The sequence below is a fragment of the Dermacentor silvarum genome, chromosome 7 (genome assembly GCF_013339745.2).
Source record: "Dermacentor silvarum isolate Dsil-2018 chromosome 7, BIME_Dsil_1.4, whole genome shotgun sequence".
NCBI classification, from domain to species: domain Eukaryota; kingdom Metazoa; phylum Arthropoda; class Arachnida; order Ixodida; family Ixodidae; genus Dermacentor; species Dermacentor silvarum.
Window position 1 is genome coordinate 38,678,438 of NC_051160.1, and position 72,089 is coordinate 38,750,526.

Consider the following 72,089-nt stretch of genomic DNA (forward strand, 5'->3'; position numbering starts at 1 on the left):
TTATATGTGCTTCGTGCAAAATTCTATCCATGGCTACTCTCTGATTGGACTTGGAGGCCGATTCGTCTAGGAGGTGCTTCAGGAGGTTCCACTTGCCTCCCCCGTGCGCATTTTCCCGTCAACCCAATTACAAAGCTCGTCCCAGTGTTGCATAGCGAGCGTGTGACACTGTTCCTCAATGGTGCGATTTAGTTCTGCTCTCCGCTTACGGAGTCTACGATTGAGCCGTTGCCCCTTCCACCTAGCCAGGAGAGTAGCCTTGGCCTCGAGGGGGTGAGCTAGACGGCTGTCCATTCTGTCCACCTTGAGGTCCGTGTGGACCGTCTTGGAGCCGGACTCGGCGTCCCTTTTCAATTGCAACAACCATTCTTTAAAATCTATGGGATCCGCCATCTTTCCCTCTCTGATTTTTCTAAAGAGGTCCCAATCTGTGACCCTAAGTTCGCGGGGGGGGGGGGGGGTGGAGGGGGGGGGGAGTTCGACACCTCGAAGGAGATAGCCAGGATGAAGTGACCGCTACCCAAGTTCTCGTGCAGGGTACTCCACAAGGCCTTGCGCACCCTCTTGACGAACGGGAAGGCTCCACGGTGCGGGACATTATCCAGTCATTGGCTGATCGATATCTACCCACAGGCCCCTCGGGTGACGCGCACTATCCCCGCTACCGGGGCCTCCAGCGGGAGGATCTGGACGCTCTTTTCTCTAAAAACGAGGTCAGGCAAGCGCTTTATACCCTGAACGGCCGATCGGTCCCTGGGCCGGCCGGAATTTCGAACAGGCTGCTTCGCAATCTGGACGAAAAGGCGATCTCCACGTTAACGGACGAGATCAATCATGTGTCGGAATCGGCTGACGTCCTAGACAACTGGAAGCTCGCGTCGGTAGTTCTCATTCTGAAGCCAGGTCGGACCCCGGCCTAAACAACCTGCGACCAATTTCGCTCACTTCCTGCGTGGAAAAGGTCGCGGAACACGCCATTCAGAACGGGATATCTAGGTACATTGAAGAACGCGAATTCTTCCCCTACAACATGGTGAGCTTTAGTCCGTACCTGTCATCCCAGTATGGCATGAAACTCATTAAACAACAGATCATTGATAGGGACACCAGAGACGTCAGGGGTATCCTGGCGCTGCATCTTGAAAAGGCTTTTCGATAACATTTCCCATAGGCACGTCCTCGATTCCGTTACGGACGTGGACCTTGTATCCAAGTTTCACGGGTTCGTCAGTTTGTTCCTTCGGGGCAGGCGCGCAACTCTCAAGGTGAGCGAGGAATTGTCTGATCCCTTCCAGCTGGGGCAAGGGGCACCCCTCAGGGGTCGGTCATCTCGCCACTTCTCTTCAACGTCACCATGCGCGATCTCTCCGCCCGTCTGTCCGAGGTGGACGGCGTTAATCACGCTCTTTATGCCGACGACACCACGGTGTGGTGCGATGGCGGCAGCGAAGGCAGAGTCGAGGAATCGATACAGGCGGCCCTGAGCTGCACGGAGGATTTGTTGGCGGGCATGGGGCTCCGGCTCTCTCCGTCCAAGTCCGAACTCCTTTTGTACCGACCGACCAGGAGGGGGCGCATCTCCAAGGGTCAGGTCCCGCTCGGGAAGGTCATCTCCATTCGCACGGCCATCCGGCAGGTCATTAACAAGGTGGAGGTCATCCGCGTGCTCGGTAAGCTCTTCGAGGCAAATGGTTGTAACGGACAGACGATCGCTCGTATCGCCACCAAAATGGACAACATGGTCAGGCTCATCACTAGGGTCTGCAACAGTCGCGGAGGGTTGGGGAAGGACAACCTCCTCAGGTTGTACCACGCCTTCCTAATGAGCCACATCACGTACGTGGCCGCCGCGCATCGCTGGCACGGATACGAGAGGGCAAAGCTCGATGCGCTGATGCGCAAGAGCATCAAAAAGGTGCTCGGCATCCCCATGGCCGCCAGCACGGAGAAGCTCATGTAGCTTGGAGCCCACAGCACTCTCGACGACGTTGTCGAGGCACAGCAGACGGCCCTGGTCGTCAGGCTCTCTTCCTCACTTGCGGGGAGGCGGATCATGGAGGCGCATGGCTGCGATTCCACTGCCGTCAGGGAGAGGGGGTGCGCGCTCGACGCGGGGACGCGGGAGGCCGTCATGGTCTCGCCGTTCCCGCGCAACGTGCACCCGCAACACAATGTAGGCAGACGCAGGGCCCTGCAGCCACACTTCTCGGATCTGTCGCTGGCTATACGCGATCGGTAGCGTTCGTCGACGCCGCCCAATACGGTAGGTACATCCGACCGATTCGTGGCGGTCGTGGTAGATTACAAGGGCAACCTTCTTAACGCCGCGTTGGTGCGGGACTCGTCTCCGGCACTAACCGAACAGGTCGCGGTGGCCCTCGCCCTCCGGGACGGGAGTAGGCCGCAGGTCTACATGGATTCCCGGGCGGCGGTCAGGGCCTTCGCCATGGGTTCGGTCTCAAGGGAAGCGGCCTCGCTGCTTTGCGGCTGGAGTGTCGCCCCCCACGTCATCACTTGGTTCCCGGCTCACATGGGGCCTCGGGTCTCCCCCGTCGTTCCCAATGCCAACGAGCTGGCCCACGCCCGCGCGCGCGAACTCACCCACCACGCCGGTGAAACACCGCTGAGGGAGCGGACGCGGGACTCCACAAGGACTCGCTCCACACGTTTAACGAGATTTCAAAGCGCTATCAGCTCGGCAGGAGGGTCTAACCCCCGCCCCACGCCAAGCTTTCCAGGCCTCAGTCTTCCGCCCTTCGCATGCTGCAGACAGGGTCCTATCCCATTCTATCCAGGGTCTGCTGGTACGCAGACTCGTTCGAACCCAATTGTCCGGATTGCGGTGATCCCTTCTGGACTTTAGAACACATGCTCTGGCGGTGTCCCTCGTTACGCGACCACGATAATTTCACCACGGAAGAAGAGTAGGTAGAGCCGCTCAAGAGCTCCGACCTCGCCGCTCAGCTACGGGCTGCCCAGAGGACCCGCGACGCGGCGGTCAGGCACGGCCTGCCCGTCCCGACGTGGGAGCGGCCCGCGGTGGCTCCTTCCCCGTAAGGGGGTATCGGAGTCGCTCCTCAGGACCTAAAATAAACTTCATTGTCTGTCTGTCTGTCTGTCTGTCTGTCTGTCTGTCTGTCTGTCTGTCTGTCTGTCTGTCTGTCTGTCTGTCTGTCTGTCTGTCTGTCTGTCTGTCTGTCTGTCTGTCTGTCGTCTGTCTGTCTGTCTGTCTGTCTGTCCTGTCTGTCCTGTCTGTCTGTCTGTCTGTCGTCTGTCTGTCTGTCTGTCTGTCTGCTGTCTTCTGTCTGTCTGTCTGTTCTGTCTGTCTGTCGGTCTGTCTGTCTGTCTGTCTGTCTGTCTGTCTGTCTCTGTCTGTCTGTCTGTCTGTCTGTCTGTCTGTCTGTCTGTCTGTCCTGTCTGTGTCTGTCTGTCTGTCTGTCTGTCTGTCTGTCTGTCTGTCTGTCGGTCTGTCTGTCTGTCTGTCTGTCTGTCTGTCTGTCTGTCTGTCTGTCTGTCTGTCTGTCTGTCTGTCTGTCTGTCTGTCTGTCTGTCTGTCTGTCTGTCTGTCTGTCTGTCTGTCTGTCTGTCTGTCTGTCTGTCTGTCTGTCTGTCTGTCTGTCTGTCTGTCTGTCTGTCTGTCTGTCTGTCTGTCTGTCTGTCTGTCTGTCTGTCTGTCTGTCTGTCTGTCTGTCTGTCTGTCTGTCTGTCTGTCTGTCTGTCTGTCTGTCTGTCTGTCTGTCTGTCTGTCTGTCTGTCTGTCTGTCTGTCTGTCTGTCTGTCTGTCTGTCTGTCTGTCTGTCTGTCTGTCTGTCTGTCTGTCTGTCTGTCTGTCTGTCTGTCTGTCTTCTGTTGTCTTTCTTTCTTTCTTTCTTCTTTCTTTCTTTTCTTTCTTTTCTGTCTGTCTGTCTGTAGTGTATGTGCCGAGTTTTACCAACGAGTGCTGATATCATTACGTAGAAGTCACACAAAAATTGGAGGACGCTTAAGCTTCGCCTTTAAGAGTGGAGCGCGATAGCGTTATCGGGCCCTATTCGGATCGCATTTTTCTTTCTGAGTAGGCTTCACTGCATACAGAACGTGGGAAAGCCAGCTCACAAAGACCAAGCTTACACCGATCCCCTTAAAGTCGGCGTCACTTTTAAACAGAAATGCATTGCTGTGAAAACGTTTTTCTAGGGGCAATATAAATCGTCTTATATTAAAATGTGAAGGCCCTCGGACCTTTTTCTGTTATTTTAATCATTGTTTGCTATTGCTCCGACGCGCGTACGTGTCCAAAACCCATTAGGCAGGCTAAGTCCCAATTTGACCAGCCGGGGATGGGAGCGCCATCTGGATTTGATTTTCGCTAGTAACCTACCCGAGCGCGCCGCTGTTGGTATGGTAGAAATCCTGGAAAAGGAGTTTGTGTTTGAGTTTCCTCGTAACAAAATTATGTTTTCTCGTACATTCAAATTGCAATCCGATGCCACCATGTCTGTAGGTTGTAGTTAAGTCGTACTTTACCGTTTTTCTGACGGATTTCGCTGTGAGAAATTCAATTTTTGTTCACTAACACCTTGCGCCACGTGGAGGGCCTGCGCGGTCGGGGTGGTTCGGTATGATTTTCTCGGCCACGGATTAAACATGCTACGCAAAAAAAAAACATCAAGCACAACTTTCATTTTCGTGAAATGCCACGCGTACTGCTTTCTTTTTCTTTCTTACGTGGCGCGCAACTCCCATAACTACGGGTAGAAATTTCTCGAGAGCGCCACATGTATTTATTTTCAAAACCAATACATGGCCGCATTCCAAAGGCGCATCAAGCTCCGCGTGGCTATAGATATTAAAAGAATAACTCAACGCTCCCCCAATAACGGAGATGGTTTCTTCATGCTATCGCAGACAACTTAACCCATTAAGGTCCAAGAAAAATCTACCAGTTGCATTTTGTTGTTTTTTTGTGTCACATAATATTGTCACACTGTAAATACATTGTGAAAGTTTCGTGAGTGGCGCTTTGTTCATTAAAACGCTACGATCGCGTACTTTATAAAGTACGCTAGACCTTTGTAGGAGCAAAACATAATGTCGGTTGCCAAATCTAAATGACATATTTTGGAGCTTCCAAAAACGAAATGTCTTGCAGCGAAGAGTGAAACAAAACTGCGCAATCACTTGCGAGTATAACCTTCTGGTAGCAAAATTAGCATTTTAGTGGGAAATATTCTTTGATGGGAGGTGTTCTCAGAATTGAAGTGTGTAGCATCACGTCATCAAGTAACGGGGACATTTTTTGGTGTTGCTTTCAGAGGTGCGTGTGTTGAAAATAGGTTATCGATGCAGATCTAGACGTGATATTTTACGAAGAATGCAGGAATTCGGAACTAAAACATGTAGCATTTTGTTCAGTGGTAGTTAAAACGTTCAAACAGCTGATAGCATTTCCTCCGGTGACAGTTGGTTCTTACAATACAATCATGTTGTATGATTTGCTCGGCAATATTTTCGTTAGAAATTTCTGTCACTTTCAATAGATGGCGTCTACGTCTGATTTCCCAATCTGGGTTCTCCTAATAGATTGCATAGCTCATCTCGCTTGGCAGAGGAATATAGATAGCCTTTGTTGTTTTCTGTTTCCTCCCACCTATTTTGCAATTTATAATAAAATTCTACATAAACTATTTGCCTTTTTAAATATTGTTCACATCATATCTAAATGGTTTTAATTTATCTAAACTTACTGTAACTGCTCGCTATTTCACTGACTGCGAAGAACGTCGTCATCTTTGTAGGCAGCAAGAACGGAACCAGAAGGAATAATATCAATGTTGATGCAATCCTTAATATTTTTTTTTACCTGCAACGGTCTCTGAAGTTCTTGTAGTCAGCAAAAAATATTTTTTGTAATACAGGGGCTCCGCCATGGGACTCCGCATATACTTACATGCCGTTTCAGTAGATCCATGCAGCACTTTGGAAGGTACAGGCCTCTTCGACCAATCAGGAGCGCGAACACATTTTAAATGTGTCCTTCCGCACCCTGTCGTCTGCTGGCGGCGAGCGCTACAGCTTGGAAACCGTGGGAGCATCTCTAACGAATTTTCCCATTACCAATCTCTCTCGACGGCATGCAAGGCTACGTTAGCCGTATTTGGCGACTCATCGCGTCCAAGTGAAATCATTATGCTTTATTAATATTGTTACGATGGGGTGCGTTTATTTAAAGATGAATCGATGAAAAAGGGCAAAGGGTTGCCGCGCCGACACCGAGCCGCTCCAAAGACAAGCGCACTTCGTTCTCCTCTTCTGTCCTTCCGTAGCTTTTGCGTAACATTCCTCCCTTCACAGACGAAGCCCGCTGAGCGAGTAACTGTTACGTCCACTCTGAGTCACGTGGATGACAGCGTTTCAGGCGAGCGACGTGAGCAAGCTGCGTCTTCTTAGACCGGTAGCCATTGGACACGAGGCGAGCAATCAAGTAGGTTACATCACTGAGCCGATCGGTGATGACGAAAGGCCCGGTGTAACGAGCCAGAAACTTCTGGCACAGGCCGCGCTTGCGAAGTGGTGTCCAAAGCCATACAATGTCCCCTTTGTCGTATGACACATTCTTATGTCGTGCATCATAGCGGATCTTGGAGTGGTCCTGGGATGCCAACGTACGGAGCTGAGCTATGCGGCGTGCTTCCTCAGCGCGGCAGAGAGTCTGGGCAAGAGAAGAGTCCGCATGAGGAGTAAAAGGTAGAATGGTGTCAAGGAAGTTGCGGGGTGGTCTAACATAAAGAAGATAGAAAGGGCTGTAGCCTGTAGTTTCATGCTTTGCGGTATTGTAGGCGTATGTGATAAAAGGCAAGATGTCATCCCAATTTTTGTGCCTGGAATGCACGTACATCGAAAGCATGTTGGTCAAAGTTCTGTTAGTGCGCTCGACGAGACCATTTGTCTGCGGATGATACGGGGTCGCGTGGCGAAACTGGCAAGCACAGAGACGCAACAGCTCTTCGACTACGTCGGCCACGAACTGGCGACCGCGATCGCTCACAATAACACGAGGGGGTCCATGACGCAGTATAACGGAGGACAGGAGGAAGCTCGAAACATCAAGAGCCGTGGCCGTTGGCATCGCTGCGGTTTCCGCATAACGCGTCAGGTGGTCGACGCAGACTATAATCCAGCGGTTGTCATTGGATGAGCGCAGGAATGGGCCGAGAAGATCAACTCCAACCATTTCGAAAGGAGATGATGGTGGCGCCACAGGGTGAAGGAGTCCGACCGGCGCAGTATTAGGGCGCTTGAATTGCTGGCACTTGTTACAACTGGCCACATACTTTTCTGTATCGCGTCGCATACCAATCCAATAGAATCGACCCTGAATGCGGTGGTATGTTCTGGTGAAACCCAGGTGTCCAGCGGTGGAGTCGTCATGCATAGCACGGAGTACGTGGTTTCTCAAATTCTTAGGGACCACTAAGAGGAGGCGGGCACCCTCAGCCGCGTAGTTCTTCTTGTAGAGCAGGTCATCTTGGATGACAAAGCCATTGTTACCTGTTGGCTGAGCAGCTGAGGCAAAGAGGCCATCCAGGCTGCGGTCGTTACGCTGCTCTTCCCGGAAGGTGGCCAGATCGGGAAAAAGAAAGTCGTCGATGGCGGCCAGAAACTCATCGAAATTGTCGGCGTCACATTCACTTGTCGGTAGAGGGAGCCTCGAAAGACAGTCGGCGTCCGCATGATGCCGGCCACTCTTGAAACGGACTGCAAAGTCAAATTCCTGCAAACGTAGCGCCCATCGAGCAAGGCGGCCAGACGGGTCGCGGAGACCAACCAACCAACATAGTGAATGGTGATCAGTAACGATCGTAAAGCGGCACCCGTAGAGATATGGCCGGAACTTCTGGACTGCAAAGACGACAGCGAGGCACTCTAGCTCAGTGACGGTGTAATTCTGTTCGGCCTTGCTCAACGAACGGCTGGCGTAGGCAATGGCATGCTCGGCGTCACCAAAACGCTGGACGAGGACGGCGCCGAGGCCGATTCCACTCGCGTCGGTGTGCAGTTCTGTTGAGGCAGAGGGGTCAAAATGGCGAAGGATTGGTCCGGAAGAGAGCAGGAACTTCAGTTGACGAAACGAGGAATCGCAATCTGCTGTCCAGGTGAAAGGGTTATCCTTGCGCAGCAATGAAGTCAGAGGGTAGGCAGTATCGGCAAAGTTGGGCACAAAACGTCGAAAGTAGGAGCAAAGACCCAAGAAGCTCCTCAGCTCGCGTTGTGACTGCGGTTGTTTAAAGCCGGTAACTGCAGCGACCTTCTGTGGATCTGGTCGCACCCCCTGCTTGTCCACTAGATGTCCAAGTACTAGCGCCTCTCGTTGGCCAAAGTGACATTTCTTTGAGTTGAGGGTAAGGGCAGCTTGTTCAAGGCACGTCAGAACAACGTCCAGTCGATGGTTGTGCTCTGCAAAGGTGCGGCCAAAAAGGACGACGTCGTCAAGATAACATAAACAAATCTCCCATTTCAGGCCGCGCAGTACCGTGTCCATAAATCGTTCAAATGTTGCAGGCGCGTTGCACAAACCAAACGGCATGACGTTGAATTCAAACAAGCCGTCTGGGGTCACAAAAGCGGTTTTCTCTTTGTCAGTTGAATGCATGGGTATCTGCCAGTAGCCCGATCTGAGGTCTACAGATGAAAAGTAGGATGCGGAATGAAGACAGTCGATAACGTCATCGATCCGGGGAAGTGGGTACACATCCTTTTCGTCACAGAATTGAGACGCCGGTAGTCGACACAAAACCTCCAGGACCCATCTTTCTTTTTCACGAGGATGACCGGCGCAGCCCAAGGGCTAGAGGAATCTTGTATGACGCCCTTGGCTAGCATGTCGTCGACCTGTTGAGCGATGATCTTGCGCTCTGACGCGGACACGCGGTAAGGCTTCTGCCTTATGGGATGCGCGGGCCCCGTGTCGATCCTGTGGCGAGCCCGCGTAGTTGGAACGTGTACTTTGTTAGCGTTCTGCGCGAAATCAAACAATGACGCATGCTTTCGAAGGACGCTGACCAGGGCTTGACGCTTCTCTGACGACAATGACTTGTTGATCATTTTTAGAAACGGCAACGAGTCTTCAGCACCGTGCTCTTGGGATTCATGGGACGTGTCATCAGTTAAAGCGCCTATGCTGAGACTGGTATCCACTTCAAAAGAGGCAAGTCGGATACCGCTGGGTAGCACAACAGACTGGGAGGCTAAATTTGACACCCATAGTGTAGTTGTTCCGCAGGCCACAGAGAGGACGCATCGAGGTACGAGCACACTTTTCTTCACAACCATCGAAGGCACAGGCTCAACAATTGCATCAAATGTATCGGCGTCGACACCGCAAGCAGCAACTCGTACTCTTGATAAGGAACGTGCCGGTAAGCCAGTATCTTCAATGACGGCGAGAGTGCGTGAACATGTAGCAGGTTCGTCAGCAAGAGGAGAGAGGAAAAGCTCGCCGGTACCGCAGTCAACAGTGGCACCGCACTGTTGTAGGAAGTCGAGGCCAAGAATTACGTCGTGAGTGGATTTAGCAAGCACTGCGAATTCGGCTTGATACACGTTATCGGAGAAGTAAACGTTCGCGGTGCACACACCAATAGGTCGGAGCAACTCGCCACTCACAGCACGAAATGTATTAGAGGTGTCCCAGCGAAACATCACTTTACGGCCTAGTCGGGTTTTGAAATGTTGGCTGATAACAGAGACACTCGCTCCTGTGTCCACTAAGGCCAAAGTAGTAACATTGTCCACTAAAACACGAATCTTATTATGACACATGGCGACTGGCGGAGGCATAGGGGCATGTAGCTGAAGATGACTAGCGACCGCACCTCCATTGGTCCCGCCGTCTAGTTTCCCGGCGGCGGTGACGTGACACGCCGTCGCGGAGATGGAGACCTGCGCTGGCGTGAAGGCGGCGGCGTCAAGCTCCGCACAGAAGCTGGTGAGTCGCTACGGTAATTCGCCTGGTAGAGCGTCCTGCTATCAGAATCAGAGGACCAACGTGTCTCGTCACCTTGTCGGTTGCCCCGCCGATAAAAAGTACGCGGTCGTTCATAGGACGGTCGTGACGTGCGACGGCGGTGAGGACAAAATCGGGCGACGTGACCGCGAATGCCGCATTGGAAGCAGATGGGGCGTTCACGGGATGCACTGAAATTGTCAGTAGGAGGATAACTGGCACGGCCATCCCACTCTTGAGGAACTGCAGGTGGTCTGCGTGAGTAACCGTTGTGAAACTGGTAACTGGGATGCGCGTTCGTAGCATGGTTTGACACTCCTGGACGAGGCGCGAAGTTGTAGGCATCTACGGAGGCGGCGGTAATGGACGTCTCACCAAAGTCGCCGGAAGAGAAAGGCTCTCGAACCCGAGGAGTCTAGAGGGAAACCGCCTGGCGTCGGTCAAGCTCTTCGCGCACCACTTGCCGAATCATTGAGGCGAGGTCGGATGGAGCTGGGACCACGTCAACACTGGCGACGTTAGTCACGTTGGCCAGGCGACCGAACTTCGGTGTGATACGCCGAGCTCTGAGCGCTTCAAATGTGCGGCACTGCAGAACGACGTCCGTTACGGATTCCAGACGGTCTTTTCCTATGAGGAACTGGTACACGTCCTCAGCGATCCCTTTCAGCAGATGGCCAACTTTATCCTCTTCTGACATCTGAGGGTCCAGGGCCTTGCACAACTTAAGCACTTCCTCGATGTACATAGTGCAAGTTTCGCCGGGGACTTGAGCTCGCTGCATTAGCGTTTGCTCTGCACGCTTCTTTTTAGCTGTCGGATCTCCGAAACACTTCTTAATTTCGTCTACGAACTTCTCCCAAGTTGTCAAGCTTTCTTCATGGTTTTCAAGCCACACAGACGCTGTTCCCTTGAGGAAGAAGGCGACGTTGTTAAGCTGGGCGGTGGCATTCCAGCCGTTGAACCGACTTGCTCGTTGGTAGAAGCTGAGCCATCCGTCCACGTCTTCTCCGTCCTTTCCAGCGAAGGTGCGTGGCTCGATGTAGGGCTGCCATGGAACGCTGGTAGAAGGTGGCGGATTGTCGCCGTCAGAAGCCATCTCTGGTGGCAGACCGGCAATTCGGCGACTTTGTCGAAGCTCCACGGATTGCGCCTCAGCGGTCGGTTCGTTGTCGTTCTTCGGGGGCGCCGTTGTTTTACCCAGCACCGTCCACCAAAACTGTTACGATGGGGTGCGTTTATTTAAAGATGAATCGATGAAAAAGGGCAAAGGGTTGCCGCGCCGACACCGAGCCGCTCCAAAGACAAGCGCACTTCGTTCTCCTCTTCTGTCCTTCCGTAGCTTTTGCGTAACAATATGTTATAAGCAGTGGCGTAGACAGAAATTTTGTTTGGGGGGATCACGTTGCAGCGCGGCCTCCTCCTTACAGAATGTGTTGAGGGATCAAATACATGAATAATAACTGCATTGCCAATGCCATTGTATATTAGATGCTGCAAACGAATTCTTGAACGCTATGCACTGTCAAGTCAACTATGTATTTTTCATTATATATATATATATATATATATATATATATATATATATATACACGTTTGTCCCAATAATTGTGGCAGAAATAACTGATATCAATGCTTCCGAGTTTTTTTTTGTCTATTTAATAAATAAAGAAAATACCACACGAACTTTAGCACTATATTAGTTCGAAACAAGCAAAGAAGTGCATGCAGCTCACATGAAAAACATAAAGGCCATGAAAAGAACAAGTTGAGTACAAATATTTTGATGAATCATTGTCATTCGAGTACCTGGTTTACATTTCATACATATGGAACGTCCAGGGAAAAACCTCAATGACGCTGTCCTTCGTTGCAATAGATTGCGCAGGAGCAGCTGTTACCGGTCATGTATTGTAATTACACCGAGATTACAGTCGCAACAGTGAGTACATATAAAAAGCAGCAGTTCTGCAAAATATACATTGGAAATGCACAGATAGCATTGAATACACAAATGCGAAGATAAAATTTGATAAAGGGCAAAAAAGTGTCGCTTGAAACAAAGTTCACTGCTTGTATACACAAAAACTCGCAACAAGATACTGAAATATATACGTATAAGCATCCAATAAATCTACGTATTAAACAAACGTCACTGCATATAATGCGTCAAACAAGACAAATAAGCATGTTGCGCAGTCATAGATAGTAAACTTTACGCATAGAAAGACAGACGATCCAGGCAACAACAAAACTACGATCGCAGAAATCGGCATATGTACTTAGGCCATGCTGGCAGTCGCGACAGCACCATATGGGTAGTAAATTAAAGTAATAATGCAGAAGTCAGTACAAAAATGTGTAATTTATCTGCCTGCAGAGGGGCAACAAATATTCTACACCCAAAATTAAAGAAGGGCATTGCTTCGGTTCAAAAATGAAGTAAAATCCGGTAGCTCAAAAAGGAAAGAAAAGGCCAAACGAAAGCCAGAGATGATTCGGCATGTTGAACTACCCAATATCCGAGTGTGTTTGTTGGGAAAAGCCGCGTGGGCCAAGCGTTCAATAAGCACCGCCGGTCAAAATTGGTTATTGATGTCCTTGTAATTTGCGTATTCACTTGATAATTTTGATCATGATGCTAACTGTTAGAATAAACGGCGAAAACTTCTGCGGGTTTAAAAGCTAATGAACAGTCATGCATTTTCATAATTACCAGTTTATGACCCTGAAGCAACAGAGATTTTTGCTTGCATTGATTTTTGCTGCTTCGCTATCTAAAAGACAAACTTCACTCTGCGGGGAAGTTTAGCGAAGCGGTCAATGACTACAGACACGTTGATGCCGGCGTCTCTGTGGGCGTATGGAAGCGCCAGCCTAACCATGCGCTCCTCAGACATTGTAGAGCGCAAGTAGTTTCTTTAGTAACATCATGTTAAAATGTTCTCTCTGTGCTGGCAGTGGTCACTGGAAGGCTGACTAGAATCTGCAGCAGTTTGTACACATTTACATGGACCCTGCAGTCGCAAATAGAGAGAGCATCTATTTCGGTGCTAGAACCTAAAAACATTCATTCGATGTCGTTGGCATCTTTGTTTAGGTATCTTGCACAAACAGTAATATCCGTAATTTTGTCAGCAAGTATGGAGAAGCAGCCTGCAACGTTTACTTTTGTATCTAGGTTTTCTTTGATAATTTCACCACAAATTTCTATAATTTCGTTTTGTACATCTGGGCTTAAATACTAGGCATTACTGCAGGGGCAACTTTCCAAATGGTTCTCCAGATATGTATCTTCACAATCAGCTTGCATGCGAAGAAGTGCTCTGAAAATACCAGTATTTTCAGTGGAGGCTTTGCTTAAATCCATAGGACCACTGTCCCTATGGTCACGGAGAGCCAGACCTTGTCGCCCGCAAAAAAGCACTGCCTCAATAAGAAGCCGTTAGCTTTCCTCTGTTTTCTCATATTTTACTTTGCCTGCCCTGGTCCAACTGATCGATCACATTTGGCGCGCTTCCTGAAAATGTTCGGAGAAAATTATCAGCTGCCACCTGACAGTCACGGTGATATTTAGTATTTTCGTGTATGTGGTAGATTGCGAGTTCGTGCTTCCATTTCTGGAACGGCTTGGACACGAGGGCTCCATTGCGCGCATGTTAGCGCAAGTTGATAAGAACATTAAACCCATAAAGTTCCAGAATTGAAAATATAAAGCACGCCTTTGGTAATGTCAGTGCACTTTCCCGTCAAAAGTTTATGAGAACTTTATATCAATAAATTTTCGCAATCTAAATTCACGCGCTCCGCAGTTTCCGCGGCCGCTGCGTGATGCCGCAAAGGGCCCGCTCGCCATCGAAAAGCCCTTGAAAGGTTGTGCACGGACGGGGCTCCTTGTGTTATGTAACTCCAAGTGCAAGGGCATTGCCAAGAAATTCAGTCCGTGTTCGCAATGTTCGTGGCGAAATGTCTCTTTGAGCGTGAAAAAGACATTGTAGACAAAATCCAGAAAGATTCCTGGCGGTGGTGGTTGTTTTGGTCGGCGGTGCATGCCAGCTAGAAAACATGGGGGGGGGGGGGGGGGCATCAGCCCACCCCCCCCCCCCTTGGCTACGCCCCTGGTTATAAGTTATTGACACAGTGTTCTCGCTGCGCATCCAGAGTCGCAGTGCGCATACCTGTCACACATATGCTCGGCGGCATTGCTCGCGCTCGGCGGCTCGCGCTCCGGCGGCTCAACGTCATTCTGACGCTATGAATGACCTTGCGAGACAGCGTAGTACTGCTTTTACTCTAAATCAAAGCGAAATCACCTAAAAGATCGCAGCTCTATTATGCAGAGCTGCCTTCAAATTAACGTGCTCCGACTAGACCACTTGTTAAGGCCGTTAAGAGAAGCAACGGATTCCCAACACTGGCACTACATCTCGCTTCGCAGGAATCTGCGCTCGATGGTCACGTAGCCTTGACTCTGCTACACGGAACTATGGAAACAAAGTATAGGTGTATGCCATCTAGATGCTTGCTTATCCATGCCATATGTGCGGCTTACATTGCTACCCTATGTTCAGTCACAAAAGTTACTCATGCAACGTCTTAAGTTCTTGACTAAATTATTCCTAAGAATTTTTAGAATGTCGGCCCACAAACAAATATCCTGAAACATAACAATGACAGCGTATGCCTGCTATCCTAAATCTTCTCAAAGTAATAAATCATAAAAGTGCAAAACAAGATCAGTGTTCATACCTGAATTGATGTTATGTTACTGGCGCGGCTCTACACGGGCAGCGTAGTGGTGCCTGCGCGACGCCACAACAGTCCCTATACGGCGGTTTAAAACCTATGAGGGTGCCAGAAACATTTGCGCAACCACGTATGTCGCTTCCCCGTTGGTCGGGTGGGGGGCACCAGCGTACACTTACAACACCGTCCTGGAACTTCAAGCGCATTGCCTAACCTTGCTGTCACAGTTGGTGCTTCGCACTTCGGGCAACAACGCCATTTGTTTAGAATACTCAAAAGTACATGTTTTCTTCCTTCAGCTTACCATAGCAGCATCATACTATAGGTAACCCATGCCACATAAAGGATTATACTCCAACTTGAACTTCGCTTGTTTTATTTCTCGAGAACCACAGTATCCAACCTTACCAATATTCTATTCCGTCTGATGCATGCAAATAAACTCAAGCTGTTTTAAATTACCGCTTCGCTTGGTCCGATGGGGGCGCCACTCTCAGTATCTTTTCTCGATGAACACCATTTAATACCGTGGTAACAGAAGCTATATATTTATGTTTACGAAAAACGTAGGCATCTACTTATGTTTTCTACCATGAAAACTGCATTTTGTTGCCTAAACGCAGAGATGAAGACAGAACTACGTGTAGTGAAGTCCCATCTTGCTGCTGCATCCACGATTTTTGCACATTCCGGATAAGTTCGAAGCACACTTGAAGGGTGCTTCCGCCGTCTGTGACAACACAGAGGTGTCCATCAACTTCGTGTCAAGTTTTTGTAAATGGGCTACAAGAATATCAGTGAACCACTTCTATAGAGTTTCCCATGCACGCAACTTCATATCTATGTTGAATAACTTGAGTAATGTGCATAAAAATGAAGGAAGCTTCTTAGGAGATATATGCACGGAGAACAATTTTTGCCGCATTTGATTCTCGTAAGCACTTCTTTTTAGAAAGATGTTTCGCGTTAAGAGCGTTTGAAATAAGCGAAATAAATATTTGTTATTGAGAGCCTATGGAAGAAAGTGTGTTAAAGAGGATCAAATAGTAGCTGAAGAAAAAGATTGGGATTCAAGTTTCACAGTGGTATAGACAGACTGATCTTATGGCTTTCGGCCTGTCAAAATAAATATCGTATATGCCGATAGCAGCATTGCTCTTTATTGTGAAACTCACTCAGTAAAGCTTACAGCTGCAGTTAAAAAGCATACTTCTTTTTATGCATCACGGATCACTAAAAGTATGTTATGTAAAGAAGCCTGGGAGACTCTTCGTTATTCTTAACTACAATTGTTTTGTACTATCTGTTATGATCAAATATATTGACACACGCCTTATGAAATTATGATACTTGCCGGCTGAATAATTTGGCAAAGGGTTATAAACAAAAATTACTTTCTAATGAGCAAACATGTAATATTCGCAAAGGACCAAAATTTTCGGGAAACAAATCACGTTTAATATCACTGCGTTCCAATATCCTTATTAAACCCTTCATACCTTGTGAGCAGAACAGTGTTGACCAAGTTTGTGCATCCAACTGAGATCCCTCAGTGAGGGCCACCGGCACACTCGGCATTTCATGCCACACATGCTTGCTTGCTTCGTGCATGGGCTACTTGAAAATGTGCGAAACTTGCTTGTGTTGAGACAAAAGCAGTCTGTTGATGTGTAGACAACTGAAAGCTCTGTACAAAAATTCTGACAAATTTTTTTCGCATAAGTTTTACGTTTTTGTTCTTATGCGCACAGTGACATTACAGCCACGCTGTCATGGCAGCACACATCAGCTAAGCTGCGCAAACGTTAATTGAGATTAGCATTTTAGCCTACTTAAGCAACCTATTATGTTTCTATCAATGTCCATTTACGGTACTCTTCCCAGTGACCCAATCTGTCTTTTAGCTTGCGATACAAGGTAGATTCAGGCTGCTGTTTCACCGATAAGACAACATGGCTGACTGGGTATGTGTATACGGATGGACAACTTGCTGCTCGCCGCTGTCTAACCTAGTAGACAACTTGTCTCACTCGGTATTGCCCGAACATGGAACTTACACTTCATAATTACATAAGATAAAAATAACATAAAATGTGTGCTAATTATAAATGTGTCATCACAAAGTTACGAATGCACCAACACCTGAATGCTAATATTATTACTTAGATAATGATCTCCAAAGCATGCGTTTTGACTGTTTTTTAACAGTGTCGGTGGAAACTTCTTGTGCGGCAAGAGATTTCTGCGCAGCGTGCGAGAGGACTTTTTTAAGGCGATGACTATGTATGCGTATCACGTTGAAAATGCTGAAAGTGTAGAGTACATTTTGCTAGCAAGTCCTAGTTCTCATGCAAATGTAAACCAAGTTGCACTTGCCATGGCCTTAGTTTTTGGCTTCCAGGATAATTGAGGCTAGGTGAGTAATTATGCAGTAGAGAATAGTGAAAGGCAGCTAGCTGGCTGGAATCTCCATTATAATAGAAAATACAGCCAAATAAGACTTTAATTTCAAGCAAGTATACTTAGGGCTGGATGATCTTTTGAGACGAGCCACAGAGCCGGAAGGCGAATAATAAATGTAAACGGTCAAAAGCTCTGCAGATTTCACGGATCATCGTAAACGATGATAAGAGAAAACTTGGCAGGTGTCTAGCTATCGAGCATCATTTGGCTTTCTTCAAAGAGTTACCAGGTGTATCAGCGTGTTTGTGCAATGCAAATATTTGCGTGTGTGACGTGAGCCTTTGGTGACGGCAGAAGCAACGTGACTACTACTCCAACAACGATACCATATCGCCAACGGCATAACGAAAGTTTTTGTTTGTTACATTTTATCCCGTCGCAACATGGGCCAATAACGAAGGCGGATAAGTTAAGCCCCCTGAATATAACAAAATCGTGCATCCTGCGCTTGTGTAGTTGAAATTCACCGCTCATGCAGCTCAACTAACCTGAAACCTGGGGAAGTGCGAAGCAGTTATGCGCCGGTGTTTCCCTTCTGTTTTCCTTGTGTTTATCTTGTTTTATCCTTTGTTTATCTTGTGTTTAGCAATCCATCATCCGTTTCGACACCAGTGCAAAGGCACAACTGGTGGGAAACCGCCACGCACACGGAGCCAAACCAGAACGTACATGGAGCCAAAGCTTTTCTGATGATAGAAACGATTTTAACAAATTTCTAATATTTATTGGCTTAATGCTTGATTATTCCTGTCTTTAAAATATTCTCAATCATGTTATTTTATTTTCATCCGGTTTTGATGAGTTCTGCAATAGTTTTGCCCATGTGTTGAGCACTTGTATTTGAATGGGATCACGACCGATCACATGCGACGGACGCCGACGACAGCACGGGTTCCGGAAGTGCTTCGCATTTAAAAGGTATAGAGACATCATTTTATCCTGCCGCCAGAGCCAGCTAGCGAGGGCAGACAAAGAGGTCCAGGACTCATCCACGCCTCCCTGCGTGTGGAGCGTAGTCATGTGGTTGCGCTCGCACAGCTTCCGCGGAAATAAGCGCACCAGCATCTGCGCGCTGCCAGCCGCAGTTAGCCTTTTCTTGTCCTTTTTGTTGTGTTTTTTTCTTTGTTTTTCGTTGTTTTTTTTAATATTTGCACTGGTGCCATGACAGTAGCTCTTGATTGCTATCAGTATGTGGGGACAAGTCAATATAAGATTTAACAGGATGCGCATCTGCTCAGCTTACAGCGTATATTTTGGTGCTCATTTCTGATGCACCTACTGTTTAGCTGTCGGCAACCTTTTTCTTTGCATGGGATAAGTGTCAGTCTATTGATGTGCATACAATGAATGTACCTGTAGAGAGTAAAAACACGAAAAAACCGCGCGGCAGCCGCTTTCTCCAGATAGTCGCGGTGATATTGCAGCGCTAACAGCGGTAGGGAATCCAGTAATATTTGAGCATATACGGCTACATTCACACGATATCTCTTGCCTTCTTTGCTATGCTGGTAGACCCACACTGTGGCACCTGTATATTTGACCGCAATGCGATGAAGGCAAGTGGTCTTAACTCTGTACAAGAAATTGCCAAATAATTTTATAATAGATTTGTACATTAGGGTTTTCATATCAGCACTGTGTGTACAAAATAAATATCATGCCGTAGACCTAAAGTTTACAAAGGTACTAATAAATTAGCTCACAGTCATACTAAGCGACACAAAATAAAGTCAGAGAATGCATGCCGGAAGGTAGCTGCTATGGTTACTTGAAAAGGAAAGGTTGGTGCTATTTCTGCAGCCCTTGAGGGAGCATGGCTCAGAACCCCTTAAGCAGCCGTTGTCAGAGTAAAACGCCCTCCCTCCCCTCCCCCGTGCCTTGCCCGCGACAGAAGAAGCGTGCTTCCGCACCGCCTTACTCCCTCGCGCGCGCGAGATGGAGCCGCGATCGTCGGCTGACCCTCGCAAGCTTTCACTCGCACATACAGCGTATGGTGCACGGAGACGATGTTACTGTGTTTGGACTTTATACGGAACCTCACGCCGATGTCCACGACCACGTCGACGGAGATGGCAGATATGCGCTTGCAGTGCCCATATAATTGCTATCGCATTAAAAAGTTAGCGTGGGTATGATTAGTCGTAGCCTAATGCGTAAAGCACCGCATGCGTAATACGAAAATGTGGGTTCGGCCTCCAACTACGGCAACTTCTCCGTTTGTTAAGTTTCATTTCATTTTAATGTAATATTTCGAAACTTTATACAAGCACAACAAACTTTTTCAATTTTTCCTTTGGCTTCATTGTCTGTTAATTCGTATCATTATCACAGAAAAGAATCGGGCTGCTCAGTTGCCCCAATCCTTCTCACTTTCAATAATTCGAGCAATTTATTCAACGTAGCAGGACTTGTTGCTGGGCTAGTTGGCTCATCTTATAGCGTAGTGTTAAAACGCAACCAAGGACGGAAAAAAGGATCAGGACAGGAAAGAGCGTCCTGGACAGGAAAGACGCTCTTTCCTGTCCTGATCCTTTTTTCCGTCCTTGGTTGCGTCTTAACACTACGCAACAATTTATTCAACTTTGTTTCGTAGGTCGTTGCTTTACGAAGCTCCAAATGGCGTGATTGCATTTCTGCAAAGGTCGGGTCATCAACAAAATTACAATTTCTTTTCAAATTTTTTGCCATATTGTATTATTTCTTGTACGTACGAATTACAGATTACACGAGTGCGTGGATATTGTAGCACTTGTGATTACAATTTTATAGGAGATTATACTTGCCAGATATAAAATATAAACTCAATAAAATTATTTCCACAATCGTGGAAATAATTTCCTGCATCACGGGGAATAATAATCTGCCATCTTAAATTATAGATGAATAGCTTTATTTAGCTACCTATACGCATTTTCTATGGTGATGTATCTTGCCTAATGGTGAGGGCAGCGCCAGAGTGTTGGCGAGTTATTTGCGTTGCTAGGCAACGCATATATCAAAATTCCGATTATATAGCCGGTAAACTTCTGCTACGTATGTGCTTGTGGCAGGCTCTGCTCTCTAGGAAATCTGTTATTGAAACAACAAACGGCATCTGAATATCCTCACAGCTATAAATACAGGCTTTAAAGAGCATCCGTTGTTTGAAACAGCTTTCAAATAGCTACGCCATCTGGCTTGCCATTCGCTATGCCATTAGCTTCTATTGCGGGCGAAACATTTGAAAAATGCGTAGAGGGTTATGCGTTACGCCTTAGTGGCAGGCTTTGAGTGAATTTTCACCGCTTGAGCTTCTTCAACGTGCATGTAAATATAAATGCCGGAGCCCTTCTACAGTTCGCCTCCATCAGGACATGGCCGCTATGCCCGGAATCGAACACGTGACCTCGAGCTCATCATCAGAACGTCTTATCCAGCCAACCATCGCAGCGCGTTGCCATTGTATATACAGGGTCTCTTACTAAACTTTAGCCAAGCATTAAATAATGTCGCAGTTTCGCCCGAAAGGCGAAGGATCAATTGCGATAGCAAGTTAATAGAGAGCTATACGGAGTAGGGATAGTACTTTTATCGGCTGCATAAACTTGGACATATTCGCTTACTATATGAATTAACAATCGTGGTGTCAGCGCGCACAAGCAAACGTCAATAGATCACACTCGATGACCGCAGACAGCCACTGTCAACACGCTCGCGCGAACAAGCGCGGCCGCCGCAGCGAGCGAAGGTTCGTGCGGTCTATGTCTATCGCTTCAACGCAAACTGAGTGGCGAAAGCACAGCGCATACAAAGGTCAGAGCCGTCTGGAAATCGCTCTCAAGATACGGTGCGCGCGACAGCCCGCACCGGAGCAAAGTACGCAGTTGTTAGAAGAGTAGAAGTCGCCCCCCCCCCTCCCTCCCTCACTGCCTTCCCGCTATCATCCTTTCGCGTGGGAGATTGCGCCGCCAGTTTCCCTTGTGCCCGGTTGCAAGACACGCATTTGGTGCCGCAGCACAGCGTGCCCCCCCCTCCCTCCCTCCCTCCCATACCCCCACGGCCCTTCGAGCGACGGAGGAAGTCGCGTTTGCTCTCCGCCGTGCGTTCACTCTCCGTAGAAGCGCGTGTCCCCCGCGCGCTTTCACTCGCGCATAGGGCGCGCGACGATGATTTCATCGACCTTGGACTTTACACGGAGCCTCAATGCGGCGACGGCGACGCCTACGGCAAAAATCCGCTCAAAGTGTCCATATAATTGCTATGGCAATAAAATATTTAACTGTTACGTAGCTGGGCAGAACCAAGGTAATGTTGTTTGCCATCGCTTTCAGATAATCTGATAATTTTTGCATTCAGCTAATCAGATAATTAGTCTTAATAAATAATCATCTTGTGAATTATTACAATTAGTTGAAAAGTGTCAATGAGAAAATTGTAGAGCAGAAAAACTCCCGATACAGCTTCCTGGTGCTGAATACGTGCTACATAAAAGTGTATTGCGAGTGTGAAAGAAGCCCGCAAATACACGCAATATTACCACGCAACCGGCTGTTTGAGGCACTTTGCCTGTATTCGCGGACATCTTTCACGATGGGAAAAACTTTTATGTGGCGCGTATTCAGCACCAGGAAGCTGTATCGGGAGTTTTTTATGTTGCTCTACAATTTTCTCATTTACACTTTTCGTCTAATTGTAATAATTGAGAAGTTGATTAACTAATTAGGGCTAATTATTTTATTAAAAAAGCCTGAGTATCTCCAAGCGATGCCAAACAACATTACCTTGCTTCTTTCCAGCTACGAAGCATTCGCATATTTTAAAGGTTTGTCTGAAGTGAAGTGAAACATACTGTATAAGATGTCCCAGCCAACTTTAGCTAAGCTCTTCAACGAAAAAAAAACAAAAAAACACGGTGCAAGACAAGATTTCAAGACCTATAGTGTACAACCTATGTCTTACAATTGTATCTTGCACCGTCTATTTTTTATCCTATTTTTTTCGTTGAACAGCTGGGCTAAAATTAAACAAGAGAAGTGGCGCAAGCCTATGTTTCACATAATAAGAAAAGGTAATCGCTATGTCATACCCCTGTCAAACGGCACATGTAATGTCATTCCCAGCGAATGAGATTACGTGTTAATGCCATCTTTGTTGCTTCTACACAGGCATAGTGAATGGCATTCACAGCTAATGGCATTTGCCCATTGAACGAGTTTCCAGAACTCATTCACGCACGGCTTGTATAATCTGGACGACAGGTCTTATATTTCAATATATTTTCAAATAACCATCCAATGTTTACTATTGTATTGCTAACGATGTAGTTAAAATATGTAAACAAGAAGCGCAATCTGTCAGGTTTCGTTATCATAGCAGCCTGCCGATAAATGTTGCCATCAATTGCGAATGCCATTTTGTTTATCCGTGTAGACTAGGAACGCGAGACCACAATGACATTCGGTATGAATGTCATTTACCTCAAATGCCATTACATATGGCCGTATGACAGGGGTATTAGTCAGCCTTCTGTGGCCTTATCTTCTAAGGAAATGGGCTTGTTGAACAGAGGTCCACATCGGTGTTAATCTCATGCGCGAACACGAGGCGATGTTTCTGGGAAGCACAAATGTTTTTTATTGACAGTGCACATGCGTGCAAGCTTAATGTATGGCTTCAAAAAAGCAGACGTGTTTTCCCAATAAACGCAGTTGTAAGTTCAGCACCGTGTGTGTCCACTCTCTTTTTCTGTATCCTGTGTCGGTAGTATTGTTTTTTAAGTAACATGGAACAACAACTTGCCCAATCAGCCATTCTTCTTGAGATCATCTTAGATAGTTTAATCACATTTTTTCCTGTAGTTGAGTTTTCCATAAAGCTTTCAACAATTTTCTTTACATCGCCATCAGTGTTTTGGTTTCTTTGGCGGAACAGCCGGGGCCGGGTGGGGATGATTTCCAACAAGTTTTCGTGTTGGTGGATTCTCGGGGCAGAACTGCAAGACGGACGTGTGATCTGAAATCGAATAGACCAAGAGCATATTTATATGTTTCGAGAAATGGCACATCTTGTGTGTTTTAAAAATAAACCCAGTCTCTGGTGTCTATTTTACCATTTCATATTATCAGAGAATAGCAATTACGGGTCTTAACACCACTGTTAAAGTATAAAGGCTCTTGCGCAATATTCAGATGACACGCCCGTGTATTTAAAAAAAAATTGGAACACCTATTTTAATTCAAGAGGTGCCAGAAGCACCTGGACAATTCTAGCAGCCTACAGGCTGCAGCAGACACGCGTTTACACAGCATGTTTGTCAAAAGATGTCGCTGTTCTACCGTCGTCACCAATCCGTAGATATAGTCTTTATTAAGGCACACAACACAACAGCTGCACTTGATCATTTCTGAATTAGTATTCTTAGGTTCGTGTTATTTGCCGCGTACTATCGTTAATGCAAACTACCCATGTTAACACCAAGTTTTCAGTACTTATCGTCGGTCTTTTGGTCACTCTATCGTCAATTTCTTGGGCAGTCACGCATTCCTTCAATTTTATTTTCGTGCAGTGGTCGTGTTCATTGCACCTGAAATCGCCATTGTGATGCTGCCGTTACCTGTTTCATAGTTTGTCGTTCACCAGGCCACTGTCACAGTCGATCTCGCCTGTGTCATCACACCTTTCGTCTTCGCTTTGCAACAGACGTCATAGAACAGTTTTTGTTTGCGACCTGGTTTGTTAAGATATGTCCTCACCTTCCGGAACAAGTTCTAAATCAAGGCTGCATCAAGGCTGCCGCCATGCTTATGTTGTAACAAAATACAGTTTAAGGTGCAAGACGAACATCGACAAGCTGTCAATGCATTTAGCAGCGCGTCAAGCCATGATGTTCACCAACTAGCCCCCTGCCCGATTATTACAATTTAGGTGTGAAAGTCGCAAGTTGCGTTTCCTCTTGTGAAACAAGGTAATTAGGCATTAGCCAATGGTTAAGATATTTAAAAGCAAAGCGATATGCGTACAAATGTACAAAGATATAGTTTAATGCCAGCGGTAATCAATGTAGCCTGAAAGGATCAACGCAAAAGGGTTAGAAAGGTATGTAGCAATTTCATTAGGTGGTGTAATGAATCATCATTATTAACACCTCGCATTTCATTTTCTTGACTGTTCCAGTACGCTTGACCACTGGGCACAGGTTCACCGAATAAAAAATGCGTTTCGTCATTCACAGTTTTGCAACTGTTTTCTTCAGCATTAGGGAGCCTACATGCAAGCGCAGCGCTTGCATGTAGACTCCCTATTCACCGTCACTACTACGTGCCATCTGGTGGAGGTGCTAGTGCACTCATGCACCGAACGCCCCCGCAAAGCCGCGATCCAAGCCCGAAACCAGAGGACCACATCAACGTCACCAAGGACCAGCGAGCTAGTCGTAGGCAGCAAGGACTTCTGCCAGAGTACGGACTACTTTCCGAGAAGACCACAGCGATCAAGGTCAAGTCATCGACTCAAATGGCAGGCCCAGCGTCCCCCATGCTGCTGCAATCACCTCGGGAGCCACCGACCTCCCGTGGATCATCGATTGAAGACCCTGAAACTTGGCTGGAGACATACGAGAGGACCGCGATGTTCAACAAATGGAGCGAGGAGGACAAGCTGCACCACGTCTATTTTTCATTGGATGATGCGGCTCGGACCTTGTTTGAAAACAGAGAGACCACCATGGTGACGTGGGACCCGTTTCGTGGGAATTTCGTGAGGACCTTCACAAGTGTCGTACTAAAGGAAAGGGCCGAAGTTATTTTAGAAACCAGAGTGTAATTGTCGAACGAGAACATCGCGATCTTCACGGAGGAGATGACTCGCTTCTTCCGCCAAGGCGACCCCGACGTGTCTGAAGACAAGAAAGTTCGGTTCTTACTGCGGGGTGTCAAAGAGCAACTATTCGCTGGATTGATACGCAGCCCGCCCAAGACTGTCGGAGAATTTGTGTCGGAGGCCACAACGATCGAGAAGACGCTTGAAATGCGCGCCAGGCAATACAACCGCCGTGCGCTCACAAAGTACGCCGAAGCTCAAGCGCTACGCGCGGACGACCTGCGAGCGACGATCAGAGCGGTCGTACGGGAAGAGCTTCAGAAGTTATACCCAAGGTTGCAGCCTTAGGTGGTGTAGCAGCACCAGCAACGTGCAGAACTGTTGACGCCATCCGCATTTTACCTGCGTTCGCACCGAACGCGTGCGGCGTCCGTGACTGTTGCCGTTGCCTCTGGCGGCGGCTGGGAGGTTTTCGACCAGATCAGCACTGGACACACGTCGAGCAGCGTCGGAAGTCTTTTCCACCTTCTAGCCCCGCAACGTTTTTATATAAATAAGTGTATTGCAGGATCCGTACATATCGAACCACGTTTTATTACCTGCGTTTAGGTATTTTATCTGACGACCTGCCGTCCCGTTTAGCATATGATCTTACGGACGCCATGTTATCTGAAAGTTACTATTACACGAACTTTGCAATTTCTGCTTGTGCGGAGTGATTCTACACGTTAACAAGGTGGAGCAACTCCAAACTTGCATTTCGCCTTCGTATTAGCGCAATATTTATATTCCTTCTGCGCAGCATGTTTACAATCAGAGCACTTCTTCAGCGCCTTGTATTGTCCATTTCCACGTCCGTACCAGCTCCCCTTACGTTATTTTGCGACGATAACTTCATATCAGCTAAATCAACTTTCAACGCTTCGACCTAAATATTATATTAGGCGAACAAAGCAAAACACCTACATGAAATTGCTGGTGAATAATCTAATAGGCAAGGAACCAATGAAACTTTAGCCCGCAGCCAACCTTTCGACGAAACCAGTTATTTACTACAGCAAAGAAATTTCACTTACGAATACACGTGCTTCGACACATTTTACAGGTCCTATAGAGGTTTTTGCCTCCGTTACAACCGTGGTACTGAACAGAAACACAGGTCATCGTTTTACTGTTGTAAGTCCACATTAAAACAGAAGGTCCAGGGTGATTGCATGTGGCGATCGCGGGTGTCAGGAGGCAGACGTCGGCCTCTGGTCGATATAAGCCTGCGAACAAGAAGCGCATGCATTTTAATGCGTTAGCATTCTTAGGGTACATCGCGCAATTTCCCGGCGCTGTTTATTTTTGCGTAGTGCCACACAGGCGCATCAAAAAATCCATGTTGGATTTTCCAGAAATACAAGCTTGCAGTAAAAAAATAATTATGCCTTTCCTGGTCGTTCAGCCATGTGAGCTCCACCGCGCGAATATGTAGTTAACCGGGGGCAGCTAGCAGACCTCAAAGTGAGACCGATTTGATCAACACCTTCAAGCGCAGGGATAAAGATTATTAAAAATCAGTTTTTTATAATAAAATTTACAGGACGGTCGACCATCATAGAGCACGTCAGTATTGTTTGCTCAGCCACGCTTTTTTTTTCTGACAATGCGACTTGTTTTTGGGGTGTCTGACGCTTTTTATGTTCTTGTGTATACATAGCTAAAAAAGCTTTAGCAAGCACTTCAGCTTGTGTGCCAGCAAAGTGAGAACTGCACATTAACGGTTACTCCATGCAGTGACAGTGTAAATGCTAACTGCCATTCCCGGTTCAGCACAAAACTCTTAAGTCTAGACACGTTTGTCTAGTATTGCTGGTTCAGCTGCTGTCTTATTTTGGGCGACTTTTCTATCGTGCTATATTGACCGAAGCCGAGCAGCCCAACAAACCCATTTGCCCTGACGAATTACTGCGCAATTGCTGCACGCGATATGGTCATTACAGGCGTGCTCGTGCATGTGTGCGCCTTATTCGCCTGAATCTTTTGAATATAAAATATTTATTGCATAACATTTCGCATAGAAATGCGTCCTTGTTGCGATGTTGCAGACAACGCAGCCCACCTAAGTTCTTATTTCAGGCTTCTCACACTGTGAAATAGTGTCCTAACTGCCACACTGAATGTGTTACCCAGATCACGGCCAGAACGATAACACTTACTTAGACCATAGGCCTTTGCCGCGTGCGCTTCCCGCGCAACGAGGGCCCGTTTAACCTATTCTTGAGTTGGTGGTGTTCTCAATATACTTTTGTGTATACAGTGAAACTAACTTTAAATGACGTTGTTTGGGACGGGCGAAATCCTTCGTTATACAGATCACTTTGTTGTAAATATCAGGCACAGTATCGCTACAGATAGAGCTGGCTTAGCCCGTCCAGGAAATAAAACTTTTCTTTAACCGGAGTTCAGGAGATATTTCGGAAAAGAATAAGCAACATTTTATCCTGCGCACTTCTACGGAAAGAATGTGCAAGCACGGCCGACATTTTTTCGAGGAGGTTCGCGCGCACTGCGTGACGATGCCAGAGAGTGATGCGAGTTACGGCCACAGAGTGTCGAATGTCTCTATTGCCATCATTTTCGTTAACACTTCTTCCTTCATCAGCTGGCCGTTTACCACTGTAGCCTTCGCCAACCTTCGCCCTTTTCTCATCCTTGTTGGGTTTGACGACATCGTCAGCCATCACTGCCGGGTGACTCACGACGTCAACCTAGACGTATTCGGCAGTCGACACACCAGTTGCGTTGCAAAAAGGCGGCGAGTGAGTTGAGTTAAGTGATTCTTGAAGCTGTGCGGCAGGACTAAAATGCTCGCTTTGATGGACAAGCGCGTCAGATTTGTCGTTATATATATATATATATATATATATATATATATATATATTCACACACACGCCACGCGCAGGCTTCGTGGCGGCACCGCTGCATGGCGCAGCATGTCCAGAGCCAAGCGCGAGAGAGGAGTCTGGCAGCATACACTAGCTGCTCACACGTGACGTGTTTCGGCAGTGCCAATGCGTAGGCTCACTGTACTTTAAAGTACAGCTATTCGCATTGACGTCGACACTCATTCTTAGAGGGCTTCTGGCGGAAAAACCCAAGTTCTCGGTTTCAATGTGTAGTGATGGCGTTCCCCAAAGAATCTTCGTTTAAAGGAGCAAGGCACCTCAACAAGATAAAGGAGGATTCCGCAAACTGGAAGTGTATTAGCAATAATTATACCCTATTGCACTTGACAATAACCTGATGAATGCCAAATTGATGTCATTAAAGTGACAGTAGCCTGCTGAAATAGTAAATACAGAATGGAAATATCGTAATGAATATGGTAATTAACGCAGTAATAAAAGCCTAAAACACCTAAAATATTTTTCGACCATTTTGTTATTTTGTAATCGTATAACTTTTTTTTACTTACTGCCACATGTCTTCTCGCATTGAGCAGAGGATTTAAAGACGTTTCCACTGTATCCATGTCCACCCCACATAACTGGTTGGCATTTATGGCTAGTAGCGTTGTAGTACCAACGTGGCAGAGGCATCCCCGAAGATTTGGTACGCGGCCTGATGAGGCAACCCTTCGGTATTCCTATAATACCTGAGAAAATGCAGACACGTGATCGGAGCACAGGAACAAGTTTTCTAATGCCGTTGGGGGCGTGAACTTTTCTGACAGATTATCAGTCAAAACTAATGCTTGATATATTTTTGGAAACACGGTTTCTTGCGATGTTAGTGTATAAATGTCCAGTTGTTAATATCCAAGACTTTATTCTCGAATTGATTAGTCCACTAAGTTAAAAAAAAGTTACTCTTGCTAGCTCTTGCTCTATTGCTTGTGGCATGTCCCCACTTTCGCGAGTACAGAAATATGTGTATTGCGTCCAGCGGCCACAATATTTGTTCAGCAAATAAATACTCGTGTACAAATGCAACGGTTTGAGCGCAGTACACCCTCAATTATGATCGAGAATAGCTGCCAAAGACAGTTATGTAATAACTCTGTAGGTGCAGATGTGGTTGCATATATACCTTAAAGATATTTTGCCTGAAACGAGCCATCAAATCTGCGACGCGAAATAAACAGACAGAAAGCAAGGCAATGTGACACGCTGATCCAGTGAGCATCAATGACACATGATATAATACTCCCGATTGCACATTTGTCGTAATTATGTGATAATGAATAAGATACCTAAGGGGCAGAGGCTAGCGCATTGAGGGCCGGTTTACGCACGGGTACTGCAGACAGGGTTTGGTGGAAACTTTTCATGTGTTAGAGCAAAATTATGAAGAGAGTGACTCACATGCGCGATTCGGCAGTATCTTTCAAACTGGTGTTCACTTCAACAAGATAACGCATGATTTAGGATCTATTTGAATCCATATCATCTTGTTCCAACAACAAATGCGTTTCATGTACAGAATCTGTCCTCATCAAGCATAGGACCTGTTTTATTCCTAGATATGCCAACATCAATAAATTGCCAAATGTGTCCCCGTGGTTTCTGTAGGCAACAGGCAACTACCTACCCTGTGATAGAAATCGAACAACCGAACCGGTCTCATGGTCACCTCGATGCACCTGTATAAACTTTAGCTTATATCAATGTTGCCGTAGGATGCTAAATCTGCTATTTCTTAGCAGTCCTTCTGTCCATAAAACTAGTGTAACATGGCCATGATATGTCACTTAGTGTAAAGCACTAGTGACCTAAATGAATATGTCAGCATGAATCTCATGCTACATTACAGTATTTTTTCCGCGCATGAATAAAGTCCGCGAATGCACGCAAAATTGCCGCGCGACTGGCTGCTCTAGGCACTTTGCGTGTATTCGATCGTATTGAGAAACAAAACGCTGTATCCATAGTTTTCAATGTTACTCTAGAATTTCCTTCTAATACTTTTCGTCATGCTATATTATTTGAGAAGTAAATAAGTAATTAGGAAAAATGTAATTAGCCACGATGAAAAATGTAACCTGAGTATCTCCAAGCGACGGCAAACAACATTACCTTGGTGATGTCCAGCTACGTGGCATTTACATATTTTTAGAGTTTTGTGCATGGTTTTTGGGATACCCTGTATATATATATATATATATATATATATATATATATATATATATATATATATATATATATATATATTGTGAGACGTCGGCCGATGCGATGCCTTTATTTCTGAGCAGCCGCCCGAGTCAGAGACGAAGCACCGCACGAGACAAAAGATGATGATGAGTCGTATGTACAAATGAAGACGACGAAATGCACAAATAGCGCTCACACAAGATGATGAGTCGTATGTACAGATGACGACGACGATATGCGCAAAATGCGCTCACAATATATATATAAAGGTGGATGGTGGATATACAAGTGGATGGGAAAACGGCGCCGCGGTAGCTTAATGATACATAAGAGCATCGCACCCGTAATGCGACGACGTGGGATTCTTCCGCACCTGCGGCAAATAGTTTTTTCATCCACTTCGATTTCCTTTAATTTATTGTTCCTTTAATACTCTTAATAAGTACAAGTTTTTTCCCCTGTGTTGTCCTTAATGTGTATGTTTGTTGGCTTCCTATATGATTATTAGAATTGAGCTCCTCGGTTCCCTGTCTTCTCGTTCATATATATATATATATATATATGCGTGTGCATGTATGTATTGCAATTCATGTGCGTTGGCCAGGTTTGATGTGCGAGTAGTAGCATTTGCTCCGGTAGTTCTTTGATGTCCAGCACACATCCGCCATTGGTTTTACCTTGCTAAGTGAGGTAACCTTTTTTCTATAGCTCGTTAGCCACACTGAATGTTCCCTGCGATTTATGGTTAAATATAAGTTGGAAAGATAAAAATTCGACACGTATTTTTGGTGCCTCTGCGTATGCCATCAGAGAAGGTACCAAATATCCGTCCGACATTTTTGGTCGCTATTGACAAAGCATGCTCCGCATCTCCTTTAGTGTACAGTTAAAATTTTCGGATATTCCGTTGCGAATTGGATAATATGAAGCAATGTTTAGGGGATTGATTACAGGCATGTCCTTGCCCTCTTTTTGAACAACAACGAAGTGATTCTTTAGCAGAGCCAAACTTGTCAGTATCTCTGTTTTCTTCAGTTTCTCGCTGCAGCTTGTGGAGCTGCCGCTACTTCGAGGGAGCGAAGAAGCACGCCTAGTGACAACGACGACACCGAGTTGTGCTTCGCTGCGGTTTAAGAGTCCTCAGTAGATGGTTTTGAACCTGTGCTGTCCACTGTGCGAAACAAAGAATTGTAACCGCACTTTCGGAGTCAAGTATATCGACCGTCAAGACAGCACCTAGACGCAGGCTTTATAGAATCCTGTTTGTTCCGGAGAACGCCCGTCCCACTCCACACGTCCTCGGTAGGCAAGCTATATCATCGTTTCCTGGAAAATGCCGCACTGAACAGCATCAAGGATATTGTTCAGTGCTCCGCACCCGGAAGAATATTCTGGCGATCGATGTTATGAACAGCAATGAAATAAGCAATATGCAGCATATAGAGTAGTTTTGTAACGCCATGGTGCCAATAATCATCCCAGCAGACAGTACTTCCACAACCAGCACTGTTTCTGATATTCTCGTTATCATCCTGGATGCAGACCTACCATAACTTATAAAGTGAGCAAGTCATACCACCATCATTGCGGACATCGGTCGCCTTGGTAACACAAGCTGTGCGCGAATGTTGTTCTAGGTTTATTTGTTCCCTGCCTACGTGATGGTAAGCCACTTCAGGCACCGGGTGCGACAGTTCATATCTAAAGCACTGCGCTGCTTTAAGTGTGAAATTATCGGTCACGTAATGGGCGCATGAACAAACCCTCGAATAGGTCACCGGTATGCTGAGCACCATTCCGACGACAATTGTGGTGCAACTGTTTTGATGTGCCCCCACTTTCTACATTTTCACAGTGCCTCTCCTAAAGACAGTCGTCAAGTGACCGCTGCAAACGTCTGACTAGGACGACGTTGTTGTCAACAGTGCTCAAAAACGAGTGAAACAGCTTCAAACAATGAATTTCCAATCTCAAGAAGCACAGCCACCTGCTGGTCACAGCGCAGTGAACGCCGATGCTAGATGGGAGAAAGCTGTGAATTCTCTGAGTGCATAGCGATGGCCTCCGTTGCGTGTACACGGCCTATCAAGTGCAGAAGCCTGCGCCCTCATATGAAGCGCGAAATACGCAACGGCGGAGTGAATTACTACTGCCATTTCTAATGGATGTCATCTGCGTTATGTTTACCAACAAGACTACGTAGTTGTCTAGAATTGCACTGCTAGTACTGCACGCAATAAGCATGGTGCTAGCAGCACTTGCGTAGTACACTCGTTCAGCAACAACTTTCTTTTTCTGAGGAGGTGGGAAGATCAGCATTAATGAAATGGAACACACAGGGACTGTCATCCCGCATCACCGGTTCCCGTTGCTTTCTGTAGCCCAATAAGCTCATTATTATTATCACCTGCGATCACTCAATCTGCGAAACTCAATCAACATATCACTGTGCGAAGCATTCGCATCGTCAACCATCGGTTGCAATGGCAAGGTTCTAGTGATGCTCACTGTGGCTTCATTTTACAATCTTCGTTGGGAGTATGTGACAAGATGCCGATAATTACTGCATATGGAGGACGGTAAAAAACAGTTTTCCTATAACAGTCTTGGAGGATTTCTAATATCTACTATCTACTGAGTTGATTTATTTGCAACAGTCTACTGTTCTCATCTGCTTGTGCATAGATTATTATCGGATACTTCTACGCATATCATATATTTTGGGGAAGTTCAAAGAAGAATGAAATAAGTATATGCTTATTGCCTTTCGCCTATCATAACAAACTGTTTATTAAATGGCACTCCTACGTTTTGCGTGGTTCAACATACAGCAGCTGCCTCGACTTCGCCTACGTATCACAGAGCACGTCCAGAGGTGTGGGAGGGCTCACGGATTTTCTACTTAGACGATTGGATCATATTATCCATGCAAATCTTGTAGTTCTCGGTGCTTTCGAATGGCGAACGAATGCTTGCACACTCGTTTTGTCATACGTGCTTAACATGGCAATGTCTATCGCAGGATTTTTAGACAGGTACTTAGCCAGTCAAAGCTTGCGTCTCGTATGCCAGAAGCCATGGAGAAGCTTGAAACCGCGATTTGTAGATGAAATACTAGGCCTCTAGCCCTTGATTCATCTAAAACCATCGTTGAGCAATTATGTGTCCATATGCCGCGACACAAGCAAGTGGTGCGTTCAGATTCACGAGAACCAACCCAGCCGCTCCGATGTGTACGTTTTTCTATAGTCGATAGTTCATGCACGTGCTCTGTTCAAAACCTCAGCATACAGTTTATTGCTATCGTTAAATGCTTCCTACTAATTTTGGGAACATTCACCAGTCGAATGTATAGTTACTGAAACTGCAGAACCTGCACCTTTTAAATGTAAAGTCTGTTAGGACCACCGTGCTGTAAAGCACAATCACAACGTGAACACCACCAAAAGAAAGATAATCATTGCTTCATCAAGATTACAGATCCCTTACGCCATACAGGCAGCAATTCGGGCCACTTGTAGTTCGTGGTTAATAACGTTGGTCCTAGAAACCCATTTTCGAAGCAACTTTCCTAACTTCGAAGTAAATGAAATGTCACCAATTGTCATACATGGTAATGAGAACTTATCGCTAAAAAGACAAGGAAGTCGCTAAGCCAAGCAGCAAAATCATTAACATGACAACACTTCCTGCCCAGCGGCGATATACTGCTAACTTTTTGGTGGCGCCTAAGCCATGAAGGTTCTCATTAAACACAGGCACTACGTTGTGAGGGTTCACAGTCAAGTTCTCAACGTATGGCAGCACTGGGGCTGCCGATTGTTTGCAACCTTCAGCCTCATCCATCCCAAGGCACAAGTCGAGTGCTTTCTCTTTCAAATCCGAGCGCGGTTTTGAATTTTTTTTTCCTCTTTGAGCAGTTTTATGGTGTGCTTCGATCAGCAGCCTCTTCGTCAGTCTCGGCAGAGTGCTCATCTACTCACGCTCTCAATTCCGCATCCTGCAGGTCCTTTTTGGACTCGCCCAGCGCTTTAAGTTCTGACAAACCATCGTGATGGCTATCGGTTCATGCAAGTCTGAACGGAGGGCTTTGTACTGGCCCAGCAGAGGCCCATTTCGTGATGACCGCTTCGTAACTGGTAAATTACACGACTTGGACAGTCTCAGTCCATAAAAGGTGAAGCCGGTTTTTTTAAAGACGAACCTAAAATTGTTAAGCGCAATCAAAGGGCCACTTCTGCAAAAAAAAATACTGATTTAGAAGTGCGGCTGACAGAAATATTCCATCTAGATATGCCCAGACGGGCATTACAATGGTTTTCTCTAACTCTATCAAAGAATGTAGCATCCTTTGTCACTTCTCCCATGGCTATAGTTTCACCCCTGACAGACACCTGATTTAACCCATGTTCTGTCTCGTGACTATGAATATTTTGCTCACGGCGCGCTTCCTGCTATGCTTTCTTTTTTTTGGTTCGGCGTAGTCCTATAGCTCACGCGCTTGTTTCTGGCAGACTGCACCTGTAATTTATGCACTCTAACTATTTGTAGAACTGTACAGTCTACACTGGATAACCTGGATTCCAGTGCTTGAAAATCCATGAAAAGGAATGATGACCAATAAATAAAAATTACCGCCCATCAACATCGGTAGGTGGCCGCTATTCACCGAGGAAGAGGTGTCTCCGCTACGACGTCATTAAGAGAAAAAAATCGAATATTTTTGCTGTACCAAGATATTGGTAAATACTGTAATGCTAAATAACACTTGTCTATTCTTATTATTATCCGTTAAAAGCGTGTTCTTTTCGCTAGAAATAAAGTTCAAACGAGCACGCTTCAACAAAGCCAACTCTCTAAGAGAAAGGCACATACTTTCAGCTTACCCTCAAAATAGCAAAGTAAAGGTAGCATTATCAGCACGAATGTTCTGGCTTCACAGCTCATCCTGGCACTGTTCGCAAATGTACTTAGAAGTTTAGCCGACAGTCCAACTGTTGCCCGTTTTGCTGTACTATGTACTTAAACATATGCGTGAATATTTTTAGTGTGTCGGTAACATCATATAGGTGTTTTCATGTTCGGTCCATTTTTATTCTGTGAACCTATGCAGACCCATGTTATTCGTTTCTTGCAATACATATTCTCTCTCGGCATGTCCACCTATTTTTAGAGAACAGAGGAAATATATTCGAAAACCAACAGCTTTTATGATGCCGCATTTCGACGAAGGGATATGCTCGACACAACAATAGTACGAAGCAAGTGACTGCTACTGCGTTCAAGCTAAAGAAAACACTTATACGTACTTCGCATATTCCACCAAGCTGTACCTAAAAATTATATTTCCACTTGTCAATGCACAGTCATAATTTTTCCAGTAAACAATACATCATCAATCAAGATAACATCTTTCCACACCGTCAAAAAATCCACATTTAGAAGACTCGTGCGTTAAAATTTGGGCTGCCCTATTTAATTGGTTGATTAGGATCTAGCGCATTTCTATGATTAACATTCTGGCTGGTCGCTGACTGCTTGTACTCAATGAATGATCTCTTCTTAGGCAACAGCCTCTTTCTGACATTGTTTGCCGCGGCACTATTTGTGATGTGATAGTATTAACCACTTTGTTTCCATACGAAGCCTGTGTTCCGTGTTTGTGCTGTTTGCAGTCTTAGGTCGTTATAGCGATAAGCCCGGCTAGCAACCAAATTGCAGTACCCAAGTCGTGTTATATGCGGGAAAGCGTAAGTTTTGTCACTTAAAATAGTATGCAATGAGTTCGTTACTCATGACGCACTGTGTCCGAGGGATCAGTGGTTGACGACAGACACATAAATGTTCGCGGTGTAAAAAATTTAGCCCCATGGGCCACTACAGAGTAGCTTCAGTAGTGGCCCATGGAACATGATATAGCGAAGTGCAACCCCGACAGTGAGGTAGGACAGTTATTTTCTGAATGATTTCATTTACATACAAAAAATACCATTTGTATTGTAAACTGCGAACTCTGCAACGCTACCATAAAATAACAATTTCATACCAGTGGTGTAGCACAAAACTGCAGTTGATTAAGCGCGATCAAGCCATGAGGTTCTGATGGTGGCTTCGAGAGAACCAATAACCGCATGAAATTTTATATCAGATATATTAACCACTGTAAAATTGTAAACTGGTGTTTATTACTATCGGCTTATTCCATCCCACGCTCCCCAAGGCATATAACACCAAATATTGCTAAGGCAATATTTGGTGTTGTATGTTTGGTGTTATATTCGGTGTTTGGTCGGCAGAAAACCACATGGGATAATGAAGTTAAGAAATTTGCAGGCGCAAGCTCTAATACGCTAGCGCAAGACAGGGGTAATTGGAGATCGCAGGGAGAGGCCTTCGTCCTGCAGTGGACATAAAATATAGGCTGATGATGATGAGGATGATGATGATGATGATGATAATAATGATGATGATGATGATTATTATTATTATTGCTAAAGTCCTGCAACGATAGGGTGAGGAACCGTTTGATCGGAAAATGTATAAAATAGTGCTACTCAGCCTACCGACTGGAACTCATTTTCACATGATCGGAGAATATTAGCAAGGGTATTTTTGAGACCTTTAGAATGCAATATTGATTTCAAATGTTGACGTCTGAAGGTGCACAGGTGAGCACAGCAAAGATAACCTACTTGAATGACTGATCTGTGGCAGCAATTATTTTATTTGCAAGAAAGGGGACATTGTTTTGAACGGCAACAAAATGTCCCTATTTTGGATTTTTACTATCAGGGCAGCTTCAAAGGTTTGTCATGTGTTCTCTAACAAAAAAGAGGCATAGACAACACAGGCATTCGTTTGTGACAACAAACGCGTAATGTATTGATACATTTTCTTTACATTTGTTATTAATTACCTCCTACAAGTTGCATGCCGTTGTGTAGTCTTTGAGAGCTGTCGCATGTATATAACTGTTCAGCGCCATCTGCCGCGCAAAATTACTGCTGGTGTATTGTTGGAGGTCCCCCATACCTTTTTTTATTAAAGAAGAATTGATTATCTGTCCGATCTGGTCAATGTTCGCACGCTCATCGCAGGCTACCTCCCTATAATGAGCTCTTGTTCATGACAAGCTCTTGATTTTCTCACGAGCATTAGAGGACACTCTCCCTGCGCCGTTTTTCCGCGTATTTGCTGTAGTTTATTTGATATTATCCCACTTTTAAGAGGAATGTTCTTGTGAGAGATGATCCCTCAGCAGTGGTGCTGCCATATCTGTACCTCATCAGCATTTTTAATTTTATTGGGGAATAAAGTAAAGTCAGCTCCACCGCACGGCGCAGCAGGAAGATGTATTAGCATTATGAAGTTTGGTCTTGGGACGCGGGAAGATGACAGCTCGGAGGCACCATGCTCGGCGTAGAAAGCAGCGAAGTTTTTCTGCTCTCAGATTTTTATTATATAAAATTTTATTTGTATGTTAAAGTGGCAACAGTAATTAAGAAGTTTAGCACTCAATAGCTGGTCTAGGAAGCGTACTGCGCGCAATACATAACTCAAAATATTAGGAGTAATAAAGCTGGTTTCAGCTGCAGAGGCAGTTTTATCTCGCTACGTGCAACTTTATCTTGCTTGAGAACAGAAAGAAGGAGCACAACACAAGCGCTTGTGTCGTCTGTCTTCGTTGTGCCCTCATCTTGTTGCGCTGTATCGCTCTCAGAGGCCATAAGACAAGTAGACCAACTTCATCGGCTAATACTGAAGCACATGCTTTAATTGACAGTAAGAGGAAGAAATTGAGTTGGGCAGGACGCGTAATTTGCTGAGCGGCCAACCGGTGGTCTATTAGAGTTAAGCAATGGCTCATAAGACAAGGGAAACATAGTCGTGGACAACAGGCAACTATGTGGTGTGATAAAATAAGCAAACTTGCAGGTATAAGCTGGTGTCGGCTGGTAGAAGACAGGGGTAATTAGAAATCGCCGGGAGAGGCATTCGCCCATCATTTGGCACAAATAACCTGATGATGATGACGACTGGCTGGATCAAAGTTATAAAGGAAAGAAATTTCGCCCGGATGCGGCGCTTACCAACGCACCTAACTTAGCTACTGGTGAAAGCTATATGTCTGGCTACCAGAGGGAGCCACGAACGAGGCAACGTAATTAGGATACGCCTGACAGCAGAAAATGGCACAAATCTATCGCGATTATATCAATAATAGCCATGCCTCACCTGTTGCAAGCAGTTACATATAAGCCAGCTCCGCAGGACATGTACCCACAAAGTACAAAAGACACCGTGTCGACCTACTGCATTTAAAAGGAGACGCCGTTTATTGATCTATATGCAACGTCATATCGGTTACAAATCGGTTACTGAGGCAGTTTACTGGACACAGGATATAAAAGAAAGACGAATGTCTGCAATCTTTAGCTAAACAGGCATACTCAGTGAAACACCAATGAATGTTCGGCTCAGTCTGCTGAGAGACTTTTGCTTGTTGGGGTGATAATATTCCGTATAATCAAGCACAGTGATTTTTTTTTTCTCACGTCTTTACGTGTTTTCTGGTTTTTTTCTCTTGTGCTACACCCAGGCCTTGGCGACCTCTATCTCATGGCGCGTTCAGTGCAACGAGCGTCATATGAGGGGAGACATACCACCATGCTGCACTGCCGCTTGAAACGTGAGCATTATTCTATTCTTACGTAATAACCGCAGCTTTTCTATGGCACCGGAGCACACCGAGTCTCGTCTATGCGTTATGCGCAATTATTTTTGCGTACAGTTCTGTAACATCATTAGATCTAATTTTAAAGATATACGTCAGTGGGCCAAAATTCAACCATACATGTGAAAATGTTAACTGCGGAACGCACGTATCTGTCCGTGATATAATTGTACATTATTCGTGCATTTCTGTACAGTGCTGCTAGCTAGGCCAGCTTATCAAAATTAGGTATTGTTTATGGTCATTTTTATGACTACAGTGCATTCGTAGAGCAGCTCCTTCATTTCCACAATGCAACCTCTGGGTGTTGAAAACTTATTTTCGTGACCCTAGCTTACATAATGCATATTGATGCACAAAATTGCAAACTAAAACCTGTAAAGGGCCCTTCGCTTAGTAATAGTAATTTTAATAGCTCTACACAGTTTGCGAAATTTCTCAATGAGCTCACTCCTACTGGCATTGCAAGTAATGTCTGTATGAGTGAGCTTGCTCAGTAGGAGCGAGTTTCTTTGAAAGCTGTTTGTCCCCGCAGGTGTGAATTATGCTGTCTGTGCTTGTGCTTTCCCGTATATTTTTGCTAGGGTTGCGCCTGAAATAAACCAGTTGGGAGTGACGCCCATGACGCTCTGTGTCTATTTTTTATCTATTGTGTTCGTGCTTTTCGCAGCAGTCCTGCAAAATATCTCATATTTTGGGATATATGCCATGAAATAATATGCGATTTGATATTCGCTCCGGCTGAAATTTTAGTATTTTTTCGTACTATTCGAAACGAATCAATATAGCTATTTTCCCGCGTATAAGCTCCGTGTCGGCCACAATGGCGTGCTCGATAATGACCAATATGCCAAAGCAAATTAGTGTCCAATGAAGAACATCTTTAGTTTTTACTGGACCTAGTGTTGCTGCAGGTACTGATTTATTACTAAGTCTAATAGCTTGTTTAAATGGTCAGTGATTCAGTGATGTGTTGGGAATGTATTTACTTTCGCGTATCCTAGAAAAAAGATAGAAACATGTTTTTTTCCTATCCAACTGCTAAAGAGCGATCAACTTTTACTGCATCTAATCAAGAAGCAAAACTGACTTTTTTACTGAAAAGGAAGCTTTAGATCGTGGGAAGCTCTGGTTTCCCTATTCAAATACAAGTAAAATGCAGAAATAATTTTGAGGCAACCGTTTCCCCAATTAGAATCTTATTTTTTATTGGCAAGAAAAAATTATAGTGTGGCTGTAGTAGCCATATATTTAGTTTAGGACCTCGTTCTACCTGTAGTAGCCATATATTTAGTTTAGGACCTCGTTCCTTTTTAAGTATTTGCCAAGGCTTCCTAAGCTTAAAAATGTAGAAGCACAGAGTATACAAATCCGTCATTTTGCATTTAATTTTGCAGCTCTCTAGACTGTATCTCGTGCAGCACCTCTAGCGAAGAAATATGATCTATCAATTTACAGCTTAAGTGAAATAGTATTTAGGAATGAACTGTTTGTTGAAGTGCGACTCACAAGATAATGCCATATAGCGATATATAGTGATAATAGCATATATTGCATCATTTTTCCACTGTAGAGGAAATGTAATGAGCAGTTTCAATAATTCTTAAATTTTTTTTATGGCTGAGTTACATGTTTCTAAAATTTGTGCTTAGGTTTCTGAGATGTGGAAAATTTTAGGAATTTTCAATTACTAGATCTGACTGTTTTCTGGTAAATGTCACAAACCCCGCTATTATCGTGGCAGTGGTTGCCGAGCAAGACGATTCCACCATTCTCATGCATTTCAATGTGAACTCCCGAGCTGAACTTTTTAAGCATAGTCCCAAACCTCCTGTACAATTCAGAGTTTAGGCAGCAGATGTCATCTGAGGCCCTTTCAATACTTGTTTGTCCGTTCAAACAAGGCGCACTTTTAAAAGTTATGATGTTCCAGGTTTCCTGTGCACAGTGTGGCTATTCAAACCACGCACCATGCCAAAAAATTTGGAGGTCATTGCATTGCGTTACGGCTTGGCCGATCACACATTGCAGAACGAAAACTCCGATTAATATCGTCTTTTGCCAGCATGGATCATCTGCTAATTTCTGCTGATTTTTCAAACAAGGATCTACTACTATTTTTCCATGACCTTTGACAACACAGGCTCGACAGACGCTGCAGCCTGTACGACACAGCTGTGGCTCATCTCAACATCATCCCACCTCTCATCTCCATGTCATGCACAAATAAAAATGGTAATTAGTCCAAGGATGAGCCCCTTGTCACCCTTCAACCCATGATAGGAATATAAAAAGGGGCAGCTAATGTCAAATACTCTGCTTGAATAATTTCACAATGCACCCTTTACTGGAAGGTATCCCATATATATGCGTAAAATACCTATTTGGTTTTCTACGGCTCTTACGTGGTTTTTAGAACGTTAGTGAAATATTTCCGAGACGTTCATTTGAGCCGCATATATTGCAAAGTAAACACCAAGACTATATCAAACTGATTACTATGTCCCCTTGATGTTATCGGTACTCGAATAAGCATCGGATGAAGTCTGATTACTGACATTGTGCACATACTACACTATTCCACACTGCCTTTAAGGGGCATCAGAGTAAGCTAGACTTAACCTTGATAGGCACTAGGATATCTACCGTATGCACTTGAGTGTGTGTCGCACTCGCATAAGAGAGGCACGCCCCCATCAGCAGCAGCAAATTGAAACAAACAAAGAAGCAAAAAGGCTGATGAAAACAGCACACGGTAGCCTTTCCCAAGTCGCGATCGCATCCGGGCCTTTATATTGAAACGCAAAATATGTAATGAATGCATCCTGCTGGTACTATCATGTACGGAAGAAACAATGAATATAAGAACCACATTAAGAGGCTAAAAATAGGCAAGTGACGATGAAACTGAACATTTTTTGCGTACCACTAACAAACGGAAAGTAAACTGCAATAAATAAAATGCAAAGAGATGTAGCCAATATTCTAGTCGACATTAAGCGGACATAGTGGAGTCAGTTAGGCAGTGTAATGGGCGTAGGGCAGATTACCGGCGATCTATTATAGTTATGCTGACGACAAAGAAACAGAAAGACTGGTAGACAGCACAGCATAACTTCATTCGATAAAATTCGCTAATATACAGGCGAAGGATTGGCTAACTGGTGACGGTCAACGACAATTACGGATTACCGGGAATCACATGCGCCGTGCAGCAGACATAATTTGGCGTGATTATCATTATGATAATTCACACGTATTCTGCGCAGCAGGAAAACGTGATTTTATTTCAGGAATCATTCCGCGTACGTACCACCATGCCTTTCTATTTTTACCCCGCATAAAATATCATTGTCATGGTTCTGCAGTGACGTCATGTATGTGCTTGCGTTGGTCAGTTCTGCCTGCAATGGGCAGCTTTGTCCAATGCACAATGAAAACTCCAGACCTTTCTATTTTGCATAAAGGTGCAGTGGCGTGAACAAAAACAAATAAAGAAAAATATCAGGCACTCTAACGCACTATTCCGCTGTACTAAGCTTTAAATAGGAGCTGCTGATTTTTTTTAAAGCGTCAGTTTAAAGTCTTAACACGAATATCTCATCGCCACCTTCAATAAGCTTGCCCACAAACAGTTAACTAACCACTTGTATTCTTAAGCGATCAGTAGCAGAGCAGTGTGTGCGAACAACCACAACTCTTACTAATCGTACTGCGTCGGAAAAGCAGTCGGAGTAGGGAAAGGAGTCCAATCCCATGAATTAAACTGCTAAACATCGGCAATTCTAGCATGAATTTGCTGGCGGCACTTCTCTCGCGAATGTCGCACATGGAATTAAGGTATATTTGCTTAAGTTCATTATGCGATTTTCAAAGAAAGGCATCAATTAAAAGTCTTTCGCGGCATTTCCGGAAAAACAGGCTCTTTACATTGCATTGTAGTTGACGACACCCGCAGGTTCTCCTAAAACTTGGTTTTTCAATTTGATTATGTGTACCCTAATAGATGGTACGTTCAATGACATCGGCATAAACCGGGCATTACTTTTGTCTTCTTAGCTGGAACAGATTTTTTTTTATTCCATAGCGCGTATGTGGCATTTCTAACTGTTCAGGGTAATTACATAACGATGCGGAATACCAATGTTTAAGTAGTTCACGAAATGTTTCACTAATTACCTTTTCTATTTCTTTCTCCAGGGCTACAATTCAAAAATAAAAGCTGAGTGAAAACGAAGTGAGATCTGATTAGGAGAAATCCTGAGGATGGCACACATTTTAAGAAAATATATTTCGTAGTTGCGGCTAGTCTGGGCCTTTCTGTAAAACAGACATGACTTGATAAAGTGTTCACCCTCAAATTATTATTTTAAACAGAGGCCCTGAAGGTAATATTTGAAAGGTAATTAGAGAGCGTTTTTATTTACTTACTGCAGTAATGTGGTTTCTTGCGTAGGCAGCCTCTAGCTGTTGAAAACGCCTACCTCAAAAACGATAAAAAAGAGAGGGCGAAGCTGTTCCATTTAGCTTTTTAGAAATGTGCTCGATCTCAGAATAAACTTGTTATATGCTGCGTTTTTTTTTCACGAAATCAGTTCGAAATGCCCTAAAAAGTGGAAAGATCAAATAATTAAGGGGGTTTTTTGGTGTTTTGGCCACTGAGTTATACATTTGAAAATCACTCGATGTAGTAATTAGGCAAATAAATCTTCATTTTATGAATAAAACTTTTATTTTTATTTACCGGTAAATACCTGTAAATAAAAAAGTTGTCGCAGTTTCACCTGAAAGGTGAAGCATCAATTGCGATAGCAAATTTGTAGAGAGATATACGGAGTAATGATATTAGCTTTATCAGCTGTATAAACTTGGACATGCAGCAGAACCGGCAACGCGCCGAACTGTTGTCGACGCCGTCGGCATTTTGCCCGCGTTCGCTCAAAATGCGTGCGGCGTTGGTGACTGTTGCCGGAGCCTCTGATATAAATAGGCACTTGGTGCCGCAGCTAAACGTCGCCTCCCTTCCCTCCCCCTTCCCCCCCTCCCCCACGGCCTCTCGCGCATCGGAAGAAGGCGCGTTTGCTCTACATATATGGTGATTGTAAAGGAGGAAAGAGACGCCTACTTCTGCAGCCCTTAAGGAAGCACGGCGCAGAACGCGCGTTTGTTCTCCGCCGTGCGTTCACTCCCCGTGAAAGAGCGCGTCCCTCGCGCCCTTTCACTCGCACATACAGCGTTCGGCGGCGCGCTGCCACGATTTCATCTCCATTGACGTCATACGGAACCTCACGGCGACGGCGACGGCGACGGCGACGGCGACGCCGACGCCGACGGCGACGGCGACGCCGACGGCAGAAATCTGCTTTTGAGTGTCCATATAATTGCTATCGCAATAAAATAAAAGTTTTAAAGTCTTAAAAACCTTTTTAGTAAAAGAACTATGCTATTCACGCAATGGTAGACTGTAAACGCAACGTCACATGATACTATACATAATTCAATAAATACAGAATACGTCGCTTTCCTGTGTGCAGTCGCACGGAATTCATTACACTGCAAAAATTAGCAATTTCTACTTCTTGCATTTTTGGAAACGGTTATGAGCTTCTCGTACGGCAGTTCAATTTTTCATTGGGATCAATCGCATGGCTCATTTGGCTAAAAAGGTTTGTTGGTATAACTTTCGTAATTACTTTTGGAATGACTATATCTTTAATCTTCAAATGTATGAATCTATCGTAAAAGAAATTAAGAGGAAACCATTTAATTATGTCATGTTCAATGAGTTTAAAATTTTGGAACGCATTGCGCAAAATAGCAAAATCCTTCATAGCAGTCGTGATATATTGAAACAGTTCATTCAGGAGGCACTTGTGGAGAATTCCAAAGTTTTTCTATTTAAGCCAAGAAAGTTTTGTTTAATGTCTGTATTATTAATTCTAAAAATCACATTGAGATGGCGCTTGATGGTTCCCACTCTCAGGAACAGAGAATTCTAGCACTTCCATGGAAACACGAAACTGCGAAACGGGTGCAATCAAGGAAAAGGTGTTCATGCGCATCAGCATATAGTGTGCAGCCAGTTCTGACGAAGAAAAAAACCCAAAGCACCCTTCAAGAACATGGCTTCGGTCTAAGCTTACTGTTTACCTCTGCATTGTATCTCAATTGTTTTCTAATGGCAGAAAAATCTGTTAACTGAGTGAAGCTAGCTTGCTGAGTATCACGGTTTCTTTTTGCTCACTCGCTTGCACATGCACCTAATTCATCTTCTCGTAAAGCCGGTTCGTGAATAAGTATTTTTTAACGTTCTTACGTTCACTTATAAAGGAGATTAGTGTAGTTGAAACGGCTACCGCTGTAGGAGTTGCACTGTTGTACATACTGTCAGCTTCAAAAAGTGGTGAACGTTCGGCAGGCCACATTTGAGCAGCCCTGGTGTTTTTCAAAGCAAACGAGAATTTGCGTTGTGCTCTGCTGAAAGATAAACAATATACAGCGGAGTAAAAATTTTAGGCAATAGCTTTGAGCACGCGGTCATCGCAGCACTGCAGTTTCACTGAGCGTGCCGCTTGAGGACGTGTACGCGTGAAAATGCTCGAGCGGCACACTTATATATGCAATTTTCCCGATATATACATTTTCTGCCACAATTATTCGTTTCACTTAATTGTCATTGTTAGGAAAACGCAATACGTAAAACGTGTATTCTCACCACGCCGAACGTTTTTATTAAATTATCATGATGAGGTGGCGTTTCAGTGTGCCTTCCTTGGAACAGTCCAGTTTCTACCACTTCTGGAAAATGCACATCTAGTGCCGATGGGAAGATACACGTTTTTCAGGGCACAGGGAACGACGCGACCGCCTTAAGCATCTTAGGTTTTCCTTTTTTTCCTTTAGTAGCAGCGCTGGTAAGGGCTCTCGCAGCGGTCTGACGCAGCTAATTATTCCTTGAACATTAAAAGTATCTGTTGTAAAAAAGGGCTCTGAGGCACGAGTTAAGCCTCTGTTAAGCACAGCCAGAAAAAAAAACAAATTACATTTCACAATGAATATAAGGATGCGACTACTGAGTATAATAGTTTTTACGAAACCTCTATACATTGGCAGAATATAAATGCGCTTTGGCATACTAAGTGAATATAGAATCTATCAAATAAATCGGTGTTATGGCCACGCACACTCCCCCTCCCCCCTTTCCACACACACACACGCGTATAAATATATATATATATATTGTTACGTGTGGAAGGACACAGACGAAAGAGGCTATTTACAGGCTATTTACACTGGAGCCAGACAGCCAGGCCCACACTCGCTCGCACCAAGAGCACAGACACACTTCATCGTCTTTCTCGCGGCGGCTCGTCCCTTGAACATCTTTCGGTGATATCGTAATACTACCCCCCCGGCGGCAAAAGCACTGTCACGGTGCTGTTAAATATCCAATGCGCTTGGAGAGTTGTAGGGTTTGAGTCGGGCGATGTGGACAATATCACTGGTGGTCACATCGGAGGACGTAGTGGGCTTGGCGAGAACGATTTCGTAGGTGACATCGGTCACTTGGCGGAGTACGCGATATGGGCCGGTGTAACAGGGGAGCAGTTTTTCACAAAGGCCAACTTGACGCGATGGTGACCAAAGCAACACGAGGGTGCCGGGCGCAAAATGCACATCACGGTGACGGAGGTCGTAGCGTTGTTTTTGTTTTTCTTGAGAAACTTGCAGACGAGCACGCGCAAGTTGGCGAGCATGGTCAGCACGGGCGATTGCATCACGGGCATAATCACTAGTGGAAGCTGTGGTGGACGGAAGCACAGTGTCGAGTGGTAGCGTCGGGTCTCGGCCATACAAGAGGTAAAACGGGGAAAAGCCAGCAGTGTCGAGACGGGAAGAGTTGTACGCAAAGGTAATGTAAGGTAGAGCAAGGTCCCAGTCACGGTGGTCGGTTGAAACGTACTTCGATAGCATGTCTGTAAGCGTGCGGTTCAGACGCTCAGTGAGGCCGTTCGTTTGTGGGTGGTAGGAGGTGGTAATTTTATGCTGTATTGAGCAGGCACGCATGATGTCGTCAATGACTTTGGACAAGAACGTACGGCCACGGTCGGTGAGCATTTGACGCGGAGCACCATGCATCAAAATGATATCGTGGAGGAGGAAGTCCGCGACGTCAGTAGCGCAACTGGTCGGAAGAGCGCGTGTTACGGCGTAGCGGGTCGCATAGTCCACAGCGACGGCAACCCACTTGTTTCCTGATGTAGATTCCGGAAAGGGGCCGAGAAGGTCTAAGCCAATACGATGGAAGGGCTCGGCCGAGATGTCGAGCGGCTGCAGGTAACCAGCGGGGAGCTGGGAAGGCTTCTTGCGTCGTTGGCAAAGTTCACAAGCGGCGACGTAACGCCGTACGGAACGGGCAAGGCCCGGCCAGAAAAAGCGGCGACGTACTCGGTCATAGGTTCGAGATACGCCGAGGTGTCCTGCCGTTGGTGCGTCGTGAAGCTCTTCTAGAACGGTTGAGCGGAGGTGTTTAGGTACTACAAGTAGGAACTCAGAGCCGTCCGGATGAAGGTTACGACGGTACAGAGTACCGTCGCGGAGGACGAAGAGGCATAGAGTAGCATCGGCCGGAGAGTGTTCCAAACGGTCGATGAGTGCTCTGATGTAGGCATCACGACGTTGCTCGTCGGCGAAATGAAGGAGCTGGGAAACTGAGAAAACGCAAGCAGCATTGTCAGGATTGGAGGTGTCAGAGTCGTCAACAGGGTAACGCGACAAGCAGTCAGCGTCTTGGTGCAGGCGGCCAGACTTGTAGATCACGGAATATGAAAATTCTTGTAGTCTCAAAGCCCATCGACCAAGCCGGCCTGTAGGATCTTTTAGCGATGAGAGCCAGCAGAGGGCATGATGGTCCGTGACTACGGAGAAAGGACGACCGTAAAGGTAAGGACGGAACTTCGCAACTGCCCAAACAACACAAGGCATTCCCTTTCCGTAATGGAATAGTTGCGCTCCGATGGTGACAGGAGGCGGCTTGCGTAAGCAATAACGCGATCCTGGCCACGCTGACACTGGGCTAAGACGGCACCTACACCATGACCACTGGCATCGGTACGCAATTCTGTAGGGGCATCAGGGTCGAAGTGGGCGAGAATGGGTGGTGAGGTGAGAAGAGTGACGAGACGAGAGAAGGCGGTGGCTTCTGAAGTACCCCACGAAAATTGTGCGCCTTTCTTCAGAAGATTAGTGAGGGGTCGAGCAATTGCCGCGAAATCTTGGACAAAACGACGAAAGTACGAGCATAGCCCAACAAAACTGCGAACGTCTGCGGCTGTCTTCGGAACCGGAAAGTCTCGGACGGCGCGAGTTTTGTCGGGATCAGGCTGCACTCCGGAAGCGTCGACGAGATGGCCCAGAACAGTAATTTGGCGGCGGCCAAAACGACATTTGGACGAGTTGAGTTGCAGCTTCGCCTTTCGAAATACATCAAGTGTAGCGGTTAGACGCTCAAGGTGAGAGTCGAATGTTGGCGAGAAGACGATGACGTCGTCGAGGTAACAGAGACACGTGGACCATTTAAAACCTTGGAGCAAGGAGTCCATCATACGCTCAAAGGTGGCAGGGGCATTGCATAACCCAAACGGCATTACTTTAAATTGGTATAGGCCATCAGGTGTTATGAAAGCGGTTTTTTCTCTGTCCATATCGTCAACAGCAATCTGCCAGTATCCAGAGCGAAGATCAATAGAAGAGAAATAGCTGGAACCGTGAAGGCAGTCAAGGGCGTCGTCGATACGCGGGAGCGGGTAGACGTCCTTCTTAGTAAGTTTGTTCAAATGTCGGTAGTCTACACAGAAGCGCCACGTGCCATCCTTCTTCTTAACCAACACCACAGGGGACGCCCAGGGACTCGAAGAAGGCTCAATGATGTCTTTATCTAGCATTTTGGTCACTTCAGTTTGAATTACTCGGCGTTCCGACGCAGAAACGCGATAAGGTCGTCGGTGAATAGGCGTAGCATCGCCAGTTGGAATCCGATGCTTGACCGCGAGCGTCTGGCCCAAAGGGCGATCGTCGAAATCGAAAATATCTCGGTAGGCCGATAACACTTTGCAAAGGTCTTCAGCCTGTGTAGAGGACAGGTCCGCCGCAACCATTTTCTTTATGTAGGGATCGGCGCCAGACGTTGGGGCGAGGGACACGCCGAGCTCGGAAGAACCATCAGCTGGTAAAGTTGCCACTTGATGGTCGCCGAGGCAATCAACGTTGGCAAGGCAAATACCTTGCGGGAGAATTTGTTTTGCCAACCCAAAGTTAAAGATCGGCAGGCGAGTGCAGTTATTAGTAATAGTAAGAATACTGTGAGGCACGGTGACGTTATACTGTAGAGGAATCTCGGGCAGAGGAGTGACGAGGTACTCGCCATCAGGAACAGGTCGGGAAGACAACAGTTCAATATAGGCTATTGACTTTGGTGGTAGGCGAATAAAGTCGCTGGGGCGTAAGCGGCACTGGGGTTCATTAGGAGGTTCTGCGAGAATCGGCAACTCAAGGCGAAGGGTACTGGCAGATTGCTGTTGACGATATGGACAGAGAAAAAACACACAGACAATATATATATATATATATATATATATATATATATATATATATATATATATATATGCAGCCAAATAAGCACAGATTGTACTCACGAAGAATAAGCAGAGAGCAAGACGAAGACGAAGTGGGCGGTGAAGCAATGACACACCTTGCTTCCTAAAGCTTCTTCCTGCGCGAGGGGCGCAGAAGACGTGCAGTCTTCAGGTAGAGCCTGGTCGTTTTGTTGACCTACAGTAGTGTTTTGTCCAACAATCAGGTGGTTTCAGGTTTCCTGTCAAGCTGACTGTAGTCCCTGATTTATCTGCATTTTTTCCGCGTCAGTGGTCTTTCGCTAATGTCACCAAATTCGGATTGCTGACCACGCGCGATCCACCTGGTCACCATCCCGACCACCCAATGAATTACCTTTAGACTCATTTTTTTTTTCTCAGTGCAGTGAGCACCAGTGGTGTTGCGCTCGTGCCTAGCAATGGAGGTGCCACAAAGGTCACGAATCCACAAGCAGTCCAGAAGTAGCTTTAACGAGTACTGACAGAAAGAAATGTTAAGTCCAGGTAACTTGTCACATCAATTTCTGTGAACAAACTCAGCGTTTGTAAAATCGAAACGGCTGATCCGCCTTAAAACATATTTAAAAACAGGTTTTAAAGTACGTGCTAATACAAAAACCGCCAAGCACAGCAGGACGCGACGTTGACATCAACAAGGTCGATTTGTAAACATTCAACAGCAAAACAACATCGCAGCGCCACATGTTTCTGTTTGCTACCATGCACCTTGTATATGTTCCTGCTCATCACACGGCCTAGCCATTTATTGATGCACACTTAGTCTTCCTCCGCTGTTAGTCAAGTGGGATGCTCAACGTGTCGCTACAAACGTTTTTGTCGTGCTCGTTGAGATTTCCCACACCCTCTGCGTTGACTGTGCTGCACTGACCACGCAAAAAACCCGAGTACAGCACGGTATCGGGTGCGTACTCAGTAGTTGAGCTGTGCCCAACCTGTTCAGAGCTGGGTGTAGTCATGCATAGGTCACCCCACCATCCCCCCCCCCCCCCCCCCCCCGATGGCCCTCAGTGGCAGAATTGGACGGAGTTTGTTCGTACAACTAGGCGTGAGGAGTTGTCGCTGCTGAGGAGCGGCCACATTTGATCACCTCGTTTCGAGCGTACAAAAAAAAAAGCATTTACGCTTCCTTCTGCTTAGCCTTATTTCAAGCTTGCAGACATAGCATTTTATTTTCCGGGTGGTTCAGTATAACAAATGGCATTCTTACTTGCGTTGTTTTTAGTGTGAATGTGCCTTCATCTACGGTAAGGCCAGCTGTTGCCAAGATGGCGCTAGCTGGAACATCTGCCACCACCTATCGGCAACTCCTGGAAGCAAAGCAATGAATCCAGAAGGGTTTCCACATTGTAATGTCGGTTGTTTTGAAGATGTCTACACCTCAAAGAGATCAGCCAAGTGTAATAGGGCGGTATCGCCACCATGCTTGGCGATGAACGTATCGTTGAAAGTTTCCGCCGAACGACGTAAAAAAAGATGATGACGAAGATGGCGAGGACATCCCACGGCACATGTGTCAGCAGTTGGAGCAAAGCAACTAAAAATATCACATCTCTCGCGCCAGCGTTCGACTAAATATCTTGTGCGGTCACATGACCAGCTGCGTTTACAAACCTAGCGTCTGTTTGCCCGTTTGTCAAAGCTACCAGACATGAAATTTGTATAGGAAAGACTATCGAGTCTTGTCCAGGAGTCCTTTCTGGGCATTTTGCCATCTCCTGCGAAGGCAAGGGTGGGCAAAGTTAACCCTGCGATAGTCATTCAACGACCACATTACCGAGCTCATTTAGCCATTTAACATAGTGAAGCCCCTCAAGTTCACTTGACAAAAAGCACCAAACTAAATCATTTCTCATTGAAGACCTCGTCTTAGATCGCCACACCAAACGTGTACCGTGAAGCTGTAAGAAGTTTTTTTTTCCCAATTCTCTGAATTTTACCTTGCAAAGAAAGAATTCGGCACACTGATACACCGCTTTAGCGCTATCGTGGAACAGGGTGGTAAGCGCAAAGACCGGGTTTTCCGCAGTCACGCCAGTGATCTGACAGATTATGCACCACGAGGTTTCTGCCTAATGTTCGTCCCATCAGCCAGTTCGCTCAATGCGGGCAGAAGGGTGGAAAGTGTAGCCAGCCAAATAAGCACTTTACACAATCACAGGAAAGAAGCACGAAGAAAGTGAAAGATGAAGACAGCCAGCGTGTAAAAATGACCGCTAGAATAAAGGAGTGTTTTGTCCTTGTGTGATATGCCTGCCAGATAATATGCCTAAATATATGTAAATATATGGTAGTGCAGTGTCGGAATCAGGTGGGCCTGGGGATAAAATGACACGGAAGAGAGTGCGACCACATGTTCAATGCGCACAATTTATTTCTAACTTTCCGACTTGTGGATATTTCGCCAAGGGCTGGTCTTTCAGCTAAAACGTTAGAAATATATTGTGAAACACCAACGTACGTTGGTCTCTGCTCTCCGACATTTAATATAAATATATATATATATATATATATATATATATATATATATATATGTGTGTGTGTGTGTGTGTGTGTGTGTTTAATCTTATTCGTCTAATATTTTCTTCTTTGTGTTTGTTCTTGTTCCTATCCCTGTTATCACGATGCGGGTTTCGTGCAGCCCACTACTTCTTCATACTGACTCTTTGGTTCCAACAGATCTCAATCCGGTCCCTCCGATAGAGCCTTCTTTGAAAAAGCCATTTTAGCGACAGCCAACGTGCAGCGTGCCCATCTTACTAATGCACTGCGTGCGCTGCGGTTGTGTCGCCAAGCTAGCGTGTGATGGTGCAACACTATCACTCTGTTGCAACTCGCCTGACATGCAGTCCGTGTTCACATGACTAGTTTTCACAATCATTAGACGGCGTTACAAAATTATCTGCAAATGATACTCTCTTTTCTTTTCACTATCTTACCCTCGAAATGTATTGCACTGCCGCCGCACTCCTTCTTATCCACGTCATTATCGCGACTCTCCTACTCCGCACTAGCTTAACTGCCTTTGATGCTGTAATAATTGCGCCGTTGTGAGCAGGGAAGACCACTGTTTGTCCTACTGAATGATCTAACATCATAAATTTGCGACGTAGCTGTAATGTCGTTCATTCATCCCACTTCAGCAGGTTTTCCTTTTTTAAGAAGCGAAAAATGGGCGAGTTGATATGGAAGCTTGACTAAATCGGAACGCGAACTACACGGACACAAGAAATGGGACGAAAAGAGACAAGAGACAGCGCTTGCTTACAGCTTAAGGTTTATTGGAAAGGTTAGCAACTTTAAAACCGCGATACGCCATACGTCATCAGAAGGAACAGGTTAAAACAACGAAAATTTGTTTGGTGTAACACACGTCCAAAAATCTGCCATGTGTTAAGTTGTCATGCCCTTACTTTCGTACGAGCAGTTTGAACTCCGACTTGCCAAGGTTTCTTTTTAACTAACAGGTCATTTCCTCTGTTCTCTTTAACAAATACAAAGCTTTTGGGTGGTCCTTGTAAGTTAGGTGCAGCTCCTCTGTTGAATAAATTGCAGGTATTGGTACTACTGGTGGTTGAAGGCACTAGGACTTTAGGCATCGTGTAATTCTTGTAACCCAAAATTTATTGTTATACTTTATGTCCAAGCAGGTTCTGCTGACATTTCACACGAAAATTGAAAGAAATCATTGCTAAACATCATTCACCATGGTACACATGTGAAATATTCATGAAGCACTACTTGGAAGATGGGACATTTGCGTAAGAACACTCAGCATATCAGGTAAAGAATAAGAAATTAAGATTACTTAACAAATTAGCCATTTTAGGCCATTTTCCTGTATCAGACGAATCAATTTCCATGCAGCGTTCAAATTTGACATATGTGTGACAGTTGTTACTTCGTAAAATGTGCAGCTGCAGCAGCAGGCATCGCGTATTCAAGTGGAACTGGACCTAATATTACCTCTGGGACAATATTCCGTGTTGTAGTACCCTGTTTCAGCGTCATAACCAAACGATAAATTCGTAGTTTACCTTTAGCACACAATTCCCACTCAATAGTACCCTTCAGGTTGGTACTATTGAGCAAGTACCGCATTTGTCAGTACAGCCAAAATTTTGTACTCAAAAAGTATACAATTGTAATTATTTAGGAGTGGCACGAAATGAGGAAGCTTCCATCAACATTATTATTTTTTATAATGACATGGTGCGATAAACGTATAGTCCTTCCAAAACAAAACTAACATCAATCAAACTAAAAGGACCCTGTGCCAAACTGGCACCAGCTATCGTATGCACCCGTAGTTTCCTTGCGTTTAGATATAAGGAAGGCACAGAGAACATGCGAAGCAGTCTTTTTTCGTCCTCTTTCTCTGATAGCCCCATAGCCATGCACCGCAAACATCTATAAGGAAAATTGTCTGGTATAACTGTCACCATAACTGAAATAGCAGCTTTTCCCGTAACAATGAGAATAAAATTATTTTCAACGTTGCAAAATGCAAGAACTACTTTCGGGCTAAACAGCCACATTACGCAGATGTCACGAAGCGCCGCCATTCGTCCCCAAAACGTTGCATTCAGACAATGCGTTCGGAGTCAACCGACGTGCCAGAACGCGAGTGGAACGAAGAAAGAGTGGCGGTAGTTTGTGGAGAGGTAGGTGAATTTAAAATGCTCTAAGCCGTCGTATACTTCTCAGCACAACCGGTAATTCACTGTACACTCTCACTTGCCTAGGCGTATATGAAATACACAAACCCCTGCCCGTCTCTTTTTACTTAACCCATATTCAGGCATGACTGCGAGTGGGCCTAGTTGGAACAGATTTTTTTTTTCTTTTTTCACTTTTTGCGGGCAAACAAACAAGGACGAAGAAAAAAGGTGTTGCTCCTTTCTGTGCCTCCTTTTCTTCGTCCTTGTTTGTTTGCGTGCAAAAAGAAAAAAAAAACACGTTTATTGCAAAAAAAAAAACATCGTCCACTTGACCGCTCCCTGCAGACCTTGCATAGAGCTTACTTCACTTGGTGTAATAGATAGTGTGCAAACCTCAACATAATGAGTGCGCTTTTAGATTCCTTCGCTTCAAACAAAAATACTTTCGCCTCTGCAGAATTACGTATCTCCTAAACGAAATTATAAGGTACATGACCACCGCAGCATGTATTAAACAGTAACGTATTACGTCGTTTACTAGCATGGAGTGCCAAATCAATTTATTTCTCACAGTGACTCACCGCGGCGAGCAATGACTTGGAAGCTCACCGCTCTCGTTTTGCTGCTGCTCGGCTTCATCAACACGCTCCTTACCACCACAGATACAGGCAAGTATTTAATCTATGAATCGGCAGTATCGCAGTAGCAAGATACTATTGCGCCTTCCACTTTAGTTTCATATTTCGGAATAGGCTTCATATTATATGTGGCTGTGTCAGTGTCCCTTTTTTTTTTACTCAAATGCTATATCTACTAATTAGCAATACAACTTAGTTACATAATCTCACAGATATTTGCCTGAACTTGTGCGCGTTAACCTTTAACTCTGCACTAGGGAAGCGAAAACGGGAATCAAAGACTGGTGAAAGGTAGTGATAACAAAGATATTTGTATGGAAATGTATTGGTGGAACGACAGAGATATTGGTAGTGTCTTCAACATAGCAGTATATGTAGTCATGATGCTAGTCGTGTGTCATGAAGGTTTTCGAGCATTGCTCATATATTGATGCCATAGACATTGAGTAGATCCAAGGGCACAAAACAATGTTTTCTGAGAACGACGTATCACCCGTTGATTGCCAAAAAAAGTTCAAGCCCGTCGCTTCGGTTTGTACGTCTAGCAAACGTAAAACATGTGTACATGGAATCAGTGCTATTTCTACGGCCAATAAGGTCGATAAGCTGCATGTCAGTGCCAAACCAATTTGTATTCTGTTAATCTAATCTTGTTCGCACTATGAGTTTTAGTACATAAAAAACTTTTATTTAGCGTCAAATGTGGTGAGGTGGCTGTTGACGTTCTCGTTGGGGCCAGAATTGGATGTGAAGCTTTGTATCACATAAGCTAATAGCCAGTTTGAGCTGGGTTTTCAACAAACAATATATATGCATTGGTCATGGACGTACTGAAAAGTATTTTCATAACCATTTACTGTGCAAATGGTATTGAGCTATGCCATGTTGGAGGAAAAAATGTCACATGGGCTTTTTTTTAGCATACACGTGACAATTTCTTTTTGAGCATGCACGTGATAAGAATCGCAAACCAACGTCTACGTGCAAAGAAGTAGGTAGCATAAGGAATCAAACTGCCTGCCATATAGAAGAGTTTGGCAGTACGTGATAATGATATGTGGTCCAGCCTGAGCTGCCTTGTAGTCATTAGTTGCGGGATGACCAAAGCAACTGCAACAATAGATGATGCAGTGAGAAGTCAGCGTAGATTTCAACAGGGCCACAATACTTCTAGATATGCGGCCTAACGTGAACTGCTGTAAGCTAGATGATAGAATACGCGTGCTTTTTGATGCCGGATATTTTGAGCTCAACGCACTGCATATGCGCTGCAGAGGGAGATTTCATGTAGGCCTTCTGGGAACCAGGCAAGGGCAAATCCTGAAAGGGGATGTAACACAGATGCATGGATATCCTTGACAATCTTGATGATTTGACATGCATGGATCAAAGTTAATCAGGTGGCCTGCTTAAATTTATTTCGATCTCTGATAGCGACATGGAAATACCAGATTGTTCTTCGCGTTCTACGAGGAGGGGTAGGTTGTTCAATGATGCATTAGTTGGCATCGCAGCATAAAAATCTCAAACGGCCATTTTTCTCGCGCTTCAGCAGTGCCATTATGCCAGTATACGTTCCCCAGTTATCAAGCCTACTCTCTCAAATTCACATGGCCCTATTTTAAAAAAAAAAGTTACTTGTGCTTCTAGAGATAGATGACAGATTACAGCTTTTGTGGTACCACCGGGTCATGGGTCCAATGTGCAGAAGCATAAATTGCAGCATCAAACTCATGCATGGTGAGTGGACATCGAAATGACCATTGGACGATGTTCGTGCAGCACTAGGAAAATATGGCCGCACGGACTTCTAAGTGTTCCCACTAAGTTCACACTAATTATTGGGGACATGCACTTTCTTTTTTGATGGAAGCCCAATGCACGAAAGCAGTGTTTTTTTAATGGAATGACATAAGTTCATGTGCTATTTGGCAAATTTAGGAGAGGGGTTATCGTGATTCCAGAGATTCACAAAACGCCCTCCAAGGTCATCTGTTGAGTTTGTCACAATGTCTGCGAACATATCATAGAGCAATACGACTAGCTTAGAAGTCTAGCACCGGTAGGTCCTTCTTGATCAGCGTTCTGCGCAGTTACAGACAGTACGGAAGTTTAGGACTACGTATCAGTACTGATCTGGATGTAGGCGTTGTAATATAGCTGCTGAAGTACGGGTTTCTCGTAAATTATTTCATTCGGTTATTCAAGCAAACAATCATTTGAAATTTGTGCCTCAGACTGTATGCCAATGTGTGTTTCAGAAATTTCTGTGTTCAGCAAATGAAGGATATATTCATATTGTACCATCAAGCGTAAATTCTCAGTCTTCTAAAAAATGGACACAATCTGCGCGTGCAGAATACAACGTGGTGAATAGAATGCCGTGATATTCAAAAGCTGCAACTCATATAGTGAAACAGAGACAACAACACGTGCACGTGAACAACGCCATTGCGCGTGAAATGCAAGGGTATGATATACACGCAGTCACGTTAAGCAGTAACGTTAATAATGGGATGTGTGCAAATCATAAAACAAAATAGCAACAATACCAATTTTCACATTTTACGCAGCTTTCCACGAGCAAGTGGAATTAACAGACATCGGCCGGTGATACCTTTAATTATGAAAAAGAGTTAGGTGGCCACAGAGACCCTGTGAATAAAAATGAAAGACGAACCTGTAAGTTTATCAAGCCCTTTAATACTAGTCCCAATAAAAGTTGAAGTAGCATAATGCATTTATGGATGTCAAATCATATTTGCGGAATCCTGCAAGGTGGAGGAAGTAAAATGAAAGGGAAAAATTGTCATCCACCCGAATATAGCACGACGGTACAAAGAAAACCCATACGCGTTTCTTTTGTACGGTGCTACATTCGGGTGGATGACAATTTTTGCCTTCGATGCATTACTTAGAAGCAGTCATTTTCACCACATTCTCATTACTACAATTTTTTTCGCCTCAGATGAGTCCCAATGTCGATCATCTGGCTGTGCCTCTGGATGGAAAGTATCCTGCATTCCCGGCCCCACCGTCCATGTTCGATGCTGTAAGCATTTTAGTTTTTTCAAAAAGTCTGACTCTTCTCGCAAAATGGCACATTTTCTGTGTCTATCAAAAGCCATCCCACCCGCACCCAACTTGTACAATCTTCCGCTTCAGGATGTGCAGCATACTGAAGACGTTCCTACAACTAAAATAGGTACCACGGTGACATTCCTTCTGCGAGATTTATTGCTAAATAAACTTTAGCATGTTATGTCACCACGTGATTGGTGCGACTGGTAAATAAAGCATGACAGAAAGAAGACTTAAGAAAGACTTAACTCAGTCCTTGCGGAATACGATGCGACATCGGGTGATAGTATGTACACGCTCAGGCATGGTCTAGGCCAAATTAAGAAACAAGACGTTTCAAATGGCAAGATTATTTTGAATCTCCTGCTCAGTTACATCGCTTTATTCCGCACGCAAGAAATAATTGGTATTTCAGTTGCTCTTGCAAATACGATATTACACAGCACACGGTGATTTGCTCCAATATTAAATCAGACAACTGAAATAAAAAGCATCGGCTTGACACAATAAGTAACGTAGGTCAGTGCATTTGGCCAGTTGAAGCGCATAGTTTAATTGAATAACAGAACTCACACTCAGACATTGCACAACTCACACATTGCAAACCTACAATTTGCAGAATGCAACCGGTAACCAAAGTAGGCCAATGATTTTTTTTTTCTCGCGTCGTATTCGCCTGCGACAGTGTTTCCCTAGACGTCTTTCCGTTTCCGTAAAAGCAGGTCTGGAAACTTCTGTGGAAACCTATAAACAGCGTGTTTGGAGGCTGAGAATAAAACTGAATCTTTAGTTTCTGCACTCGGTTGCGTCTCGAATCAGCCGGACGCATTCTTTAGCTGTTTCCATCGAGGCAGCCCCTTTCATCAGCGTCGCCTACACGGCGACAGTGGCTGAAACCGAAGGTCATGGGCAAACAAGCACCCCAAATCGGCAGCGCGCATCCTTTGGCTGCATGCCCGGATGCCACCCCCTTCCTCAACGGCTGCCTACCTGGCGACGCGGCGCTACGCCGGTTCTGACGCGATGACAAAGGAGCTCGCTTTGAAGCGACCACAACCGCCACCCTTCGTGGAAGCGGGGACCAGCACGGAGGTCACTTCCCCGACCCTGGCAAGATGACCTTCACGCAGAGCAAGAAACCAAGTCGACGACTTTCCTGGAAGGAGTGTGAATCCCCTGTGTTCAGATTGCCTCGTCCTTGCTTGGAAGGTTGGATATCAGAGGTGGAGTTCTGTGGAGAAATCAACCCGAGCCTAAATTACTTAAATTAAATGCTTAAATGCTCAAAATTGTGAGCCTAAGTGTACGTTCACAGGTGATGCCAGATCCGTATACCATGGCGTAGTTTTTCAGGAGCCTGCATCAAGGCCGTGGTATTCCCTTGTGTAGGGAACTAGGGAAGACGACTGCTCTATAAGCGGACACATTTGGTTCAGTGTGTGTGCCCTGACGTGTTGAGTGCTGAGACATGTAGTAAGCCAGACAGTCAAAGTGCTTCTACGTTGGGCGGGCTAATATATCTGGATCCACTGTAAATATCGTAAAATAAACCCTTTTCTCTCGCTCCAACTCCCGAACGTACTATTCCCAATGGCTGAAGGATCACCGGCCTAATTGCTACCCTGTGTCCCAACAACTCACTTCTTGTGGGATGTCGTAGCTATTAAGCAAGAAGTTTTTAGCGTCTGTGTTTTGCTTTTAACGAGAAAAGCCAGCCTTCCATAACATAATATATCAAATCAACATGACATGACAACATCTCAACATGACTTTTATACTTTTGTGTTTCTCTTAATTACTAGATTGTAAAGAATAATCTGTGAATGAATACTTTGTAGTAAACGTGTCAACCTGATATTTCAAAACACATTCATAAACAAGTTTAGTTATTTCTAGCAAGCTTTCTAGCGTATCTTTGTTTAAAACTTGCAGTTCTGCCCATAATGCGAAAAAGTGACGCTATAGCAGGCGCATTATGGTCAGTAAGTCTTGCGCAATGGTATGAGATCTCGCTCGGATTAAGTAAATGCCCATGTTTGCGAGCCATCTCTTCAAAAGAAGGAAGCCTTAGTTAGCGATACCTCTATACTAGCGAACAACTTGCTGGGGCAATAATGGTGAAGCTACAGAGGAGAAGCGCACACAAATATTTGAGCCACTGAAAAAATGGCCAAGAGTCTTATACAGATTTTATTTACAACAATGCAATAACACTAAATTCAACGTTGAGTGTTATATTCGCCATTTCTTACTGCACTTTTATTTCCCGTTATGGTAAATAACAAGACCGTCGCAGTTGGAAAAATTAAAATAAATTATAGGGTTTTACGTGCCAAAACCAGTTCTGAATATGAGGCACGCCGTAGTGGGGGACTCCGGAAATTTGGACCACCTGGGGTTCTTTAACGTGGGCCTAAATCTAAGTACACGGGTGTTTTCGCATTTCGCCCGCATCGAAATCGCAGTTGGAAGGTATGCTACTTTCAATATTTCAGGAAAGTACAAGCTACGTCAAACACTGCGTAATTTTAGCGCAGAGTCACACGTGGAGAAGCTCCAGTTTCGTTGCTTTGTCTTCAGTTGAACAGAAAGTTGCCGAAGAGTACACTATTCTGAGCGGTTTTCATCTGTGCAGGGGGCACTCCTTCGTGGCAGAGCAGCGAAGAGACATGACTTTTTGAGACTCATCTTTCCTATCATTCCTTTCGTTTCTTTCGATTGTTCTACCAGCCGTGGCAACCCAGTGGCTAGCATGTTGCGCTGCTCACTTCGAGGTCGCCCGGTTTCAACCGCGGCCACGGCGGCCGCTTTCCGATTGGGGCGCAATGCAAGAACGCTGTTGTAGCATGCGTGTGCTGGATGCACCATTAGAGAGCCCCCGGTGTTCAAAATTAATCTGGAGACCCCATTTTGGCGTGCCTGACAATCACATGTTGGTTTCGGCACGTACAAACCCAAAGTTTTGTTTTCTTCTAACGGGCTTCATTTTTAATATTTCACATCAACATTAATTTATACATTAGCTGCAGAAAGTGTAGCCCACCAGTCATTTCATGGAGTTCTGTAGAGGCGAGCGTTGCCGTTGTCTAGGCGCCGTATTCCTTTCGGCAGCATCGCGGAATGGCTGAAAGGCATGTATCATTAAAGTTAACCATTTCTAGTACTATTTACGCAACACGCTTATGGTGACTGCACTCTGCATGTGCGCCTATGTAACAGCCCTCTTTTTTGCAGCGTCCTCTAGGATGCATGACACTCCAATGCAGAACGTTATTCATTATTCAAATATGGCAAGGCACATAAGCAAAAACAAAAGCATGAGCCATTCCAATTCCACTCTGTGAAGGTGGATGACCAGCGAGGCTGTTAAGCACACGACGCAGAGCCCACGACTTGCGTCGTCTTGCATGGCGAACAGCTTGCGGCTGGCCTCTAGGGAACGATCGTCATCGGTGTTTGCCGCTCGCTGCCGCCCATTGCATTCTCGCATCTGTTCTCGCCGTCGCTATTCGTAGGCCCGCTGCTCCTCGGCAGGGCGCACTATACGCGGCCTCCCCATTACGACGACAGAAGGGAAATTCAAGATGGAGAACGGCCGCTTGTCCTGCTGACAACGCACGATGGTAACGCCGCCCCGGGAGAACGGAAGGAGACTATAGGCACGCACGAGCTTGGAACGACGGCGAAGAGAGGGCGGTGTGAACGAAAACATGACCGATAAATCTTTCAGAAACCTTTATTATCTACCCGAGAGTTTACTGATTTTGAAAATGGCGCCTATTGATAGCTAATTTACTCAATATGCATATCCAAGTGATGAGACGTATATGGTCTTGCTTAGAATGAAGCAATTTTACAGGAAATTCGGAATTTGGATTTTCACTTACTGAGTTGAAAAACCCACGGAACTATAGCCGTAGACAGCTGCGCTATAAAAAAACGGTTGAGGCCTCTTTCAAAGTAATTGGTCACAACACAAAAGTGAAACGTTTACTCTAAGAAGCAGTAGCAGCTTCGCTGCTCAATTACAAATACAAGTCCATAAATGTGCATAGTTTTCTATTATCTGCAGTTTCAGTTGAAGGGCGAAGCAATGATAGCGATAGCAAGAACGCGAAGCGTCTGCTGCTGCGCAACGTAAACAGCATCCCTGAGGCTCCCAGGTGTCATAGCTACATCTAACGGGATGGCGATTGCGTATATGGCGAAAGTCATTAGAGTTCCAGCGGCTTCTCGCACGCGTAGCCCCACATGTATTGAAAGTTGAGCAGACACTCATTCAGCGAACGCGCCTATCAAGTGGCAACTCTGGGCCGAAGGTGGGCATATGGCTAAAGCGAGCGAACTTGGAGCCCGTTCTAAAAGCGAAGGTTTTCTACGCGAACCTCGCTGGATTTTGGTGACCGTGGGTGCTAGTCCAACCAATTACAGAGGAGGGTGTGGGCCACGCGCGCCGTTGGGTTTCTTGCACAACCACCAGATGGCGCTCCTTCCGCGCATCCGCGGTAGTGGCGGCTCCGGCCGTGCGGGGGAAATGTAAAGAAATAGCCAGAAAGCTCGCCTTTGCGCATGCGTGGTAGCGGCAGGGGCATTACAGTAACCTCTCTACAGTGCCTGAATAAAGCCTCCCGTGTGAATTTGTACAGACATTCAATAAATACAAACTGGTGTTTTGACTCTTGATGCACCCACACAAAGCTTCGCTGTATATAGATTCCAAGTCGTTGCACCAGCTGCATTTTTTCCCAACCGCCCTACCACGGGCGACTCCTTCCTACCCTCTCCGTGTCGTCCTACCCACCTTCTATGACCGCCCCCTTTCAGCTTCCACCACTTCGCAAAAGTGCAAAGTACTGCGACCTCGCTGGAATGCCAAGGCATTTGCATGATAAAGATGGCATGACCTACGAGCACGGGACCGATTTCTGCGGAAGCTTGGTAGCGAAAACTTTCTTATCAAAAAATGATAGCAGATAAATCTATGTGATCACTCCAATTGTAGGTCAACTGCACGAAAGACCGAACCAAAACACGTCGTGTAAACTATCCATTTCTGTATACTATTGTAGCACTTCGAGTTGTGTCTGTTTCCTTTGCTTTACAGTTTTCTGTCTAACTTGACACCTCCCATAGTGTAAGGCAGGACGCCGGATGTGCGTATTCCTGTTAAAAATCCTGCATTTACTATCTCATTTTTATCTCGATATCTACGTAAATGTTCAGGATACGTTCAATTTACATAGGAAGACAACTGAATGAAGCACTGAAGGAACGAATTCTTTTTTTGTGTGTGTATGAAGTCATGTGAACTGGTGCCTTGAGTGCTACTTCAGTCCTTTAAAAGAAAAGCTCGTGCCACATGACCTTAAGTGGGCGGGATGACGTCATGAATGCGTATAATTTATATTGTTGTGCCCACATAGCGTCGCTATAAGGCAAGCATCGGTGTTTTGCAGTCCACGTTATTTTTATTCTAACTACAGTGGCATACTACGCAATACTCCACAAACCTCAGCGAGAAAGTGGCTGCAGGGATTGGCAGTGAACTGATATTACTCTGCTTGACGCACCTGCTTCTTCTAATGGCTGCACAAGCCGTTCTGACTTCTTCCAGAGCATAGAAACAGCAACGCGACATAAAGTCCTCGACTACACAAATGCAGTAAAGTGCGATCTCTTAGCATAACGAAAACATACTTTCTATTTCACTCCCCTGGAGCGTATCTATAAAACAAGAGGTTCCGAAGGAATGTCAGTTTTCGCAGTGGTAGTCGATATAGCTTATGTCTATGTATCGATTTTCTTGTATATATCTTAAGGTATTGCGCGCTACAAAGTTACGACATTCGAAGTATTGCCCTAAAGTTCATGCAGTGAGTGCGTAGAAAAGTGGGAGAGGCCTGGTATAGCGGCACCACTTTCTCGCTTATTTGAATTTAAAGGATCGTGGTCACCACAAGTACCAGCCGGACTGTTTGTATGACCAGGCAGAATTATATGTGTACACTTTTCTTTGCAACCTATTTTTACCTCCGTATTCAGAAATGCACCTTAACTTGAAGCCGATGCTTGACGCATGTCATGAACCCACCGGAGGATACGCAATAATTCGTCCTCGGCACGTTCACGGCATGCGTCATTTAGATGCAGACAATATGGACCTTAAGATTAATTTCTGAATACGGGGGTAAGTTTATTGAACTGTACATTGACGAACAGACTGAACGAATTATCGACATCATAGTATATTTTCATATTTGACAAGAATGACGGAGACATCCTTCAAATGTTGCAAAAGGCCCAAGGAAAGGATGCCCTAAATTAACGAAGTGTGTTTAGTAGGGTCCAGCGTTTTTGAAAAGGGCATATGGATTCGAGGACGATGCCAGATCAGAACGCCCCTCCACATCGTGGGATGATGAAAGCATCGATCCGTCGAATGACTGTTTGAACGATAGCAGAAGTACTTGATTATTGAAAATGGTCCGTTCGCCAGGGTGGAAATATAGAAAAACAAAAGGTTTGCGCCTAGATATTGCCGATACTGCTCACTCCTGAGCAAAAGTTTCAAGCGAAAAGAATGTTGCAGTAATCAAACTTCAGGCGACAGCCATAATTTCTCTCATAGTGTCCCAACCAGCGACAAACGTGGATTTGGGAATACGACGCCCAGCTGCATTCATAGAGCAAGGAGTGCAAAAAGAAACATGTGTCAAAGGCAAACCAAGCGCGGAAGAACAAAACAAACGTCAAAGACATATTTATTGCTTCCTGACTAACTAAAATTGTACACCCCGAGTTCGCACCTGAAGGTCAAACTGCCAATGCAGCTTGATACGTGAGGACCTCGAAGTGTGTGGCCGATTGTGTGCGCCGCGTGCAAACTAGTTTGTGGAAAGAGTAATTCAGCCCCATGCTAATGCTCCTGCGCACTCTGCATTCATATTGCGTAGATTTTGGCACGTAATTGCATAGCTGTGCTATAACGCGCTTCTTACTCGCCTGCGTCTTTTTCTTTTTATGAAATACTGCTCCGAGGGTGGCAATTTAAAAGGTAACGATGTTGATACTGTGACATTCTGGAGAAAAGGACTTCCAAGGGTGCCTCTGGCATTGAAAGAAAAGGTAGATCCAGGGTGTTGGGTCAAAAGGGTAGTACTGTGAATTTGACAACAAACATGTATGTGAAAGTTCGTAAACCAACGTTTTTTAAAGCCTACTGCACAATTTTTGTGACAGAACTTGTATTTTTGCTCTACCAATCCGTGTCTTCAGCCTTATGGCGTGTTTAAAATTTGAGGTTATGGTAGATTTAGCCTTGAAACCAATAACTTTGCTTAGAAGACTGCCCAGTCTGCCACGAAGAAACGCGGACGTTTCGATTGCCTTTGGCGAGGACAAATGCTACCAGGGAACTTCTGTCGGCTTGCCCGCAAAAAATCACAAGTTCTCTTGAGTCTTCCACGTGGCAGCAATCGCCCACTGCGTAAGCTAGACCCCTTGCCACTGCTGTGAGTGATATCTACCCATTTTTGCTGTGACTCAACGTTGCTGTACCGCTTATGTCAGGTAGGGGCGTTTACGAACGCTTACTTGCACCTTATTGGAATGGAATCTAGGACCACGTGCGACTTCTGTGGGTACGAAGAATCCATCGAGAACCTTGTGTGCATCTGTCCTTGCTACGACGTCCGGGGCCTCTTTGTTCGGACAACTTCAAACCGGATGGACTGGAGACCATTTTCTTATCAAATATTCTCGGAGAATGGACACCTCCGTCATTGTTGCACAATACTACCTGTGCACTGATGCAATTCTTGAAGTGCACCGTCCTGAGTGCCAGTTTATAGCCCTGTGTATATCTTCCCACTCTCTTTCTTGTTTCTATTCCCCCTCTTCATTACCACAAGTCCAGGGTAATAAACCAGATGCTCTTATGGTTAACATCACTGCCTTTCCTCTCCTTGTTTTCTCTCTCCCTCTCTTGGAATTTAGACATACTGGTGACAGACTTTAGAAAAGAAACTTTGCGATCAACACGAAGAGAAAGAGAGACAGTGGTCCTTGACTTTCTTGTCTAAGGTGTATTGGTTATATAGTGTTGGAACCTAGAATATTTCGCGTTTACCCTCCATTTATCTTTCTTTTCGTGCACTTGGTGCATTTTTAGGAGTTATTTCTACTTTTATTATACTTTGTTTATCATCAAAATTTTGCAGAAGTTATTGCCTAAGCGAGCGTTAGGGCCGTAGCAGTAACCACCGCAGAGGGAGCAAATTTACCGCTGCTCCATCCTTCATCACGGAATCATATAGGAATTATTAGGTGCCTTAGAAAAAAGCAGTGGCTTTGAATTGACATTTCTGACAACTGTGCAGAAAAATGCCTCAATATTGTACCGGCTCGAGCTTTCTCGTGTCATCTGTGGAGTCTCACATGTGCTCTTGGGACAAAGAAACGACAACACAGTAGTGCAAACAATCAAAAGGGCATTTATTGCACCTTTCATACACTAATGCACACTAGCCGAATTACAACCAATTGAACATTCACACGGGCGCGCGACAAATCAAGGAAGTCCGACTCACCGCGACCCGATAGCGAGCGAATACGTTCGCCCCATGCTATGACACCATCGCCTAGTCGTTCACGTGTACGGTCACGCGAACGGTGGCGCGCTCGAACGATCCGTGTTCGTCCATACTGGTGTCCCGCTCTAAGCCTCGCGCGACGGCCGCGCGAAGCGGGCCGGCGCACGCGCGAAGCGTTCGTGCGTGTTGGTCGCCGATCCCCAGCCAAAGAGAGCGCGCCTCCGACCCTTTTCTCCCAAGTGACCCCGCGTTAGCATCGCGACACTAGCGCCATCTCTCGCAACGCCCCGCAACCACCGCCGGGCTTAGCCACGCAGAGAAGCCGGACTACAGGAGACATGCGGGGAAAACAACATCAGGGGACGCGTGAGAGTCGCGCATCCCCACATCCCCCCAACCTTAAATCACTACACATACGCCGGCGAAACATGTCACAAGGTCTAACAACGCGCGCGTCGCGAACAAAAGTTAGTACATGCGACAGTGGCGCCGCCGAGTAAATGTCCACGCGTTATCCACAACGCGCGAGCCGACATTGTCTCTGGGGTGCACCGCTGGCGTCCGTTGGTCACAGCACCAGCTCTGCAGATTCGACGGCACGACTCCAGCCCAGGACTCCGGAAACGGCAACGCAGAAGTCGGCACGAGCAAGCGTCGCTCGCGCCCTGCTGACGAGAGCCGCAGTAGCCGTTGGTGACTGCCGGCTCTTTTCCCAGCCGCCGAGAGTTGCGAGCCGGGCATTGGCGGCCGCCGAAGTCGCTGCGCCGAATTGACCACAGGCATCTCCAAAGCCTGGGGTAGCGCGATTGTAGTCCGGGGCAGCAGCCCTGACGATGTGCCTTTGACAGCAAACCAGGGGTGACTCCGCTCACGCTGTGTACACTCAACGCACTCGACAAACACTAAAGTAGTGCAAAGGAGAGGAATTCGGCATACGCATCGCCAACGTGGTACGATGTTCAATTCGGCTAGCAAAATTTCGGGTGGCATTGCAGATGCTAAGTTCACGTGAACAAAGCTTGCTATCTTGAATCGAACGAGTAATTTCAATTCGTGCGAGGCGAGCTAATGAAGGAAGCAATGTGCGACACCTCAACACCATGGTCCACCAGGTTGTGTCCCACAATGTGCGACAGGCGGCTTGTTAAGCCTTAGGCCTAATGCGTCGCTACTTTGACAACAACCGGCATCCAAAAAAAAAACAATACCCAAAATGGGCACAACAACAGGCAGCCGCGAGGAGACGTTAGCTCTGTGAGGTGGTCCTACCCCGCTCGGTGCACACAGCATCCGAGTTGACGGCGCCCACCGTCCCAGACGGTGTCGGAGCGCCCGGTGCCAGGCCGCAATACCAGTCAGCCCGTAGCGGCACCCGTGGCCCGCGGCCACCCGGCTCCCTGAGCCTCGACTTCCTAAGTGAAAGATATAGAAGAAGCTATTTACATAAGAAATTCGGACCACCCACGAGGCTTCCGTACTCACTCGCTTCAGGCTTGCCAATGTTGCGCGGGCGCTAGGCCTCGCTCTCCCAGGATGCAGACCACGTGGCTCTCGTACCGACGAGTGTACTTCAAAACACTCGCGAAAAGGCTTAGCATGTTGAAAAGTTCAAACACGCTACAGCAACCGTCGCCTCGCTCAAGAAAGCACACCGCCGACACTAGCGATCAAAATGCACGCTAGGACTACGCTTCGTTAAAACATCTCGAACCGAGCAAAACTCTTAAAATTATCGTCCGATGCCCCAAGAGCCCCACGTTGGGCGCCAGATGTGGGGTCTCACATGTGCTCTTGGGACAAAGGAACGACAACACAGTAGTGCAAAGAATCAAAAGGGCGTTTATTGCACCTTTCATACACTAATGCACACTAGCCGAATTACAACCAATTGAACATTCACACGGGCGCGCGACAAATCAAGGAAGTCCGACTCACCGCGACCCGATAGCGAGCGAATACGTTCGCCCCATGCTATGACACCATCGCCTAGTCGTTCACGTGTACGGTCACGCGAACGGTGGCGCGCTCGAACGATCCGTGTTCGTCCATACTGGTGTCCCGCTCTAAGCCTCGCGCGACGGCCGCGCGAAGCGGGCCGGCGCACGCGCGAAGCGTTTGTGCGTGTTGGTCGCCGATCCCCAGCCAAAGAGAGCGCGCCTCCGACCCTTTTCTCCCAAGTGACCCCGCGTTAGCATCGCGACACTAGCGCCATCTCTCGCAACGCCCCGCAACCACCGCCGGGCTTAGCCACGCAGAGAAGCCGGACTACAGGAGACATGCGGGGAAAACAACATCAGGGGACGCGTGAGACTCGCGCATCCCCACATCCCCCCAACCTTAAATCACTACACATACGCCGGCGAAACATGTCACAAGGTCTAACAACGCGCGCGTCGCGAACAAAAGTTAGTACATGCGACAGTGGCGCCGCCGAGTAAATGTCCACGCGTTATCCACAACGCGCGAGCCGACATTGTCTCTGGGGTGCACCGCTGGCGTCCGTTGGTCACAGCACCAGCTCTGCAGATTCGACGGCACGACTCCAGCCCAGGACTCCGGAAACGGCAACGCAGAAGTCGGCACGAGCAAGCGTCGCTCGCGCCCTGCTGACGAGAGCCGCAGTAGCCGTTGGTGACTGCCGGATCTTTTCCCAGCCGCCGAGAGTTGCGAGCCGGGCATTGGCGGCCGCCGAAGTCGCTGCGCCGAATTGACCACAGGCATCTCCAAAGCCTGGGGTAGCTCGATTGTAGTCCGGGGCAGTAGCCCTGACGATGTGCCTTTGACAGCAAACCCGGGGTGACTCCGCTCACGCTGTGTACACTCAACGCACTCGACAAACACTAAAGTAGTGCAAGGGAGAGGAATTCGGCATACGCATCGCCAACGTGGTACGATGTTCAATTCGGCTAGCAAAATTTCGGCTGGCATTGCAGATGCTAAGTTCACGTGAACAAAGCTTGCTTTCTTGAATCGAACGAGTAATTTCAATTGGTGCGAGGCGAGCTAATGAAGGAAGCAATGTGCGACACCTCAACACCATGGTCCACCAGGTTGTGTCCCACAATGTGCGACAGGCGGCTTGTTAAGCCTTAGGCCTAATGCGTCGCTACTTTGACAACAACCGGCATCCAAAAAAAAAAACAATACCCAAAATGGGCACAACAACAGGCAGCCGCGAGGAGACGTTAGCTCTGTGAGGTGGTCCTACCCCGCTCGGTGCACACAGCATCCGAGTTGACGGCGCCCACCGTCCCAGACGGTGTCGGAGCGCCCGGTGCCAGGCCGCAATACCAGTCAGCCCGTAGCGGCACCCGTGGCCCGCGGCCACCCGGCTCCCTGAGCCTCGACTTCCTAAGTCAAAGATATAGAAGAAGCTATTTACATAAGAAATTCGGACCACCCACGAGGCTTCCGTACTCACTCGCTTCAGGCTTGCCAATGTTGCGCGGGCGCTAGGCCTCGCTCTCCCAGGATGCAGACCACGTGGCTCTCGTACCGACGAGTGTACTTCAAAACACTCGCGAAAAGGCTTAGCATGTTGAAAAGTTCAAACACGCTACAGCAACCGTCGCCTCGCTCAAGAAAGCACACCGCCGACACTAGCGATCAAAATGCACGCTAGGACTACGCTTCGGTTAAAACATCTCGAACCGAGCAAAACTGTTAAAATTATCGTCCGATGCCCCAAGAGCCCCACGTTGGGCGCCAGATGTGGGGTCCCACATGTGCTCTTGGGACAAAGGAACGACAACACAGTAGTGCAAACAATCAAAAGGGCGTTTATTGCACCTTTCATACACTAATGCACACTAGCCGAATTACAACCAATTGAACATTCACACGGGCGCGCGACAAATCAAGGAAGTCCGACTCACCGCGACCCGATAGCGAGCGAATACGTTCGCCCCATGCTATGACACCATCGCCTAGTCGTTCACGTGTACGGTCACGCGAACGGTGGCGCGCTCGAACGATCCGTGTTCGTCCATACCGGTGTCCCGCTCTAAGCCTCGCGCGACGGCCGCGCGAAGCGGGCCGGCGCACGCGCGAAGCGTTCGTGCGTGTTGGTCGCCAATCCCCAGCCAAAGAGAGCGCGCCTCCGACCCTTTTCTCCCAAGTGACCCCGCGTTAGCATCGCGACACTAGCACCATCTCTCGCAACGCGCCGCAACCACCGCCGGGCTTAGCCACGCAGAGAAGCCGGACTACAGGAGACATGCGGGGAAAACAACATCAGGGGACGCGTGAGAGTCGCGCTTCCCCACACATCAAGGGCATGGCCATTACATTATGACTATCATGAGACAACTGCATAATAAAAATCTGACAGGAGTTTGTGCACGGGGAAAACCTCAATGAAGTCGTTTAGTTTGCATGCAGGGCAGGAACAGAAATATATTTACCGACTGTATTTTTTTCCTCTTCAGATAAACAGTCTTGCCAATATTTGAACTGTATGTTAGGGTCGCGAGTATCCTGCCTTCTAGGTGACAATCCTGAAGGACGATGTAGTGCGCATTTCGTTTGTTTTAGTATATTGTATCTTCATTTATAAGAACAAGGAGTTTTTCTGCCTCTCACAAAAGGAATACTCGTAGTTTCTAATCACGAGAAAGTATAATAGCCAGCGCGAAAATAAGTTTTATTTCTAATTGATGCGCGACTTGCAAACACTGGGTAACAGACTTGAAAACAAACAAGTGTTCCGAATATTTTTCTCATCATATATTTATTGGTGCCATTGCATTTGCATGTTTGCCAAATCCTCCAGGAAACTACATAACGAAGTTAAGGGGTTAGTTGACGTAGTTTACTATGAGAGTGACGACATGCTGAAACGCATATGACCATAGTAAACAATGTTTGCTTCAAATACTACGGAAGCATCTCAAAATCCGTGCATTGTTTCAGTTTAGGTGATCCTGCTGTCAAAGTTGACAACTGAGGGAATTTATTTCACCATCTCTGCAGATGTACTGTGCGGCAACTTCCTAATTCCTAATTTCAAGCAACAGCTGCTGCTTGTTTCAAATGCAATTATTCACAAACATATTACCGCTTATTGCTGTGTTCCACTAGTCAGCGGTGTTAATATGTGAAGCGCAAGAAACACTAGAAGCCACTGCTAGAATAAATTCAGTAAATCTGCCTTTTCTTATTGCAGTCTTCAACTTCAGGCGCGTAAGGCCTGAACGAGACGAAGGCGTTTTCTTTCGTTTTTTTTTTCTTTTCTTTCTTTTAATGCGTAAGCTGTTATGGACTCATTCAAATAGCCGTTTCAGTTGGCGAAGCTGTCCGCCGCCGCAGTCGCCTCAGCCGCCGGTGTCCGGTCTCCGTCGCAGTTCTCGCCGGCAATGAGAAAAAAAATTTTAGGTGGCCTTAACTATCGCCTAAGAGATGCGAAGGCGAAATCCTTGTAAAGCCTACTGTAATACACCTTAATCCTTCTTAACTCATCCACCTTAATCGACCTTAATACATCCTAACCCACCTTTATTCCGCCTAACCTATCTATACCCAATCACTAATCAATCATTAATTAACTCGGCTAATCATTGTTTACCTTGGCTAATCATTAATCATATTTA

The 72,089-nt window shown here is 45.9% G+C and overlaps 1 protein-coding gene across 1 annotated transcript; it reads right to left on the bottom strand.

Annotated features, from left to right (window-relative positions):
- Window positions 1–23,036: 23,036 nt before the first annotated feature.
- LOC119459472 (kunitz-type serine protease inhibitor A-like) lies at window positions 23,037–35,198 on the bottom strand. Its single transcript, XM_049671720.1, has 4 exons — window positions 35,013–35,198; window positions 28,452–28,631; window positions 26,068–26,259; window positions 23,037–23,185 (listed from the first exon to the last, which is right to left on the bottom strand). Exons 1-4 carry the CDS (start codon window positions 35,071–35,073, stop codon window positions 23,076–23,078), a joined length of 543 nt encoding a protein of 180 aa, XP_049527677.1. The 5' UTR covers window positions 35,074–35,198; the 3' UTR covers window positions 23,037–23,075.
- Between the last annotated feature and the right edge of the window lie 36,891 nt (window positions 35,199–72,089).

Excerpts from the sequence above, each read along its gene's own strand:
- LOC119459472 (XM_049671720.1), bottom strand. The coding sequence starts at position 35,073 with ATGAGCTGTGAAGCCAGAACATTCGTGCTGATAATGCTACCTTTACTT. Across the intron at positions 28,632-35,012 it reads TTTACTTTGCTATTTTGAGG|GTATTATAGGAATACCGAAG; the intron begins GTAAGCTGAAAG and ends GCATTTTCTCAG. Across the intron at positions 26,260-28,451 it reads ATGCGAGAAGACATGTGGCA|GCTTATATCGACCAGAGGCC; the intron begins GTAAGTAAAAAA and ends TCTTGTTCGCAG.